We start from the raw sequence: 68893 nt of genomic DNA, 5'->3' as shown, positions 1-68893 counted from the left end.
TCAAAAACATAATTAGTTAAGTGTGTGTGATGATGTGATGGGCAGGTGCTGAGCTAACGTGGGTATGTTACTCCTGATATCTCTAAACATGCCCCAGAAGTGTCAGTGAGCACAGGAAAACCGGTAACAGGAGCTGGTACCAACAGGTCTCTCTTGTCTGCTTGACTAAGGACACAGCAATCATCAGCTGGGTATCAAAAACAAGAAGAAAGATAACCACCTTGAAACAGTAAATATTCTGCCTTCTGAGAGGGCTGTTTGGAATGTTTTCCTGTGTTTGAATGGCACCTCATTGTCCTTTTAAAGAAACATCAAATGGAAGAGTGTCTGAGACTCCTCCAGCACATCCCAGCTGATGCAGAATCAGTCCAGAGCTATGGACATCCAAGCTGCCACAATTGCCCATCAGCAGGGCTGATGTACTGCTCCACAGCAGACATAGAATTTCACCCCATGGTGTGCCTTTTTTCCCAATCCCAGTCATGGCACTCTTCCTACTGGAACTATAGGTGCTTTTTTTCCCCCCTTTCTCTCTCTCTTTTTTTCTTTTTTTATTTTTTGTTTGTTTGTTTGTTTGTTTGTAAAATATCTGGTATCTGGTGCCTGAAAAGGGCTCTGGAACAGACTTGAACAAAACACTGGAGAAAGGAGCCAGAAGGAATACAAATGAATAGCAAAGGAGAGAGATTTCCTCATAAAGATGTACCAGTCTTCTTTAATTAGATCACCACTGGCTCTTGGGCACCTTTACAAGCAAGTTTCTGGATGCAGAATTCCTACTGAGACAATTAGTACTACTGATTCATTTTTTTTTACCCAGGTCAGACCAAAAAATACAAAAGGCCATATTCTGCACCATCTTTGCAATTCTTGTTGCACCATGCATGCCCTGGAGAGCAGCTCTACAACTTTGTGGAAACATTAACACCTCTTTGGTGAATTTTATGTTCAGATTTATTTCTTCCAATAAACATTAGATATTCCTACCCCCTGCAGAACAGGGCACAAAAGTTTTCTGGGAAACTGAGCTCTGGCTTTTCACAAAAGGAGGACAGACTTGCCCTGAAGCCCTCCTACACGATACCAAATACTGTGCATTCAATAGACCTGCTGGTTAATGATCTCGCCCATAAGTAATGTTTTAACCTTAGAGTGGTTTTTGTTTGCTTCAAAAGCCACAAAGCCAAAGAGGAAGTGTAGGAGAACGTGGGCAGGACAGTGGCCAGGAGCCTCATGACCTCATCTTTTTCCGCCACATGGGGATTGGTGGCTGTGCTTGGGACAGGGTTTAAATTCCCAGAGCTCAGAGATGTCAGGCAGTCGGGGGACAAGGGGAGAACGCCAGAGCTGCTGGGAGCCAGCTGGAGCTGCTGCTGGGATCACTAAGAGTGCTCTTGTTGTGGCTCACTCCTCCAGCACCAGAAAAGGTAATTTTCTTTTGCTTTGTTACCTGGCATGTGCCAATCCATCTGCAGCTTTGGTCTAGGAAACACTGAGCAGATCTTTGAAAACTGCCTCACTGGGCCGGGATGTTTGATATTTCCCTGTGGAAAAAGGTGTGCTTTTATAGCAGCAAGGTTGCTTTAGCAATGTCAGGTATTACACATAATCACAGTTTTAAATTTGTGTGCTGATAGGTGTTGGGAGAAGGTTACTGAAAACCCTGCTGCTGAATCATGCACTGGAAACTGAAAGCTGGTGCTTGAACACAGAAAGCTTTCTCCCTCATGTAACCACTGCCTGGCAGTGTCCTTTTTTCTCCTGGCAGGCTTACAGTCTGTGCTGCACAATCCTGAGTGGATGGGACAGCCACGCTTCTCTGTGAAACTTGAAATTGCAATGCCTCTATTGGAGTGTCCTGTCTCAGGGCCAGCCTTACTAATGCCTTTTAAATGTCCTAAGCAGCTTTCTTTCCTGCCGTAACTTACCAAGGTTTTGAACGACTCTTCTTCATCAGTAAATTGGTTTAAATTCTCAGGGATGTTCCTTATTCTGGGAACTGGTCAGTAAGCACTGAAATTTACTGTAGCTCTCCTAATTTCAGCAGGCATCAGTTATTTATTAAATTGCTAAAGCTGCAATGTGAGCAGCTATTTCACTTCATCTCTTGTTTGGAAACCCAGGTTATTTTGTTCAAACTTCTGGAGGGGGAAATACAGGTCTATGAATAAGAGCAGTTTATGTTCATATAAACTGACTTTACTCAGCAACTTCACTTAATAACCCTAAAAACTAGTTTTAAAATAACTGGCAAGAGAATACAAATTGAGTTTGCCTTAGCCTGCCTCTTCTTAAAAAAACTATGTTAAATGAATGAAGATAAACCAAAGCTGATATTTATAACACTTAGTTTTTCGCAAAGCTTTTCCTTTGTCTGTGCATCAGTAGATGACAGGAGTCAGTTCACTTTTTCAATGTAGCTATTCTCACCACTGCTCAGCTCTTCTCAGTACTTAGTTTTAAAATTCTTGTAGCTTTTGAGTAGCTAATTCATTACAAACCAGCTAGGTGGGGGGTAGTGATGGAGGACAGAGGAAATAAAATCAGCATGGGCAGGTTGAATCCATAGCAGGGACCTGGTCTCGGCACAGTGAAGCACAGCACGAAAAAGGAATCCTATAGAATTTTTGTGGTATTTTACCTTATTGACTTACTGTTCCAATATATTTTCTAGGTAAAACATCACAATGAAGGTGGCAGTTCTGTGTTTATGCCTTATCAGCATCACTGCTGCATGGCCAGTGAGTAAATCACAAACACACATCCCCAGCACTTGTATTGTTTTCTTTGCACTTGAGTGCAAATACTCATAAATGCTTTTTCTCTTTTCTCCCTTCAAGGTGATTCAATCCAAGCACCATGCCATTTCTGCCAGCTCCGAAGAAAAATATGTAAGTTCCTTTTGTCTTTCTGTTAATTTTTCTTTATTAAATACTTTTTGATTATTTTTTATGTTTCCACCAAAACACATTTTCAGGTACTTGTTCTGTGATTGTAGATGCTTGCAGAACATGTCCTCACCTGGCTGTTATGAGCCAGTTTCAAAGCAGAGAGCCACTGATGTCCATAGACTTTTTCCTGTGTCTTATGTCCTGGTTGTGGACTTTCATTAGTTCTATCTCTGGACTAGCACTGGAAATCTTTTCTCTTAAAGAAAAATATGTTAGCTGTTACTTGCTAAAAAAGAGGTACTGCAGTATGGCAAAATTACTATAACCCAGATTTGTTAGTGTGGATCAGATGACAATATTTGGTGTTGGAGGAGCACTTTAATCCAATTCCCTGTAATTTTCTTTTGAGTGGTGTCAGTGAACTGCATTAGTCTTGTATATAGCTATTTGATTTATTCCCAATCGCCAGCTGTTACCCTTGTAAAATCTATTCTTGGCTTTGAGAACCAGCTACTGCATTTGGTTTAGAGTCTTCATGATGTGGGAGATAAATCACCCTCCAAAAAGGGCCTAAGAATTAGCAGAAACAAGGATTGTTAGACCTAAGTCCAAATTCCACTCAATAAAAACAAGCTGGAGAAGCTGATCTGAATTTCCCCAGGCTCTGCCAGTGGGAGAGGCACAACTATACATCTTTCGGGTACAATGTTCGTCTGGGATCATGGCTTGTTCTCTTCCTACTGCAATGAATAGCTGAGGACACATCCCATACAGAAGCACTATGTACTCCAGATGCCACATCTGCCTGAAAATAGAGGTTAGGATGCAGCCAGCTTTGCCTGCTTCTTTGAGGATTAACCTCTCCCTTTTATTTTCTCTCGTAGGACTCCAGGAGCCATCACTTGCGCAGATATCACAACGACCACATGAATTCTCAGTCTCAGGAGAGTCAGCAGCACCCCCAGAGTGATCTGGCATCATCGCAGCAGGTACAGGCACCTAACTGGAAGAGAAAGCAGAGTGTCTTTCCATGCCAAGATTTGCAAGCTTTGATTAAGTGCTTAAAGAACAGTCAACATGCTGATCAGCTCTACTGTACGTGCCTTTGTGTCCTAACCTGAATTTTGTGTTGCTTTCAGACCCTTCACTCTTCAGAAGAAAGCATGGATGTCCCAGTACAGCTGGTAAGTGTTTTGAAGGACAACATGTTAGTTGAGTGCTGCAGGGCAGCCAGTGTGTAGCAGCCCTCATTTTCCTCAGTCAAGTGTGGTTCTCGCAGTAACATCTCTCCCAAAATAAAACAAAGCTCCGGGAAGGGTGAAGTGAACCCAGTGCAGTGCCTGCACGTAGTTTCTCAGCAGTGCCTAAGCCCTGGGTGAATGGGACAGATACCAGCCTGCACCTCCCAAACCCGTGTTCATTTGCCTGATGTATAAAAAAATGTTTTCCAGCACTTTCCTGATGTGTCAAGCAAGAGCCATGAAGATGTGGATGATGATGATGACGACGACGACAACGATTCCAATGACACAGATGAATCCGAAGAGGTTGTCACGAGTTTTCCCACAGACATTCCAGTAACTGAACCATTCCCCACCTTCCCTTTCACCCGGGGAGACAATGCTGGCAGAGGTGACAGTGTGGCCTACAGGATGAGGGCAAAAGCCGCACTGCTGAAGTCTATCAAACTCTACAAAGCTGCCAAAAAGGTAAGTAGCACTGAGCAGTGGTACCCATGGTTTTGGAAATGGGGAGTGAACTTGAAAATGGACATGGCATTCTATGGGAGCTGGTTTTGAAAAGAATTGGTATGGGGAAAGTAGGCATAAGTGAAGGAATGTATTTCCTTTCTCTGGGTACCACAGGTGAGAGGGTGTGGACGGCTGCCGATGCGCTGGGGTGGGAGTGTAGCCCACTGCTGCAAGATGTGCAAAACTGCAGTTTGCACTATCATGATGTACTTGCACACGTGAAATCTGAGGCCAGGATCAAATGCGAGTTTCTCATAATGTGAAAGGTGCATGTAACTCCATAAAACACCAGAGTATCTCCGGGCAGAGGTGCATCATGCAGGCTTTGAGCGTCCCCGCAGCCCGAGCAGCCTGCGTTAGTGCAGCACTTGATGGAGTCCCCAGGAGTGACAATGGCTCTTGTTCTGCTCTCTAACACAGCTTATCTATGGTGCCACTGAGGAAGATGAGAGCGACATGGACGCAGACAGCCAGCGCTCTGTCTCTCGGGAGGATTCTGCTTCCCGCAGCTCCCTGAGGAAGCACGCCAGCAGCGTGGTATGGTCTGACCAGAGCCACGGGCGGGACAGCAGCGAGAAGGACAGCAATCCGCATGATCGGAGCTTGGAAAACAACAGCCGGCACAAATCCGACAGCCACGAGGCAGAAGGCGACAGTAGCAAGTCTGGTGTCAGAGGGGACAGCCTCTCGAGTGTGGAAAGCAAAGAGAGAGGGGACAGCCACCCGAGTGCAGAAAGCTGGGAGAGCCGGGACAGCCACCCGAGTGCGGAAAGCAGGGAGAGCCAGGACCGCGTGTCAGCTGAGCTCTCTGACGACATCAGCAACCAAACCCTGGAAAGTGCCGAGGATTCTCAAGATCGTCGCAGCATCGAAAGTAACGAAGTCACCCTTTAAAGAGAGACAAAAATAATATTTCCCTCCCTTTTCAATCCCTACCTAAGGGAAGAGGGGAGTCGCTTCATTTCGGGGAACTGTTTGTTAATGTAGTTCGCGTGGTGACTTTTGGGGTTCGGGGCGGTCCATGGTCCCTGGGGCTGTGCCGGCGGAGGCTGTGGGACACACGGGGCGAGGGTCGCCCCTCGGGCACGCTGCTCTCTGCGCTGCCAGGCGGTGTTGTGCTGTAACGGGACTTAAATAAAACCTCAAAACCCTGTACCTGCGTTACTGTTCACTGGGGCTGGGGCCGGGCGGGGGGAGCTTTAATACTTCCTCTTAAAATGATGTGAAGTCACTGTTCCCCACAAATTTAACCAGTATAACCCCTTCGCGAGGCCTCCTTCTGCTTTCACCGAGGATGAGCGGGACTCCAAACACCCAGAGCCGGCCCCTGCGCCGCTACCGCAGGGGCGGTCCGGGGCTGCCTTGGAGAGGGGAGGGAGGCGTCGGAGGAGGACAAGGAGGGCGGGGAGGAGGTCCCGGCCGTCGCTCCCGCCGGCAGCTAGGGTGACTACATCTCCCTCCGTACCCCGGGCTTTCCGCCGGAGGGCGGGGAAGGGGCGGCGGCGGCGGGTCCGATGGCGGGCGGCGGCGGCTGCCGGCGCGGGCGGGAGCAGCTGGAGCTGGAGCGGCTGGGCCAGGCGGCGCGGGCCGGCTCCTGCCCGCCGTCGCCGCCGCTCTCCGCCTGCTCGCGGCAGGCCTGGAGCCGGGACAACCCGGGCTTCGAGCCCGAGGAGGACGCGGCGGCGGCGGCGGCGGCCGGGCCGGTGCTGGAGATGGACGTGGAGTGGGGCAGCCGAACCGCGTCGTCGCTGGGCAGCGGCGCGGGGGGCCCGACGGGCGGCGGGCGGCGGGCGCGGTGGGGCCCCGCGGGGCGCGGCGGGGCCGAGGGGCCGGGCCGCCTCCCGGGGCCGCCCGATGGAGCCGCGCCCCGCAGAGCGGCCTGGGCCAAGCGCCTGGCGCGGAGACTGCGAGGTGAGAGAGCCGCGGCCACGCACCCCACACCCTGACACGGCTCCCGAGCCGCGGGTGCCGCTTCTGCGCGCTGTCGAGTTGATTGTAATCTCTCCTCTGTAGTTGTCTGGAGTCCTTTTCCGTCCATCCTTGCCTGTGTCTCTGTGTCCCCATCTCTTCGTGCACATCCAGCTTCTGATCCCCGTCCCGGTTATGCCCCCCAGCAGACGTAGATGCACCCACACCTCGCTCCTTCCTTTCCCCACCTCTCTGCCTCCTAGGTCTTACTCCTGGCTGCTTTCCGTGTAAGACTCTCCTGCACAGGGGAGGTTTAGGTTGGGTATTAGGAGGAATTTCTTCACAGAAAGGGTGACATTGGAATGGACTGCCGAGGGAGGTGGTGGAGTTACCGTCTCTGGAGGTGTTAAGGGAAAGACTGATGTGGTACTCGGTGCCATGGTCTGACTGATGGGGTGATGCGATGATCTCAGAGGCCTTTTCCAACCTCGGCTTTCTGCTCCAGCACCAGGTCTTTGGAGAGCTGGAGCAGAATGCTTGTCCTTCTGTCTGTCTCAGCACCCCCCATTCTTTAGAAGAGGTGGTTAGGATGGCGTAGGATACTTAGAGTGGGTTTGCTGGGAGGGTGTTTGAATCACTTCTTCTTTGCTGCAGTATTGTGCAGTGCCTTGCTGGTGCCCTTGATAGTCAAGAGCTGCCTGTTGTCACACAACTGGTGAGCAGGGACAGAGTTTGAAGCAAAACCAGGCACGCATCAAGTGAACATTTGGGGTGTTGTTCAAAGGTTATTGCATTAACTCTCTACTGAGCAGGCCTTGTACAGGGTTGATTTGACACAGCAGAGAAAATGCTGGATGGGGAGTTCTTTGGATTTAAGGTTGTGGCAGCACATTGGAAAGCCCTCCTTTTCAGAGAAGCTCAAAATGTCAGCTTCAGACTGTGAGGATTTTAAACAGAGGATTGGTTTAAGTGTCGGGCAAAATCTTTATGGTTAAAAAGCTGCAGGAAAAGTAAACCGTATTTAGAAAATAAAGATGATTCTTCTGAAATGTGGATTTTCTGAAGTGGTAGATAGTACTGTTACTGGCTGCCACGGCATCGGTGGAACTATCAAAACAAACTTGATGTCGAGCAAGGATTTGTACCTTCTCTGATTTTCATGTGCATTCAAAGATCATTTGCTGTAACGATTTCTCTGGCTTCGGCTGTATTGCACCAAAATAAATCCCTCTTGAACATTGCAGCATCTTAGTTGTATCAAAGTCAGATTTGCAGAGATTATGGAATAGAGCATGTTTTCTTTTTAGCAGATTTTATTGGGACCATGTTCAATGACCCAAGTCACTTCATAACGAGAAACCAGAATGACCAGGAAAAAAATACCAGTAATAATTGTGTTGCACATGAATTGGCACTGCTCTCTTCTGAGTCTTCAGTGGTGTTGCAGTGGGTTGTTGCTGAGATATGTAGTTGTCTAGGAAAAGAGCTGCTTCACTTGGAGAAAGTAATGTTCCTTTTATAAAAACTTCTGTGTAAGTTCAGATACCCCCTTCATCTTAGTTTTTGCCAAGAAGGGACCTCCTGTGTATGTTTTTAACTGTGGTGAAAACCAGCAGTTTGTACATGAGGCGAGTGTGAGAGTGACTTAGTGGTGACCTGGCACGTGTTGCTCCTGTTTGATCTGTGTTGTGATTTGTGCAGTAATGCTCAAAACAGTTTCTGTCAATTCCTGACCTGCATCTGTAGGCAAGTGTAGCTAAAGTTATTGTAGTCGACAGATCCTTTTCTGGCTCTTTGATGAGAATGTTGCCATAAATTCCTGGGCACAGTAAATGTCTGGGTGAGACTTCGGTGCTGTGGAGGTGCTGCAGGGCACTTGTACTTGGCTTTGGAATAGGTAACACCTTCTCTGAAGAATGTGATCCCCGTGCTGCACAGTTAAAGGGCTGATTGCAAGCCTGACATTATTATAGGGCACTTGAAGAATAACTGAGTGTTTAATATTGGAAACACTCCATAGTTCTTTTGACATTCCGTGGATATCCATGAGAATCTTTGAAGACTGGAAAATGGTGCACTCAGCTTTATTTCAAGATGACTACAGGAAGGTTGGCATAGATTTATTTGATGAAATTCCATCTCGCTAGACAGAATTCAACAAGAGGGATAAATCCTTTGGATATCACCAGAGGTAGTGTTACCATGACAAAAAAGGGGCCACTCAGTACTGAAGGATGTTCAATGACAGTTTGTGCTTTACTTGCTGTCAGTTATGAAAGAAAAATTCAGAGAGGATTTAAGGTGTCGGGATTTTGGTAATTGCAGCTGTTGGGGAAACTGTAACAGGAGTTACTAAGTGAATAGAAAGTCAACTACTTCAGACTACCAGTATTGTAGGTTCTTCTTTCTGTGGATTCTGCTCAGATTCTAACACGAGTGTCTGTGAAGTGGCTTTAGTCATCTAGTTTCACAGATCTCTTCAGCAACCATCCCAGATGCTGAGAGGAGAAGAGGGGATGACTGTTCTTCTCTGTTAAGGAGGAATTTACTAGAAGTTTTAATGGGTAAAAACAAGGTGTGTTTCCAGAGCCAGGCTGGAAAGGTAATCCTGACCTGTAGAGCTGTACTTGGTCATCCAGTGCTGCCATGTCCTCATGGGTGTCATCACTGATGTGTTTTGGGCATTTCTTGAAAGGTTTTCTTAGTTATTGTCAGATGAAGGTACCAAATACCCTTCCTAGTCACTCATTAATTGTTGCTTTCATGAAGAATGCTACATACAGCATGAGTATGAGCAATTGTTAGTTGCAGATTTATTTGATAAAAGTACACAGATTCTGTCAAAGAAAGTTGATGAATAGCCAATATGTATAAGGAAACAAAACAGTTTTGGTCCTTGCAGCAGATGTCAAATCCAGCACTGCTTACCTCTACTGTGCTTGATGCATCTAAATCAATATTGTAATAAGGCAAAAAGGGGAATAATATATGTATATTGCAAAAATGTAACAGCTAATGAAAGCTCCAAGCTAGCTGATAGGCAAATTCAGAGTTCATTTAGCACAAAGATCATTGTATGATCCCTGGTGCTGTTTGGTTGGGTTTTTCCTTTGCTGTAACTTTCTGTTCTTTGCTGACTTGACTCCTAACAATAGTCTGATATGACAGAGTTTGAGTTTGGAAGCTTTCTGCTTCTGCTCACCACATTTCTTATTGGTGAGTAATGTGCTGACAGCTGAGACTTGGCTTTCTCACCAACTTAGCTCACTGGCTTTTCCAGCCTTTTCTTCCTCTCTTCCATAATGTTTTCCTGCCTTTATTATGAGGGTTGCTAGTGCAACCTAGTGCTGTGCTAGAGGCTGAATTTGTTGAATTCTTTATTATTAGTGACTCTGTAAATGTTTTTGGATTTGTATTTTTGTCTTCAAGAATGACCTAATGGGGAGGAGGATTTGGCACTTGGTGTAGTAAAGTTGCAGTCTTTATCTGCACATTTTCAAACTTGGCCTTAAAGAACAGCTTTGAAAAAGCTCTTTTATTTGAGGGCTGACACTAGGGAAGGTTGTAAGTTACTAATTAAGCCATGTGAACAGAGATTAATGCTAAGACTATTAGAACTTGCTGTACCTATGCAAGAGAAGTTTCCAGATTTATGTCACAACTTAAAAATGTGGTAGCTGAAAGGCTTCAAGAAACATCTAACACGTTATTTTTTTTCTCATTTTTGCAGGTAGAGGGAAGAGCTTCCTTATTCCCATCTGTGTTAGCAAACAAAGGTCTGCAGCAGGCACCCTAGCCCTTTGTCTTAGTCTTACAGCAGTGGTTGCAGATTGACTGAATTCATGCTTCATTTTCAGCTTTATAATGTGCTTTGGCTATCCCTTGTTACTGTTCCATTTCAAATTACTGTGGTATGTTTGACAGATCCAAGATTTTTCCTAGGGAGTTTGAGGTTACTTCATTTCCATCTACTGAGAATGTAAAGGATGTTTTGAAAGGTTGGCTGTTTAAAACACATCCTGTGAAAAGGATGAAAGTTTAGTGCAGTTCTGTAGGAGTGAGTTTTTAGTTTCAAATGCTTTTCTTCTCATCAGAAAGTAAGGTCAAATTGCCTTGCTTTAGGTGTAAATGAAGAGAAATTCCATGAAGAGTAAACAGTCTGAGCATCAGCAGCTGTTCCCAGCATTTTTTCTGTTCTGTACTAGGCATAGGAAATAAGTGTGGTGGTTGCTAACTGCAGTTTGTTTCAAGGTGGTTGCTCCTTGTAGAGACTCCATTTACAAGATCCTTTTGCTTTTCTGTTACCCATGTGGAAGGGATCACCAAAGTTCAGTAGCTTTTCTTCCTGTCTTTTTGGGCATGTCAAACATAATATGAAGTGGGTAACAGGCAGAAACAGTTCAGCTGACACAGTTGCTCAAGTTGACAGCTAGACTGGACAGCAGTTGCTCATTTAGACTGCTACTGATGTTTAATTGATAACTCTTTGCTGTGCAGGGAAAGAAACCATGTAGAAATGCTCACCAACATCCTTACTGTGTCTCTGTTGGATGTGCCTTGCCTATTTGGGAGGGGAAGGTTATGATTTGGGCGTTCTAAAAATAGGTTTGACTCAAGTATCCTCCTGCCACACTGCTCCTAAAGGCTCAATAATGGATGTGCATTTTCATGCATTGAACAATGATTTTCATGTTTAAAAGAAAAGAATACCAAAGCACTGCACTTCCATTTCTTGAAGGATGGCTGTCTGTGCATGTCTCCTTGTATCTGTTTTTGTGTCATGTGGTTTGAAGTGACAGCACTTCCACAGATTCTGTTAGAGTTCTGCTGAGCTGTTCCTAAATTATTATGGTATCTCATTGATAGCTGATACTGCCTCAGGTCCCGTTCAGTCTACTAACGAAGCTCCTCTTGCTTAAACTTAGATCAGTTTACAATCCATAGAAGAACCTGGAGCAGACATGACATAGGTTAAGCTTTCAACACCACTTCTTACGTCACTTGTGTATCTGTACCAGACATCTGTGCACATCATTATTTTTTTTTTTCCTTTTAAGGTCTGTGGGGCACAAGACTCATGGAAGAGAGCAACACCAGCAGAGAGCGGTACCTGAAAAGTGTTTTACGGGAGCTGATCACATACATGATTTTCCTTGTGGTCCTGTGTGTCTGTAAGTACTGTTCAGCACCAGTGCACCCAGTTCTGTACTACCTGCTTGCCTTCTGTACTACCTTGAATGAAGGTTGTTTGATGTGGGAGAAGAATTAATGGGCAGGTGTCTAGGCAAATACTTGGAATCAAATATTTCTGTTTATTCTGCGCATGGATTGTTGCTTGAGACTGAAAATACTACAACTTCCTGCACCTTAACAAGTTTTGAATCTTTAGGCAGGATGATAATATTCTTTGTTTTTAGAGGGCATTTTTTAATTGTTGTACTACATTGCAGTGTAATACTTCTGCTGCACTTCTGAAATCACTGAGCAGAACTGGTAAATATGAAGAGGAGTTAATCATCTAGGACAAATAATTGAACTAAATCACCATGTTTGAAGTTCATCACCAAGGTTATGTACAGATCACAGCCGGAGAATCGTGTCATTTGTTTGTTGTCTTGATACCATATGAAGTATCATAACACTAAAGAACACAGAACAGAGGAAAATTCAACTTAAAATGCAAGAAAGAACTTTTTGTGGAGTTACAAAATATCTATTTTATTTATTTGCTAGGGAGAAAACCAACAAAACACGTGTACACTGAGTTAGTGTATCTTTAGAAAGCCAGTATGTTTCAAGTCTCTAGTTTTTAGTGTGGACAGTTCTGCCCCAAAAAGGCTGAAATGTTGGAGACACTTAAATTGCCATTTATGATCAGTTGTAATACAACAAGGTGATGTTTTTAATTTTTGTGAGAGGGAATTTTGGAGTGGAAAAGCCAATGCAAAACTACATTGGTATACTATCTCTGAGGGCAAGTCTGCTCTGCTTGAATACTGCAGGATTACTAAAAAGCCCAAATTTTATACCATTGACACAACTGTTTTGATGTTATACTGCAGGTGTGTTTATATATTAAATATAGTGGTTTTTTTCCTTCTTGAGTCATTTAAGAACGCTTAGAGCAGGTTTATGAACAAAGCAATGCAAGGCTGCTTGTGGCTGGCACGCTGGACCACCAAGAGAGGTGTAGCAGTGAGGGGACTGCATTAAAGTAAAATTTATTTCAGTAGGAGAAGTTCAACTTTTAACAGGCTGTTAACTATTTGTTTTGCTACAGAAAAAGATTTTTGCTAACAGAATAAAAGAGAAGTGTAAATATCTGTTAAATATCTAGAGATATTGGTAACTCATTAGTATTTTTTAAGTATCCTTTTCATTTTTCACATGAGCAATAACTGTAGGTCAGTCTGGTCTGTGGCTTGGCATGCTCTAGGAGAGAGCTTCCAAGCGCAGGCTAAATGCTATGGGCATTTCTTGTTCTCCTGTGGTTTGGAGAGTACATATTTAGAGATTATCCAGGTACTGCACAGTCATGTGATACATTCCATGTGCACAGCAGAAGTCTATTAAAAATAGTTCTTGTTCTCTGGTTGTTTAGGGAAACAAAAAATTTATAAATTTTATGAAATTGTCACAACTGACAGTGATTGTTCAGTGTAGGCCTAATCTTTTAGACTCCTCTGAGTTTTAGCCATAGAGTGGTTTAAGTATTTCTAGGTGGCAACAATATCCATGCCAGAGACTGTTTCCGCAAATCATCTTAGTTTTGTACATAATTTTATAATTTATGCTCTGTGGCCCTCAGCCAAATGTTTGGCCCGGTGTGGGGAAAAGAAGTTACACAGTCATTTATTTTCTGTGGGGAGTTTCTCTTAAAGGCACTGCACATCTGAGGTGGAGGTCCATTGCCTAATCCACGTCATTCCCAGTGCCCTGCAGTATCCTGGTTGACTGTCATTATCTGCTCAAGCAGAGCATAGTTCTCCTGAGGACTTAGTGCTGTCTGTGCCAGTTCTCCTTGCATGCCTTGGATAGCACAAGCCACCTAAAAAGGCACTACCTGCCTCTCTTCAGGCTTCTGGATGGTGCCTTTGTTTTCCTTGAGTTTAGCTTTGGTAGAAGCATTAGTAATAGAAGGAGGTGTGGGAAGGAGAAGAGAGTATTTTAAACTGATTGATCAGTCTACCTTCACTGCTTTTTGTATTTTAATCACAGTTGACAGAAAAATGCTGCTTGGTGTGGATTTTGTTTTGAAGCTTAATAGTTCCACTACAAAATCTGTACAAATACAACCTGATGTATTCAAAACAAATAAAATACTTTTTCTTCCTCTTTTTTTTTCCCTCTTTCCCTCATTCCTTTATCTCTCACTCCTTACCAAATCTTCTGCAGTGACTTATGGGACAGTGAGTTCCAGTATGTACTATTACACAAGGGTAATGTCGCAGCTCTTCCTGGAAACACCTGTGTCAAAAACGGAGAGAACTGATTTCAAAACTTTGTCCACGATGGATGACTTCTGGAAGGTAATCTAAAACCAAGTTTTCATATCTCCGTTGCTGTGGTTTGCTGGTCCTGTCATGAACTGTAAATTTAACCTGCAGGATCTTACTTCCTAATGTGGTCGGGCTTGTGCATGATCCATGTGCACAATGTCAAAGCTATGGAACAAAGTAGGCCTTTAAAATGTGAAAATTTAGAACTCAGATAATGTTGGTGAGGCAGGGTAGGGCAAGTTTGTGGGGTGTCCTTGGAGGACAGGTAACAGTAAAGCCTTATGTCAGAAAAATTTAACTGCAATTCTAACACTTCCATGGGATGAAGATCTACAAAATCAGTGCTGGCAACATGCAAACTAAAATTCTGTCATCCTCCCCAGTTCGCAGAAGGCCCTTTGCTGGATGGTCTTTACTGGGAGATGTGGTACAACAACAAAACCATGGCAGAAAACAAAAGCTTCATTTATTATGAGAACCTGCTCCTAGGGGTGCCTCGCATTCGGCAGCTGAAAGTCAGAAATGGTTCGTGCTCCATACCTGAAGATTTAAAGGATGAAATCAAAGACTGCTATGATGTCTATTCTGTAGCTAATGAGGATACTGCTCCTTTTGGACTCCGGAATGGAACTGCGTATGTAGCATTACTGTAGACACGCTCTCCTTTTTAATAAACTTGTGACCCATCTTCCCATCCTAATTTTATGGTGTTAGTCAAAGGAACTTTGTAACTTCCTTTTCTGAGGGGGTACATCAAAACAGTGTAGCAAGCACCTCTTAAATGAAACCTTTATAATAACTAATACATGTTTTTTGGTCAGGTTTTGTTGGTGTCTGTTTTTGTTAATTGTAAGTTGAAGGTGGAAAGACCAACGTGCTCTGTTTCACTTCTGAACCAGCTGGACATATACCAGTGAAAAGGATTTGAATGGGAGCAGCCACTGGGGTTTGATTGCCACATACAGTGGGGCCGGTTATTACCAAGACCTCTCGAGGACCAGAGAAGTGACAGCTCTGCAGATTGCGAGCCTGAAGAAGAACCTGTGGCTGGACAGAGGGACCAGAGCAGCTTTCATTGATTTCTCTGTGTACAATGCAAACATCAACTTATTCTGCGTGGTCAGGTATGAACAGAACCATGGCAGTGTTCCGTTGCACAGTGTGGGTTGTGGGCTTGGGGTTTTCTTGTGATTGCTTTGTTTTGGGGACATGGGAAAGTGTATGTTTTGTGTAAAGGGGACAGACTGAAGTGCCATGCCTCCCTGTCAAAGAAGTGAGACTCCTCATGGAGTCTGTTCTGGCTTTCCTGGTGCTACAATGACTTGGGTGCAGTTTGCAGGAGACTTCTCTAGGGAGTTGGCTTATTCAGGTAAATACGTGGATATACAGCATCAGCCTTTAGTTTAGACAGCATGAAACAGGCTTAGATGAAAATAAATCTGTCTCTGTTTCCTCACTGTTCCTGAAAGGCTTTGGGTTTTAGTCAAAATTGAGTGCGGTCATGTTTACAACTTTTGTGTGGTGCCTTCTCTGAATCATATGTGGGTTTGTTTCTGTTATTTAGATAATTATTCAAATAAACCCAAGTGTCTTTTAGTAGTGCTTTTCATCAGTTCTGATTAAATTAAATTCTTTTTTTCTTTGCCTTTTTTTAAATGCAGGTTGCTAGTGGAGTTTCCAGCCACTGGAGGCCTGGTTACATCTTGGCAGTTTCAGCCAGTGAGGCTGATTCATTACATCTCCACTTTTGATTTTTTCCTGGCAGCCTGTGAAATGTCATTCTGTCTTTTTGTTCTCTATTATATGGTGGAAGAGGTCTTAGAAATTCGCATTCATAGACTGCAGTATTTCAGAAGTCTTTGGAATTGCCTTGATATCCTTATCATTGTGGTAAGTAACCTTTGTAATAAGGCTAAAATTGCTTTCTAAAATGCACTTTGTGGGAGACATTAATTACTCAGTGTTCCTATTGTGCGTTTAAGGGATAGGACCATCATTAGGAAGGATGCTTACAGACCTATTAGGCTATTCAGTCTGAGTAAGACAGTTTTAGTCTGTGTTGCAATGTTGGTGTGTTTTGCAAAGTTGGTTGTTTTGTCTTCAGTGGTTTCAACCTGGTGCAAAGTTAGAGTATTTGTCCATTGTGCTTTTTCACAGTTTTTGTTTATACAGACATAGCTTTTATTGGAGGTGACAAACTTGCCCTCTCTTCTAGATATCTGGTACAGACTATTGCACTGGCTTTCAAGTAAGAAAATCATCTGCTTTAAAGAAGTTATTTGCATATTGAGGAATGGGACTGGGATTTGAGTATGTGTGCAAAGAACCACAAAGAGCTTTATTGTGGTATTGAATACTCACCAGCTAATACCGAGTTTGAAGAAGTGTCTCAAAAATGTAGAGTGCTAGTAGCTGTCTTGGTTAATTGGACAGTGTTGCACATCAGTAATCTTAGTGTCCCAGAAATACGAGCTTTGGATTTAAAGCTGCATAGTATAATTCTCTCTGGACTCATATCAAGCTGTGCTTACCAAAAGTATACAAAGCCAGAAGTGCTGAAACAGTTCCAGTCCCACACTTGTTTTCTATCTTCAGGCTTGGATGAATCAAAGGTTTCAAGTCTTGAAGTTAGTGTTTGTAATCGAAAGAAATCATATTTGCATCACAGTGCTTTGTAAATGAAGGGCTGTTTAGGAGGATGTTTACATGAATTGTGTGCTGTTTTTTACACTTAATGGTAGGGGCAGGGATAAGATGCTTTGCTGTTAACAGTCAGTGAAGAGTATTCAAGTGTGGGTGTAAAATTCGGTTCACACAAAGGTCAAAATTCTGTGTTTACGCCTTGCCTGAGGGGCATTGTTTAAATGTAGGATTATGTAGTTATGATTCTCTCTGTATGGTGAAGTGTTCATTTACAGTAACAAACAGCTCATTTGCTGAAGTCAAAGCAAGAAACCTCTATGGTAAAACTGCAGCTTCTCTGTTGTTGTTTGTTCTGAGCAATACTGGTCAGTCTGTGCTCTGGAGAAACTGTGGGGCTTTTTTGGCTGTTGCTGTTTTTCTGCTCTTTGTTTTCACCCTTGTCTTTTGGAGTTGTCATATTTCCTTCCTTATATTTTCTTCTCGGTGACAGCATCACTTTTCTAAGCCTGCTACGTGTCACGGTCGTCTTGTTCTTCACCTGTGGCAAAGAAATGACTTCTAGATCTTACTCCCAGACTATTTGTAGTCCAGGACTATAATGGTTTTCTTGTGAAATGCACAAATTCCTCATATCTTGACTTTATCTGACGTACATGGCTCAAACAAGTTGTTGTAAAACCCTAATCATCTTTTGTAAATTTGTATGTTTCTTTTGTCCTCAGCTGTCTGTGGTAGCTATAGGAATTAGCATCTATAGGACATCAACTGTTGATATGCTCCTGAAGAAGCTGCTGGAAGATCAGAACTCATTCCCCAATTTTGAACCTTTGGCATACTGGCAAATGCAATTCAACAACATTGCTGCAGTCACTGTGTTTTTTGTCTGGATCAAGGTAACTCCAAGACACACGTCCTTATTCCAACATTAGAATGTAAGCAGTATCCTGAGTTTCATGAAACACATTATTTGAGGTTTACTCATGTTTCTCCCAAAGTCAATCATGTGTGAAAGTCAGAACGCAGGGATAACTTCTGGCAGATGAAAAGCAAGGTTGTAATTTGCCACAGGATTAGTCAGCTCTTGTTTAGGTCTAGAAGATATAGTCAGTGCTTGTGTTTTGTCAGCAGACATGTTAAGAAATGTTTGTATTATTCCTCAATTGATAAGTTAGTAATTCTTACTGGATACTGCTTTGTCTCCAGTCGTGTTCAATAAGACATCTCATGTAAAGACTGGAGAGCAATTAGGTTCAGAAATTGTCTTCCTTGGCTTTACAGCATTTTCTTTTCTTTTTTCCTTTAACAGCTTTTCAAATTTGTTAACTTCAACAGAACAATGAGCCAGTTATCCACCACGATGTCTCGCTGCGTCAAAGATGTCATTGGCTTTGCCATTATGTTTTTTATTATTTTCTTAGCATATGCTCAGTTGGCCTATCTTGTCTTCGGCACTCAAATTGATGACTTCAGCACTTTCCAGGACTGCATGTAAGTACAGGTATAAAAAAAGCAAAGATTTCAGTGCATTGGTAAATTGGTTGCTCTATCAGAGGCAAATCCTGTGACATCCATCTAAACAGATAAGCTACAGGCACAGCACTGTTGATATAGCCTGGTAGCAAACACATTTTTGTAACATTTTTATCTCAGTGTTAATGCTGTGAGATTAAGAATATGCTATAGTCAGAGCAGTGAGCTAAAAATGACATGGTTTGGTTGGTGTGACATGATTTTTACAGCAGTTGGTTGCATTCCTAGACAAAGCAATGACTCCATGTTCAGTGGTTAAATGCTTACTGAAATGTTGGATGCATTATATGGCTGTGTTCCTGATGGTGTTCAAAGCTGCTTGACTCAAACAGAGTTCATCTTAGCCAACCACAAAAGTTGTAAGTATCTGGAATCCAGGAGAGAGAGAAGTCTTTGTATAAGGTTGCTGATCAGTTTTTTCTTGGTCGATTTAGTACAACATAACCTGATTGTAACTGAGGCAATTAACAGGTTGTTCAGTCACTGATTTCCCCTGCCCCCTTACACTGGGGCAGTGTTGCAAAGAGTTTCTTGCAGAAAAGTGAAGGAACTTGAAATATGCTGATGGTGCTGTGAAGTGCCAAGCTTTTTCCAGCTTAGAGGGAGAGGTTTGCGGTTTTATGTGTGTGACAGAGATGGGAGTGGGTCTCAAAGCTTCACAGTAGTAATTATTAGTTTGCTCTGCTTCCTATTGTGACCAAAAGGGAGAAGTAATCACCATGGTTTTGTTCTCTGTGTGGCACCTGACTGTGAGTTTGGTTATGCCTATACATGTGCTTGATGAATTGTTTTTGCAGTGCCTGATCAAGTGTTACAGCAGTGCAGACCTCTCTGCAGCCCATCAGTCACACTGCTAGAGTAAAATAGTTTGAGAATCCTCACACAGCTCCAATGATGTTTTCTTCAACTCCTGGATGTGTTTTGTTTTTTAAGATTTACTCAGTTCCGCATCATTTTGGGAGACTTCAACTTCACAGAGGTTGAAGAAGCGAATCGAATTTTGGGACCCATTTATTTCACTACATTTGTGTTCTTTATGTTCTTCATTCTTTTGGTATGTACACTTTGTTTATGGGGGGTGGGTTAGTGGCTGGTTTTGCATCACTTGTCCTTTGATTCCTCCTGCTACTTTTGGGGCTTTTTCTGATAATTGTGAGTGTGTGGCCTATGAAGGGGCCTGACTGCTACATGGCTGGTCACTACACTCTTTCCTTTTTTCTTAATTTAAAATTGATTTGCATTGTATATTTGTTGTCATTCTCATGTAGTGCTCCACATTGTGTTTTTTTAAATTTTTATTATTATGAAGAATTTTATTTCTAAAATCTGAATAGTGCCTGGTTGGCATACACAGCAAGGCTGTATCTCTTGGTGAAAAGTGGCTGTACTGTTCCATGCAGTCTCTTGGTTCATAAAGGCCTCTGATGTGTGGAGGACTGTGTTTACAGCAGCCTTGTTCTTGCATGCCGCACACAGCTTTGCCTGCTGCAAGAGCCTGGTTCTTCAGCAGTGCAGCAGCTTTCAGATATGCAGGTTTGCCTCTCTTCTATCTTGTTCTGCTTCTCCAGGGCAGAGTCAGGCCCTGCCTTCCTCCTTTCCCCAGTGCAGATTACCTGTACACTTTTCAAATAGGATTTAGGAAGCTCAGCTTACCTGAGAGGCAGTATGTGGACTTTATGACTTTATTGACTAATAAATCAGGGAGTGTGTTGTAATTGAGTACTCATCTTTTGTATACTCTGTTATCTGGCAAGGATAAATGCAGGATTTTACTAACCTTAAAACTGTACAGCAGTCCTGTATCATGGTAATTTTTTATGTTATTTAATGACCCTTATACCTAGTGCAGCTTTTTATTACTATTTGAGATGAGGAGGAATGGCATTCAGATTTTTTTTTTTTTTGTGGGAAAGACATCATCTTGGATGTTCACTAGTAAGGAAGCAGAGAATTTTAAGTGTTCAATGAGGTGGACCAGGAGTCAGTGGGAAGATAACATGTGGGTCACTCTGGCCAAAGGTGCACATGAAGCAGGTTTCCTGTTTGCTTTGTAGCACCTCATACATTCCAGAGGAACAGAGTCTAGTGTCCAGCAAGGGAAAGAAATGTTTCTTTTTTTAAAGGGCAACAGAAAAGCACTGGAAGGTGAAGTCAGAGCAGGTTATCCAAAATACTCAGTATTATTTGTGTGTTTATTAATAGCTGCCTCTGCGTCCCCTTGGAGTGGATCCCACTCAGCCCGGTCAGCTCCGGACGCAGCAGGCTGCGGGGGCCAGCCTCCGGACTCCGGGAGACCAGAGGTCTGGCTCGTGGGTCCTTCCACAGGACCGCCGGGATGGAGGCGAGCGGTGGAGGGAGGAGGCAGACTCAGAACTGGGTTAAATCTGGGAAGTTTATTGAGCCTCGGACGCGAGGTCCCACCTCCCAGGGATGCCCAGTTCTGAGCGAGCTCCGAAGGCATCTGCAGGAGGATTTATGGGTGGGTGGTAACATGGGAGGGAACCAATCGGAGAAGGGAAGGGTGTGGTGAACAGGGTGAAAGGCGTATCAGGGAACCAACCATGGGAGAGGAAGGGAGGGATCTTTTTCCCCTAGCCAATCACACGATGCCCCTGCCAGAACTTTCTAGAAGCCTGGGAGGGGTGCCAGCACGATTGGCAAGGGCCAGGGAGGAGACAAAGGTGGGAAATGGGGTAATTGGCAGAAAATTGGGAGGATACAAACTGGGTAGATACAAAGGTACAAAACTCGAGGGGAGACCCGGACTGAACCAAAGCAAAACACTCCCACAAATATCTGTAAAGCCTCTCATTTTGCCTGAATTAAATGTTGATGTAAGTTCCTTGAGACTGGTCTGAGACCTGGAAATTAAGTTAGGGAAGATGGGCCGAAAGCACCAACTCTTAAAGTTGGGCAAAATAGCAGTAAAAAGTAGCATAATAGTGAGTTGTCAAGTTACCTCTTACTTCTCTGGTGTTGGGCATGAATGCATAAAGATACAGCACTGAAAGATTGTTCCAAAGTCCATGAGAAAACAGAGGAGAGAACACTGCCTTTCTGCACTGAATGTGCCAGTAAATTTAGTTACTCTTTTTGGATGTGAATATCCAATTTGCAATTCAGTCATGTTTACTCCATGTCCAGCAGGAGCCTTTCAGTAAAGACAGCATGGTTTGATTAAGTTACATGCTTGGCACAGGGTTAGTGAGACCAATATTTTCTCCTTTCTCTGAACAAGAAAGATCTCTTTTTAGAGTTGATGCCATAAATGCCAAGTGCCTGATTTTAAGCTTTTCGCTTTTATCTTTAGTCTGAAATGCAAGCAGAGTTGTAACTAGATAAGAACCTTTTGTTTGTGCTGGTTATTATGGGATGAATAGTTAACTTGATTCCTCAGGCATTTTTGTTGCCAGCTGTGTTGCCTGGATTAATTTACATTTGTTAGCTGTGTAAATTTGGCCTTGCAGGGTTTACTGCCACTGCTGCGTGTAGCTGTGAACCCTCTGTGGAAAGTAATTCTCCAGTTATGTTAATAACCAGTAATGTTGATTAAAAGTTGTTATACTGCATCATGTCATATTTCAATATCAAGCTCTGGATGTTAGTTTCTTTTTAAACAGACTACAATTTTCTTCTGGCCTTTTAAAACAAAATTCATATAAATGCCTGCACAAGAAGGTCATAGAAGTAGTTGGGCTCAGTCTTGTTGAAATTTCAAATTTCAAAATTTTTGTTTTCTCTCATGAACAGAACATGTTTTTGGCCATTATCAATGATACCTACTCTGAAGTCAAATCAGATATGGCACAACAGAAGGCTGAAATGGAACTGTCTGACCTTATCAGGAAGGTGAATGTAATGTTTTATTTGTTTGACATCTTATTCCTCACATCTGAACTTATTTCATAAAACACAATATAAACTGTACAAAGTAAAGCTGGCAGCAGCTAGTGAGAGTGCACATCTCAGTTAAAACAAATTGATCTGAGTGTAAATTAAATGAGTGCAAACTTCCCACCACAATGTACTTCAGTCATATGAGACTTTGCCTTGAATGATCACACTGAAAACACTGAAATGAGAGTGTACAGTGGCTGATTTTTGTAATCAAAAAAGCTATTAGAAATCTCATTTCATGAGAAACAACAAAATTTCACGTTCTCTTTTAGGGCTACAACAAAGCCATGATCAAACTTAAATTGAAGAAAACTACTGTTGATGACATTTCAGAAAGTCTGAGACAAGGTGGAGGAAAACTCAATTTTGATGAGCTCCGGCAGGATCTCAAAGGGTAGGGGAGTTGTTACTTCTTACCTCGAATAGTATCCCCAGGGACATGTGATGTTAAGTTTTTGATGTGATTTTCCTCTAGCAAAAGTACACTAATGTGGATAAAGACACACAGCAGAGTACTATTCTCTGCACTATGACTGGCGTTGGCATCCCACACCAGAGAAAGGATTTGGAGCTCTGGGGCCCAACCTCTGTGTTTTGGGGAGAAAACTACAGAAATCTCTGAGGAAGCAGAGACCTAAGGCCTTGGAGGAAATGGTAATGTTTCTGTCAGACCACTGCAGGACTTTGTGGACAGTCAGGAGTCCAAGGCAAGGGTACAAATCAAGGAGATATAGATGGGAGCTGTGAAGGAGAAAGGTTCAGTGCAGGGAAGATTGGTGCTTTAACTAATGAAAGGTGAGGACTGAGGGGTTTTTATCAGTGTTGTGAATTTATAGGCAATGATGGGATGTCTTTGTCTTCAGGATGAAAGTCTGTCTGAAGTGAGGTGTTTTCTAATACACAGAATTCTTTCAGCATCTGAAAAATGGAAAGTAAAGGAACTGCTTTTACTGCCTTTTCAGGAAGGGGCACACAGATGCAGAGATCGAAGCAATATTTACCAAATATGACCAGGATGGGGACCAGGAATTGACGGAGCATGAACATCAGCAGATGAGAGATGACCTGGAAAAGGAGAGGGTGAGCTCAGCACTAGGACAGGTGTTCCACCAGCACTGTCTGCCAGTCTGCGCCCTGTGCTGGTTTCCTGCCTCAGAGGAATCCTCTTGTCTCCCTTCACTTTTGCTGTCGTTCCTGGCTGTGTGAGCAGAACTATAAAAAGGCACAGGGGAGCTGATAGAGGGCAGGAAGTCTTTGACCTTGGCACCACCATTCCCCATGTACAGGTGAAAGTTTTTACATCTTCTCTCTCTCTTGCGTTTTCACAAAGGAGGATCTGGATCTGGAGAGGAGCTCTCTGCCACGTCCTCTGAGCAGCCGCAGCTTCCCACGGAGCTTGGATGACTCCGAGGAGGATGAGGATGAAGACAGCGGGCACAGCTCCAGGAGGAGGGGCAGCAGCTCTAGTGGTGTTTCCTATGAAGAGTTCCAAGTGTAAGTTTATCCTTCTGAGGGGGAAAAATCTGCATGGTGGGCTTTGGTTGGGTTTTTTTTTCATTGTGGGTTTTCTTCTTTTGGTTATATAGTATTCTCTCCTTGATATTAAGCAAATTATTAATAAAAGCAAGTGTTAGGATTTTGTTGTGCATAAGTCACTCCTTTTAGTAGCTTTCAAATAATAACTGAACTGGAGGTGCCTTAGAGAGCTTCATGGGAGTTGGTTAGAAAATAGAAAATCAGAAAAACAAAACAATAAACCAGCAACAAAACCCCTGTCCGTAAGACCTTGTCATTGAAAAGTCAAAGAAAAGGGTCATGTTACAATAATGCCAGAAAAGACTTTTTTAAGTAGTAAAACCTTGAGTTTATTTTAGGTTCAGTGAGATCTTCAATGGTTGTTTTTAATAAGATTAAGTTACTCATGAGTGTGTATTTTGTCCAAAATGATAGATCTCCATATTAATTAATTACAGCAGCACTAGCTGAATAAAGAATTGCGTAACTGGAACCAACAAATTTTCGTGATGATGCCCTAAGAGCAGTGAAAGCAGACTGCAAGATATACTTTTTTTCCCCATGTGCTTTGCCCCCGTTTTACTTTCTTGCTGCACTCTACCTTGTCCCTCCTGGACAGTAGGACTGGTTTGTGGGAAGTCAGAAGCGTGCTTGGATAACAGCAGTGTCTCATCCTTGTATGCTCTGTGTGTTGACATGCTAGAACAGTGCTGACCGGGCAATGTGTGAGTCACTGAAGCTCCCACTTGTTGCCCTCAGACTCATGAGGCGGGTGGATCGCATGGAGCACTCCATCGGCAGTATTGTCTCCAAGATCGATGCTGTTATCGTGAAGCTGGAGGCCATGGAGAGGGCCAAGCTAAAAAGGAGAGATGTGTTGGGAAGGCTGTTAGATGGAGTGACAGAGGTAAAAAACCCACTCTCTGTGGTCTGGTTACAACCTGCATGTTTTCCATGCTGCTGGCACTGCTTCCTACTGCTTGGCTTGGCAGGATTGGAGGAGTGGTGGGAAAGAGGAGGTGGGTGCTTTGGCAGTGGGTGATTGATTTCAGTTACGTGGTAGAAAAACATGAAATTTAAACCATGAAATTTTGGGATCCAAACTTCAGATATGACAACGTCTTACAGCAGGCCTATGTCACCATTTAAACCCGTGATCTGGACAGCAATGGTGTTCAGTGGTTGCTGAAGCAGCTCCTCCATCCCTTGGTGTCTGTTGGGATTAATACAATATTTTTTGTGGACTAGTCTGTTGGAGTTTAGGGGATCCAGCCCAGCAGGCCCAGCGTGCTCTTATTCTCCTTTGTTGCTCCTGGGACTGTGTGTGACAGGTGGGAGTAGTTCACTTCTGTCACCAGGCTAACCTGACTTCTACTGCTTTCCCTTTTACCCCCTCTTTCCTGAGGGCCCTTTGGAAGTGGCCAGTGGGAGAAACGTATTATTTCTGTGGGTTCTAAAATCTGTCAGCTGGAATACAGGCTGTGCTTTCCTAGGTGACAACCTGGTCATTTCATCACTGGAAATAAAACAATTTGCTGTGGGAGCTGTGTTTCCCCATTAGCCTATGGAAGTACTCGAGTGGCGTAAAAATTTCCTGTGGTTGTATTGGGTTTTGCCTAGACTGCAGTTTGGAAGCTGCACTTCCAGCTTGGGTCTTTTAATGTGTTTAGGATGAAAGACTGGGCCGGGATAACGAAATCCACAGGGAGCAAATGGAGCGGCTGGTGCGAGAGGAGCTGGAGCGCTGGGAGTCGGATGACACGGCCTCCCAAATGAGCCATCGGCTGGGAACGCCCTTGGGACTGAATGGCCAACCTCGCTCCAGGAACTCCCGGCCATCTTCTTCCCAGTCAGATGGCATTGATGCGGGAGCAGGCAATGGGGGGAACAACATCCATGTGTAGGTTGAGCTTTGTAGGTGATTCCAAATGTTTCCGGTCAGTATACCCCAGTGCTGTTCCCCGGCATGAGGGGATCGCTCTGATCAGACCACTGAGGACAACTTTCACTGGTGGGAAAAAGTAAATATTCACTCCATCAATCATTTTCAGGCCTGTGTGATGCCAGCAGTGAGAGTGGCAGCCTTGGAAGCAAAAATGCAGGAATCTGAATGGATATCAGGTGGGACAAAATCTACCAGGACAGAAATCTGATTCCATAAAAGTATTATTGGGAACACTTGCATAAGGGCAGCAAGCTTCAGACACAATAATGTGCGGTGGCTGGCACACTAAAATAAAAGGCTATTAATTTTCTGCTTCCTCTTGGAAAATACAGTTTTTAAAGGCTTTTAAAAGCAAATTTTAAAATAAGATGGCAGCAGTTTGTCTTATTCATTTTAACGGCTGACAGATAAAACAGCACTTCTTTGAAATTTGAGTTTCTACTTGTCTTTCTGAGTTATTCTTGGTATACTAATATTTTACTTAAAGTATTCCTTTTTTTCTGTTTTTTAGAGGTACTACGTTTCTTTAAGCAGAAGCAAGTGCACTTAGTTTGTACAACTGTAAATTACATAATTCTGTGGTAGAAACTGAATGCATTATAATTAGGATTTCGGAAGAAACTTTTGAGAACTGCCTCTTTACACCCGACTAACAATAATTTTCAGCTATGTTGCAAAGTGCCCATTTTCTAATGCTATGTTTTCATGATTTAAGTGTTCCTGGGATAAACATTCCAGAGGTTCTTAGATAAATACAGCTACTTTGCAGAAAATACGTTATTTAAAAGCACACGGGATTGAAAATCACCAAGTTTTCCTTGGGTGTGACAGGGAAGGGGGCAGAGGAGTTTCTGACAGTTGGGAAAATCTGATCTTGTGCCATGTGAAGCTCTAATCACATCTCAGCTATGTGATCTGTATTTATATTTAACTGAACTGCTTGTGAAATTATTAGGTACATTTCTACATAGATTCTTCTGCTGAGGTGCAGCACAGGATTCCTTTAGGAAGGTGTTTGTAGTATAATCGCTGATTTTTAGTATTTAATGCCCTCTCCTTTCTTTGTTACAGAAGCTTTATTTTTGAGAGGAGATGCAACATTGAAATTCTGTTGGTTTCCTATAGAGAGCATTGAGGCAGTGTTTGGAGTTTTGCCTAGGAATATGTTTCCATATGTGGAATGCTGGTTTAGGAGGGAGGCTGTCAATTGTGCTTTTTTCCTGAAGATGGCAGTTGCCTTGTGTTTAAAGACTCAAGACTTGGTGAAAAGGATAATGGAAAGCTACATAATCAATCACATCTCAGCTATTGGTAGGGTATATAGAGGAAAAATGCCAGTTTAACAAAGTATGAGTAGCATGTGTTATGCTGGTGCCTTCTGTCTCAGCAAGCAGTTGTTAGCTCTTCGTTCTTGTGGGAGTGCCGCTTAGGCAAAGCTTCCGTGTTCCATATATTCTTGCAGTGGCATTGCCTGCATGAGCAGTGGCTCTGAATGCCTTTCCTCTAACCAGAGAACTTGCTAAAACCAAATAGACTTCGTGCCTTTCCATTTTTAAGTTTATGAGAAACCATACGCACAGAAACCTAATTGATGTTAGGTGGAAGTGGAGGAAATTCAGTGTTGGAATTTCATAGTAGCTGTGCCTCGGGAACAGAATTATGTGGGAGAACGGGTTATGATTCTTGTGGGGGTTCTTCTGTGGATTATTTTGTCCTGTATTGGGAAGAAATTCATATCCTTTCCCAAGAGTTCTCATTAACTTGCCAAAACAGTGCACAGCACAGTGGGTACGTCATTTGTGTGGGATGAGGGCGTTCAGATTAAGCTCTCTCTTGCCTTGATTGAAAGGTTTTGCACCTCAGAAACCTTTCTGAGGAAAGCTTTTCAGTGTTGAACTGCATTTCTGACTGTAAACAAACAGACCAAAAAGAAACACCAGCTGTACACATGGCCAGCTGGAGTGCAAGGAAAACAGAAAATACAATACCAAAGCAATTTAAATATACAGAGCCTTGTCTTTATATTCATATCCAAAATGTGTCTTTCAAAATGTAAATTCAGTCACGCGGTTCATCTTTTGTTTGTACTATGTGTTTATTATGAAAATGTTTGCTTTAATAGCTGTATTTGTTGGGGTGTATTTCTGTAACGTGTCGTTACTTGATAACAAACTTCATCTTGAAGTGCAGTAAGTTTCCCTGGGGCACCCGTGTGTGTTGACAGTGGGCCTTGCAATAAGTGCATTGCCACTTGAAAAATGTTACAGACATTTTATTGATGCATTTTTCAATTTTAGATTATAGTATCATTTGTCAAAGGTACGGTTTTTGCATAGTAATGTACAGTGTTTGGTCTTATTAGGAAGCTGTTAATTATGCAAGTCTTCTACAATGATCAAGAATGTATTGATCTGTAAAACTGAGCACTTTACTTCCTAATAAACATTTTATATAATCTACAAAGCAAACTTTGTGCCCTGCACTTGGTTTGTTTATGATGAAACATGAAGAATCCTACGTTTTATTTGTGTTGCTTTTATCTCATATCTTATTCTCAGATTATTCTTCCTAATAAAGGGAGTAGAGGGTATAAATGAGCGCAGAGGACTGGGCTGATCCTAGTGTTTTATTGCCCAAGCAGTCCTTGTTTTTAAGACTTTATTTCAGATTTGTGTTTCTGCAAATGCACAGCTCTGCCTTCTGCTATTTCAGGTAGCAGCTCCCACTGCCAGTAACTCTTCATTACTTCACATTTGCTGTGTAATTTAACTCTTTTTTTTCTCTATTCCCTTTTATTTTTACCCTTGTTTCAGGGAATACTACAGCATCTGGAGGGTTTGAGTAGTGCTTGGAAAGCCTGGGCTCACATGTAACACTCATAGTTCTCTCTGGACAGGTGTCTCACCAGCTTGAAAGTATACTCTATTAATGAAAACTGAATGATTTATATAAATCCATCTCAATCCTTAGTGAAAAATACACATACTGAGTTTATTAAGTATATTAAGCCTTTAGCTTATTTAGCTTTATTAAGTATATTAAGCCTTTAGCACTATAAAAGTCATAGTGTGTGAGAAGTGGGAACCTTTATATTTTTTTATACTGTGTGTATGCTGTAACATTGCTGATTTTGGTAGGTTTCTTTAGGAAGTGCAGTTTGAGATGCATGTTTGGAATAAAAGCTTTCTGGAGTAATTCTTCCATGTCCACAGGCATCACTTGGATGCCTTGTATATTCAAATATTCTTCTCCAGTAAATCTAAACCAGAAAAACTTGGTCAAAAACTGAGGAAAAGGGGTAAAAAGGTTATGATAAAAGGTCTGCAAGCAACTCTCACTTGTGTAACAAGGACTTCCAGGTTTTAAGCACTGATCATGCAAAATAGGTACAGAAAGGTGAAGTGGCTGCTTAATGGTTCAGGTGGCACACTGACATTCAAAAGAGTTGTCTTTTATTTGTGTCACCTCACACTGATGCCTTAGTACACATTCAGCTGCTTCCAGCTTGGTTCAAAGGGGTGCTACAAACATGCTGCTTAATCACCAGTAATGCTAAAACTGCAGTGGCATCACAAGTTTTCCTTGGATTGGGGATTCTGGCAGCTCTTCTGCTTTATTTCTACTCCAAGGAATATGCAAGGAGACTGAAACTGCTTCCCAGGAGGCAAAGAGCAGGAAACTTATGCCTTCTGTAATAGGCCTGAATTTGGATGTAGTGTGACAGCAGATTTCCTGCAGGCAGGTGTTCTGGTATTTTGGGGCAGGCCTACCAGCAGTGGAGTGCTAGGAAGAGAGCAAGAAGGGTTTTGAGATTTGGGGAGTGTACTGGATTTGTGTAGCTCTCAAAAAGTTGTTAGAAATAAATGCAGTAAGATTTCCGAAGGACTGATCATGACAATTTCCATCAGCCACAGTTTTGCCAGTGACATTTTGACAAAAGTTTAGACCAGTAAATTCATTCATTTGCAAAGTCTTCAAAAGAGTTGAAGATTAGCAGATATTCACAGGGGACAAAATCTTCAGTAAAAAAATATTCATACGAAACAGATTAACAATATAAAACTCCTATGGAGTCAGAACTTGGTTCAGAAGTCCTGTTCAGATTTTGAGACCTACTTTTAAAAAAGTAATAATTTCCAGTGAGAAGAGTTAGGCTTTGTTCTCAGAGCACTCACATTTAAGGTATTTTTGAAATAAAAACTGCCAGAAATGCCTGTATGCTGTGCACAGGCTGCTGCTTTTCGCTGTTGCGTGGAGAGTGGTGTGATGTAAACTCTGAGAAACACTCAAAGGAAAAGAATGCTCCTTTCAGGCTAAACTTGCAATTACCAGTTCAAGTCTGAGATAAGCACACTTCTGTACTGCCATCAGCTCTCCCTGGAGCCGAGGTGGATGCTGTCAGATTGAGTTCCCCAGCTGCCCAGTTTCAGATGTCTGTGTGCAGAAAGATGCAGCCATGAGACCTTGTGCTCCAGAAAGGCAGAGCTGGCAGGCACTGGAAAGAAATTTCCATTTCTCTCAGTGTTCTGTGATGCCAGCTGTGTAATAAAGGCTGTGTTTCCTGGCTTAGTCATTTGAAACAGTTAAGTGAAGAAACAGGTTTGACAAGGGCTTTAGCTGTCTTAACTGGTTGTTATTTCATGCCCAGCAAGAAGAGGAGGGAGATGTGGACTGGGAGAGGAAAAGCATTTACGTTCAGGAGACTTTTCCCTTTTTTTTATGGCACAGGAAAATGAAAATAAGCTCTGACTGGAGAACTCATTTTAAAAAAGGAGGGAAATACTTAGATTGAAAGAAGTTGTTCTTGTCTGCAAGAACATAATCACAGATTATTTAGCAAATAGAAGTGTGTCACATGGAAGACCCGGGGGAGCAACTCCAGGAGTCTTTGTTGGCATTGCTATTATTTACATTATCAGATTATACTCCCTCCTCCTGCTATTTACATTTAGTGTAAAAAGACACAGCTAAACACAAAGTGAGCTCTTGCACTTCACTGAATGTTCAGGAGGTAGCAAGTTGATGCTTATAAAAATGGTATTTACCAGTTAATATTAGAAAACTATTCACCTTTGACACTTTATTGTGCCATAAATCGAGTCTCTCCTGATGGGAGAGAATTTGCTGAAAGTCCTTGCAAGGAGTTTAAAAGATAAAGCAAGACGTCTTCTGTAGTTTCAATGCTTCCAGATAGTTGTTTATTAAGTCTTATCAGAGGGACTGAGCCACTAGCGCGACCCAGGTACAGCATGGAAGGAGGAAGAGTAGAAGTGAGAGCGAGAGAGAGCAATTATCAAGATTTACACAGCCTTTTAAAGATATTTTAACCAATAGTTACTAAAAACATACATTATTTTTACTTTCTTACCAATTATTCAGTAACACGACTAGGAACTGCGGAATTTTCTATCCAATCATTCCAAACTACTTTTACTGCAGAATATGGAGTGGTAGGAGAAGGAGAAGAAGGTCTAGAGAACAACAACAATCCTCCATTTTGATATTTTTTACTCTTATCTATTTACTATAAAGAGAAGCCTAAAACCTCTAAATTTTTCACCCTGTGACAATCTTACATAGTAGTCTATCACCTAATTCACACCACTGTATTTTCTAGTTGTTGTCTGACTGTTGGTAATTCTTTCCAAGGTTTAAAGCTATACCAGTGTTGTCCAGGGGGGTAAAAACCCTTAAAAACAGGCAGAGAAATATTCTCAGCACTCTGGGTTCCTACAACCTTTTTTTTCCCCAAATGATGGTGTTCTCTTTTGGGAGATCATTTGTATAAAGTGTGCAAAAAACCTGGCACTGTAGCAAGAAATACTGAATTTTTTCATCCAGGAAAGAAAAGTTTGAATATTTGTAATGTTTATCAGCATCCCAGGGAAAATTTGCAAACTGAAAATACGTAACTACAAATCCATAACAGAGATCATTCGAGGAGGTTTGGTTCACCTTGAACTGATGCAGGTGTGTGTCCAGAAACAATCTCCATCATGTTACCTGCAGTGCCTGTCTGCAGTCATACAGAGTTGGGTATTGCATCCTAAGCACTTGACTCTGTTCCCACTGGGTCAGTGGAAAAGTAATCAGAAGGCAGGTGGCTATTTCATAATCCTGGAGAGTGAGGGAGTGTTGTGTTCTTGAAGAAGCAGGGTGACTAAGATACTGGCAAGGCATCTTTCTTGAGAATGAACCAGACATGACTCAAAACCTTATGGAGGCAAACATTATTTCTCTTGAAATATGAAGGAAATACATGAAACTGGAGGAGCAGAGCTTACTTCTTTTAGCAGGCTAGGTTAGGCTGCCCTTGAGCCTATCCATCTGTTTCCACATGTAAAGAAACTGGTTTTTTGAGGTCTTAATCTATAATTATTTAGTCTCTGAAGACCAGATAAAACATCCATTACTTAAATTTTTTTGTGATGTTGCTATCTTAATTGTTTTCTTTCTCTAGTGGATATATTCGTCATCATTATTGGCTGTTAACTTCAAATGTCCACCTGACATAAATTCTTTGTGGCTTTTATGGTTGTTTTTTTTTTTTTTTTTGATCCTTCCTCTGTGCTGGAACAACACAGAACTGCAAATCTTTTTACTTATTTATTCTCTGCCTTAGTGGAATGCTTCTCTACAAGCACATATCTCAAAGCCTCCTGGAAATCCCAAATTAAATGTCTTTCCTCACAGGTGGTGAGTATATGGCCCACAAGGCTCTTACTGTATCTACCAGCACTGAAGTCAAGAAAGATGACATTTCTTGTGCAGCCCAAAGCATCCAGACAGTGGTAGTGGCTTCATCAGCAAAACATGTAAGCCCAGAGTGAGAACTAGAGGGTCACCAAGCACTCAGGCACTTGTTAAAACTTTGCTTGAACAAATACAATTTAGAAACCCTTGGTACACTGTAAAAAATAAGTCACAAACCCCGAGTCAGTGTCATGGGCCTTTTAGATGTGTCATTTGAAAAGCCATCAGTCCAAATCATGCAATTGTCCAACTGCATGTAAATATGTTACAGACTCAATTCAGTAACTCACTAACATCAGTTTTGAAAATAAGGTAGCAATTGTGAAGATGAAATTTGTTTTCCATACTGTCTAGCCTTCTGCCTCCTCATCAAAAGCCATTCATATTGCTCTGCTACCTGGATTACTGACCTGCTTCAAATTCCACTGAAATAACTCTTCATTAGAGAAGAACTGCTCCAACAATTTATGTTATTTATTATTAAATATTTTTAGCTACAAAGAAGAAGCTAAAAGAGTAAAAATTGAATACCAGTGATTTCAGTTTTGCCAGTGCCCTTCTGCATATTAAAAGCTCTCAATTAAAACAGGTTTTCTCCTTAGGCTGCTATCAGCACTTAGACTGCCTTTTACTTTTTTCTTCTTATTAAATAAACATAGAGCTTTTCCAGGCTTCTCTGAATTAATGGCTTTCAGAACCTGTGTAAGTTTTAAGTATTCTTCCTGGGACATGAGCACTTCAACTGGGTGATGTATTATCTGTATCTATCCAGTTTGCTATCTGTTCTTGCCTTTATGAACATTCACTACAAGGAACAAGCAATTACTCTCAGTTACTGGCACAGAAAATATCAAAACCTTCATTTCTGTACTGAAAGCAATAAAATTTGAAAGTGGTATCTTGTAAGATTATTGTTATCATGAAGCTTTGTTCAAACTAATGGAATTAAATGGGTTTAATAACTCTTTAGAAAGTAACAACACTCAGCTTGTGATTTATTTTAATTATTTTAAAGTAGTTCAGATGGAGGATGTAAAAGAAAAATCTTCATCCAGACTGAATACTCTAAAACCTAACTGTAAGTAAGTCTTTCAAAGCTTCCAAGAGTCCAAATTAAATCACTTCCTGTCAAAGTGTAAGCAAACTAAAGAGGAATTTTCATACATGAAAACATGTTTTCAGTCGAGCTAGTGATGTAATCAGAATCATTAAATTCTGTACATCACACATTTTAAATGCTAAATACAAATGACAAAAAGCTCAGGAAAACTGATGGTTATCAGGCAGTTCTGTCATTTTTAAGCCCGAGCAATGCATGAGTCTTAACACCATAAACAACTTGATCCATGGTACCCTCTCGCTAAGATCCTGCCGAAAGGAGCAAATGTCAGGGATAATTCAGCTTCTAAACCAGTTGCAGTGGAAAGCAAGACCAAATTGGAGCAGATTAATGAAAAAAGGCTTAATGAGCCATGTACCCCTAAAAGAATGCTGGACAAATCCATCCCTAATTAGAGTGGGGAGATAAAAAAGATTGTGAGAAACAAGTCAGGACCATTAACCTCAGGCTATTAAGGAGGTTCTTGAGAGCCTAATTCTTGTCACAAGGTCAGGCTTTTACAAAGTAATTATTAAGGATCTCCATAGTATCAACATACAGGCACACACACGTACTCAAAGCCTTTTAACCTCAGGGATTCTGGACTCGTTTCCCTTCTCTTAATTTTCCCCCCTGCTTACAGTGCTTGTAAAAGTACATGTTAGAGTTATTATATTACGCATTATTGAGGTGTCTCCTGGCTTTTGCAAGCAATGTAGTTGTACTAATCAGTCCCAAACTAAAGGGGAGAACCAGATATATCACAGAATAATAGAATGTTTGGGATTAGAAGGGACTTTAAAGATCGCCTAGTGCCACCCCCCCCCTGCCATGGGCAGGGACACCTTTCACTAAAAAATGTAAAGTACAGTGCTGGATAAAAAGAGAAAAATAAAAGCTTCATTTAAAGGCTATAGTGTGACAGAGAAGTCTGACATGACTACTACTCTAATTTCTGCACATGCAACTGGGGTATAGAGTTTTACAAGTTTACAGAGTTAAATATTGGACAGTGCTGGAAGAAATACTTGTTTTACATAAATATGTGCTTATAGATGACCAGCTGCTGAAATGAGTAGTAGAAAGCAAGAAGAGTTTAGGAGTTATGTGGTAAATATTATCTGTGCAATAGGGTGTCAAAGCCAGTTCAAAATGTGAGTAGTTCAACTTAGTTTGATTATTTCCTTTCTCAGAAACCACTGCTGTATACTGAAATTATTTTCTTTTCTGATTGGAACACTGTCTGATCACATTTGTAACTTTTTAAATGTTGAAATTACAAGGACCAGCTGCAATTAGCTGGGCTGTACATTTCTACATTTTTAAATCTGTGATGATTTTATTTTTCTCTTTTTTTCCAAAGGCAAAAATTCCACTTTCTCTTCTTTGTAGTAACAGGACCTGGAGTACCTTTCCTGTCAGTTTTTTTTTTGAATAACCACATAGCTGTTATCTCCTCACTGTTTCTTTCTGCTTAAAAAGGACAGATGTGTAAGTAAAATAATGGTACAGAACACTCTCTCCCAATTTTTTGTGCTCTGAAGCTTTCATTTTCCCCAGCAGCATGACATCTTATCAAAAAAGCAGTACAATAATTAGTGATTAGATCAACATGAATCCTAATGTCATATGTATGAAGATGTTAAGTTTAGAACACGTGAGCTGCCCAAAAGCTTAGATAATTTAATTGATGTATAAGCAGCATCCCAGCTCTGAATGTTCTGGAAAGATAAAAGCTGAATTTTCGTCTATATAAATCTCATAGAGATTTTTACAGATAGCCTCTAAACTTGCCTTAAAACTAATCTAGCCTCAGAAAATTTTAATAAAATAGTCTTATTCTATTGGAAGTAGATTACCATCCTGCAAACAACATATTCTGGTTGCTTGTTCTCAAGCTGTGCTTTTGCCATACAGGAACGGGGAGGCCTCAATTCAGTCTGCAACTTCCTCATGAGGGAAAGAGAAGGGGCAGGCACTGATCTCTTCTCTGTGGTGACAGTGACAGGACACCAAGGAAATGGCCTGAAGTTGTGTCAGGGGAGGTTTAGGCTGGATGTCAGGAAAAGGTTCTTCACCCTGGGGCACTGGAACAGGCTCCCCAGGGAAGGGATCACAGCAGCAGCCTGACAGAGCTCAAGAAGATTTTGGACAACACTCTCAGGCACGGGGTGTGACTCTTGGGGTTTCTGTGCAGAGCCAGGAGTTGGACTTGATGATCCTTGTGGGTCCCTTCCATCTCAGGGTATTCTATGATTCTAAATCTCTTACAGGAATAAGGTCTTGTAAGTTTGTTTCTTACGACCTACACAAACTGAGGCAAACACTGCAGGAGCAACGAGAACAACAGTAACAGCCCAAGAAAGAGCTGTAAAGTTGTCTTCTATGCATTTTTATGTGCTTACTGTGCATAACTCTGCAAATAAAGAAGGAGATGATCTAGCGTTGCTGCACATGGCCAGGGAAAAGCTGGCCTGCCAGGAAGGGATTGCTGCTATCTATGGACCCTTACAAAGGTGCTACCATCCTGCTTAGTCATGCACTTGAAATTGGTCACCATAAAAATGACTAAGAACTAATCATGGCAGCAGCACAAATGGGGCAGTGAAGAGGACTTGCAGTTATGCAGAGGAAATACAAATTTCAGGACAAGGATTATGGGAATTGGCACAGTAAGTCAGAACACCTTTATTTAAAAAAACAGTGCTTCTACCACTTGAGTGAGGCAAGAAAGGCTTGATGGCATCAATAAGTACATTCTAGAGCAGTAATGATTCCCAAATAGAAAAGGGCACTGGGATGGAGAGGATTTTGTCCCTGTCTCACATATCCTGTGACCACTTAAGCAGCTGAGACTGTGTTGGTGTCCTGATAAGCATCACTTTGGACTGAATTACTTGGTGGTGAAGGTAGGTGCTAATTAAAGCATGGTACCACTATTTTTTTCAGGTTAAGTCACTAAACATTAGTTATAGTGTTTGGCAAGTTCTTAGTTAGAACATGCAGAAAGGCTGAATAGTCTCTTGAAGAAATGAATAGCTGTACACTTTTTGTGGCAAAGAGGAGTGAGCCGTGCTAAACATCTTGGCAGAGGAAATTAACAGTAAGTATTTAATATACAAGGATGGCATTCACGTTGTTGACTTGGATAATAATAAAAGTACAAAGAAAGGTGTCTTTAAAAATAATCAAGTCAGTTGCACAGTCAGTTCACCAAACTTCTGAACAGTGGGAATTGCATCTTTCCCTCTGGTTTTAAGAGAACTTCTTCATGAAGTGCAGTTTCAGGTAGGCGATGATAAGGAAGATTATTGTCATGCAGGCCAGAGCCAGGTGGTTCTGCCACAGGCCCCAGGGGCTCCAATCGATGCCTTGACTCTCCAGATACTCCTCTCCAGTACAAGGCCTACAGAAAAATACACACACATTGATAAACTTAGTCACTTTGTAAACCAGTCAGCAGGAACTAGGAAGATCTTTGGAAGTTGTAGTGTGATTACATGCAGGTAGTAGGCCAGGCAAACACCAGCTGTGTGTCAGTGGTTAATTTTCCATTTGTAAATTTGCTTTTCTTGCACCTCCAGTTTCACGTAGGAAGCCGAAATGGATTTTGTGAGGCTGTACAATTGTAGTGTATGTGTGCATAGCTCTCACTGAATACAGTTTGAAGAAAAGTGAGAAGCATAATGCCAGATATTTCTAGTGTTAGAAGTACTAAATATGACAACAAGGAGAACGTTCCATGCAGTCAGAATGCAAAAACCCAATCAAAGGTTCATTTTCCATGTAAAAACTCACAGATTCTCTGGCCATCAGTGAGTATCTCTGATACTCAGACTAATGTTCTGGGACTTCTAAAGTTACTGATGGTGGGACTCTTTTCAGTGTACCAAAATACTTACGACTGGCCTATCTGTTGATATCTACTCTCACTGCTTAAAACTGTGTTGTTACTGCTTTTGCAGAAGTTCAGATTAGTCAACTCATTGATCTGTAAAGCCTTTTAAAATAAAAGAAACAATGACAACAGAAATTAGTAGGTAAAGGAATGATACATTAACAAGATGAGATATAATGCAATTAAAATTCGTTCTAAAAATGTGATGGTCTCACTATTATATGGGCCAAATCCCCATTTTTTTAGCAGAGTAGCAGAGTTCTCTTTCTTTTAAGAGAGGAATGCATGCAGCCCACACCCTGTAAAGCATGCATCACAACAGGCTTTACCACCTCCCCCAGGCCAGACTGTTTCTGCACAGGCATAGTAAAGACCAAATTTCTCTGCAATATATCACCCTGGCTTAAATTTTCACAAATTAGGAGAAAAGCTTTAGCCTGACAAGTTTTTTATTTGATTGATGGAAAAGACAAATAGAAGATTTTTAATTTTTTGGGGGGGATAACATTGTTCTTTACTTCGAAACATTTCTGTCCAGCTGAATTCCAGTGGATGTAGTAGTTGTGTCTCTCATATGAGGTGTTTTCAAATTATAGAAATGAGGTCTTGTAAACAGCAGTGGGTGCTGGTTGATGAGAAGTCCTTCTTGTTTCAAGGTACTGCACAACACTCAGAGGTTGTTGTACTTAATTAGCTTTCCTTTTGCTCATTAGGCCATCAAGTTTGAAGATTTTTTCATCATTATTAAAGACATTCCTTTCTAGAAAACCATTTCCAGGTTTATAGACAGGAAAACAGAGCACTTACTGTCATTCCATATCGAGGGATGCTAAAGTATTTGAGCCAGGAGAGCCAGGACAGGACGCTTGTGAGATTGACCAGCAACCCAGAGAAAAGCTAGATGCAATAATTACAAAAAAAAAGCCACAACAGCAAGAAAAACAAATTACAAATTACATGTTTTTATCATGTGTTCTTCTCTAGCTCTTGACTTTGCTTCTTCAGATAAAAAAGAATGGGAAGGCATTCCTAGAGGAAGAAACTCTTCCAGCAGAAAAACAAGAGATAGGGAAGGATTTATATGTTACCAAGGTTTGGGCCATAACCTCAGATCCTTCCCCCAAAATGAGTAACAGGGAATGCTTTCTCCTGAGCAGGAAACCCATGTGCTTCCTGTCTGGGGGTCCCACACGGGTTCACATGAACTCTTCTGCTCCACCATGTGCAGGACTGCCGGAGGTGTGCTCTGGGTTTTGCCAGGGTTCCCTGAGCCTGAGGCAATGTGGATTTTGGCTGTGGGTTCAGCGCTGCTGCCTTGTTTAAGGTGCCTGTCTCCTGACTGTGGCTGTCTGTGTGTTGTCCAGTTTAACATGCTGAAGGTGGGCTCTGCAGCTGAGGAAGACAGCTGGGGTAATGGTCTCAGAAAGCAGGGGGCTGCAGGGCATGTTCTCAGCCAGACACATTTGCTTTTCACAAAGTTAAGGGAGAGAGAATGAAGTGTAGCCCCAAGTGGCTTTCCTACTTTTCAAGTAGTTTGGTGGCTGCCAGAGGCACTGACAAGAGGAAAAGGAACCACTCTCCCCCTCACACCCAACCCTCCAGCCCCCCACTTCTTGTTAATTCAAAGGACAAATCAGAATATTCCACCCCGCAGCATCAGGATACTCAAATCAGACAAATCAGGATATGTTGACCCCAACAGACTTTTTGCAGAATTCAGCTGAACTCTGGGCTAGTAGGATTTCTGGATTTCAGCATTTCTGGGATTTCAGGATCCAGTCTAGAGAACTGAACAGTGCTACTCACAATCATAAAAACAAACGTGATAGTCATGAGTAGATTTGCTATGGCGACCACGCTCTGTCCTGCTGCAATGGCAAGTGCCATGGAAGTGGCTGTGTAGGACACCATCACAAGGGTGAACATCATTATAAAGAAGGCTTCTACTGTTGGTTTCAAACCTTAAAGATCAGAACAAGAAGGGTTTCAGTACAATCCTGCTGAAAGCTGTGCCATAACCTGAACACTATCCTGACTTTCCTAGTGTGTCCTGCCAACAGAATACACTTTGTCTGCCAGCATAGGCTGTGTCACTGAGACCCAAGACTGCCACGGTGCTTGTGACAGCCCTAATGTGTCTGTCCTGACAGTGGAGGACAGGATGAATAAGTAGTATGCCCAAAACTGCAGTAACAGTGAGGATAGCAGAATGTGTAGAAGTACTGTACTTCATACATCCAAAGTGACTTGAAGTTGTCCATCAAAGGAGAAACTTCTAGTGCACTTCCGTGAGCAGCAGCTGTACAGCATTCCACTAGTTTCCAGCAGAGAGCTCTCCTAAAGAACCTAGCGGCCTTTGGGTGGCTATGGATTTGTTAGCAAGGCCTGTCTCACTCCAGTTTCACAGTCTGAGAGCCTCTTGCTGATGTGTCCTTGTGTCCCATTGCTTGGGGAAAAACTCAGACCCAAGCCTACAAGCTGGTATTAATTCACACAGTATTAAGATCTTAAAACAAAAGCTTTTCCTTTAGGTGTTCTTGCAAGGATCAGAAAAGTAAAGCAATCAGAAGCCAAGATGGCTGTAGATGAAAAGGAATAGATCAAAACTACGTGGTAATGGTTATGGCTTCCTTCTAGGGACAGTGGAGATGAGACATGTCACAGATTCTCTGATGAATGCTTAAATCTTTGTGCCTCTTCTGTAGAAAACAACATGGTGTGCTACAAGTAAGCTCAGTAACCACTACCATGCCAGTGTAGGGCTTAAACCTATATAAATATCCATGTGTACATACACATCTATCAAGTGCACGTGCCATGCTGATTTACTGAGGGGGTTGGAATGAGGCTGTAGGTGGCCATACTTGCCTAGCATGAAGTAAACTATGCAGGTGAAGATGATGCTGGGCAGAGTCCTTATGGGTATTAAATCAGCCATTAGCTTTGCTATGAAGTATGAAGACGTTCTGTAGTACCCACTGATATATTCATGTCTGGAACACAGAGATAGGTACAGCACATTACAAATTTAACCACTAAAAACTAGTTTTATTACTTTCACCCGGAGACAAATGAATTCTAGCTCAAAATGGATGAATTTTTCTTCTCAAAATGGAAGAAAATCTTTCATACTTAGGCTGTAATGCAACTGTCCAGTAAGCCACACACTACAGAACTGGTGACATTTTCATATGCAAATAAACATGGGGATTTGTGCACATGATTTTTAGTAAATTTATGTGTCACGTCATTGAGACAGAGAGGTAAAGTTGGGATAATTTTCATATTTTTTATGCCATAATATGCATAGCTTTAAAAAATCCAGTTAGGTTATATCCATTGCCCTCACTAGCAAATCAAAAACTTATTAATCAATGCCAAAATTGAGTATTCAAGGGTTTTTTTCCTGCCGTGTCAATAATATTAATCTCTGAGCCATTTGTAATCATAGGTACCTTTTGGGGTGTTTGCAGACAACTCACTAGCAGACTACCAGAGTACATTTGCAATGAGCACTATCAGTGAAATAATTTGAAAACTCTGCACTAGCTGTACTTAAATGACAGCTACAGCATGTCAGACAATCTCACTGTCTAACGGTAGTGCCTGATAACCTTTTTGTATGCTTTACTTACATAAATATCTTTTTTTCCACGACAAAGAGTTCAATAGCTGAGATGCTGCTGAAACACTGGTTGGTGGTCAGAAAGAACATTGCACCCACTCTGCAAAATAGCAAGCAGTTGTTGAAAATGGGATGTAAATGTAGTGTTTCCACTACAGAGTAGTTTTTGGCATGCAAGGATGGCACATTTTCTGGTGCAGTCAAAGGACAGAAAATCAACTGAGTTGGTTTTTGTTTGTTTGGGGTTTTTTTGGTTTTTTTTTGAGGGGTTGTGGTTTGGTTTTTTTCTTAATGCAATTTCCTAACTTGTTGAATTCTGATTCTTAGATTGTGAGGCATTGGTCTGCTGCAAACTGTGAGGAACGAAATAAGCAGTATGAGAAGTAGTCTTCACCTTTCCACAAAAAAATTTAAGGCACTTCATACCCACTTTAAAACTTGGCCATTTTTAAGTAAATTCTATGACGTGTTTCAAGGTTAAGAACCCAGAGGTTTCATAGTTGCAAACTCACGTGTCAGGTCAGGTACATACCCCTGTCAAAATGATACACAGACCAGCATAATTTGAAAATCTAGCTTTAGGTGCCTTACTGCTGGTAAATTCAGGTGTGTGAATAGAAACAGTTGCAAGATTAAAGCTTTAGGTTTAAGTAGCCACAAGTCTGTACATTTTAACCCTCTCAGTTCTGCAGGGACCTTGCTAGAGGGACAAAAGCACATCCTCGCTTCCAAGTCACATAGACTTGGCCTTACCTACTGATGTGAAGGGAAGCACTTGCTTTAAAGAGGTATTAGGCTCCTTTAAAGGGAGCTTTATCAAATTTTTGAGTATCCATTACCTAGACTGACTGACCTGTTCTGTAGTCCAGTAGAGTCCTCTTTAAGTCCAAAGAAAATGGCACCTACAATCAGTCCCAGAAAAGCTGTAACACACACCTAAATGGGAAAAAGAAAAGAGGAGGGAAAGTATCATTATCATTGCTTCATTATCATTTCCTGAATGCCAGGATGAGGAAGACAGCTTATTTTCATGCTCCACAGTGTGTAATTACTGGGCTCTATCAGACATCATATTAATGGGATTGTTTTTAACAAGATGCTACGACAGGACTGCAGATGTGCTGGTATTTGCAGTCCGTAACTATTTAAATAGTAGAGAGAACAGCTGCCTCAATGATGTCAATTAAAAGACTAAAGTGTGTGCATCACACGTTTTAAATGCTAAATGCAAATGACAAAAAGCTCAGGAAAACTGATGGTATCAGGCAGTTCTGTCATTTTTAAGCCCGAGCAATGCATGAGTCTTAACACCATAAACAACTTGATCCATGGTACCCTCTCGCTAAGATCCTGCCGAAAGGAGCAAATGTCAGGGATAATTCAGCTCCTAAACCAGTTGCAGTGGAAAGCAAGACCAAATTGGAGCAGATTAATGAAAAAAAGGCTTAATGAGCCATGTACCCCTAAAAGAATGCTGGACAAATCCATCCCTAATTAGAGTGGGGAGATAAAAAAGATTGTGAGAAACAAGTCAGGACCATTAACCTCGGGCTATTAAGGAGGTTCTTGAGAGCCTAATTCTTGTCACAAGGTCAGGCTTTTACAAAGCAATTATTAAGGATCTCCATAGTATCAACATACAGGCACACACACGTACTCAAAGCCTTTTAACCTCAGGGATTCTGGACTCGTTTACCTCCACACCAACCATTTATTCACTCATTATATAAACCATGATGAAGATAATTTATACCCCTGGATACAGGCCAATTTTTCTATTGGCTTCTCTAGAACTGCTGAGAATTGCAGTGGGAGTTTTGGTGGTGCTGTGACGGCAGAGTTTGGTCCATGAATTAGGGGATTCCCGAGGATCAGTCACTCTGCAGACACCAGCCGTACATTCTTTATTTTTGAAGGCAATGTGCAGCTTTGAAGGAGTCAACACTTTCGGTGTTGATCCTTCTGAAAAAGCAGCACTAACAGAGCCTGGTGTTTATCTTCCATGGTGGGTGTTAGACCCCATTGTGGACTTCATGACACCTCATCCAGATGACATCATCACCAGTATGAACAGCCAAATGACCAAACAGCACACACATTACGAGACTGTGAAAATATTTTTGCACTTGAGCCAACTGCCAGCACTTCATTTTGTGCTGAAGTTTAATTTAAAGTATTCAAATGCAGTCTGTTAACTTTTCCTGACAGGGGAAAGGATTTGAGGCCAAACCCCACAGTGCTGAGTCTGGACAATTAGAGTCAAATCTGAAGAATGTTCTTGAGAAAATGTGTGAAACTGCTTGGGACCTAATGTGCTTCTGGCTGGGAGCAGCAAAATGCCCTGCTGGGAAGGAAGGGTCTTGCCTCCCAAAGTCTTTCACTAGTCCAAACTTAATTACTGAACAGTCCAACATTTGGGAGCATTCAGGACACCTTCTATCCCCACATTCCTAGATCTTGAGCACTCTTTCTTCAGATGCTTACTGCAGTCAAAATATCAAGAGGCAAAACCATCCCAATGATTTGCCTGATAATCCAGGAGCTGAATAAATTCAATGTATACAACAAAATTATAGATGCAAATAGCCTTACCTGAGCTATGGAAGCCTGAGGGTTTCCTATCAGATTTTTAAATGTGCGCCTGGACACCCATTTCAGCTGGTGAAGGAAGGAATTGGCATATGTGATTTGCCGGAAAATTCCTTTGGTTTTCATTTTATTTCCTGAAGAAACGCTCTCTAAATATGCTTTTGTTTCTCGGTAGTAGGCAGAGTTGGAGTATTTTTCTGCTAACTGTTCAGCCACTGTTTTATCATATTCAGAGCTTTCTTCAGTGCTCTCTGCTGAAAAGATTAAAAAAACAGAAGAATTAAGATGCACATGTAGTTCCAGTGATTCACTGCACTCAGTCCCGTAGCAGGCAGTTCATAAGAATCTGTATAAATAAGACCAAACCTCTGTGTTTGTCTGTGCAACCTGTCCCACAGGCAGCAGCCTCTCAGCACTCTGACCAGGCAAACCCCTGTCTGCCCAGGGAGTTTCAACCTGGCAGCAATATGGCATTTAATGAAAAAATTATTTTTACATCCCCTTTGCCCCCAAAAGTTTCTGTAAGTGATCTGTTTCACAGATCTGATTACATAATCCTGGACTTCCCAGATTTTTGATCCAGGTAATCCTGCATGTTTCTAATTTGGTCATAAATAAATTTCAGCTGGACCTCCTTTTTTTCTCAACTATAGTGCAGTGTGGGCTTTTCCAATGGCAGATATGATGTGTGTTGCCAGTTATAATATTTGCCAGACCCTGATCACAGCATTTTTGTAAAATGATGGCTGCTCCTTTGGTAAAGATATAGTGAAACTGTGTTTGGGCACACAGAGTATTCATTACTTCATTTGCCCTTTCACTCCTGGGAAAAGAGGTAAGCTATTAGTGAGTGGCAGCAAAAAAGGATGAGAAAACATGCTCCATAAAATAGGTGAGAGCTGATTTGTTAGTTTGGGGATAATTTCTGCCTTTGCACAACTTCAGGGAAACATCAGGTGAGCAGTGGTACCCTATCTCTACCCCTTCCCACCCTGCTCAGAGGAAGGAAAACAGTAATTTCCTAATGGAAAAACTGTTCCATTAGGTAAAATATGCAAGTCGTAACTGCATCAAATTATGTCCTTAACTGGAACAATTGTCCTGGTTTATTGTCTCTGGTTCCACAGGACTTCAGCTGCTTTGCCTTGAAGATGAAAGAAGCTCTTTCTCTGTGCTGAGGGTTAACAAAACAGTTTCTTAAATTCCCATTCCCACACATGTTAGGACAACTTGACTCAGCTCTGGGTTTCATACCTGTGTTACTTTCATCAGCCTTGTTCATTGCCACGGCGGTGGAGTCTCCATTGATGACGTCCAGGAAAAAGTCTGCGGGATTGTTGTAGGGCTCGCACTGGTAGCCTGTGGTGACAGTGTTACGAGCCCTGAGTGGGGTTGTGTGACTGGCCAAGGGCTGTGCTTGGCTGTCAGGAGCACAGCCACACATCCTGCCCACGGAGCAGTCTGCACCAAGGGCGTGGCAGCCTTCGGAAAGTCCATGATTTCCTGAGGGATGAGCAGCACTGCTGGGCAGCACTGTCAGCAAAAGCGAGGTGACAGCTGGCAGCATGCTCTTCCCAGACCTAGCCTGGGCTTTCTCTAATTAAGATGCACCCAGGAACAGCTCATCCAAATCCACATGTGGGTCAAGAGAGGACACACCCAGGGAAATGCTCAGCCTGTTACAATGCTGGGCTTGCGTGGACACGCTGTGTCCAATTCCGGCCCAGAGCTACTGGCATTTTACTCAAGTTGGTGCAAACCAAAGGTTGGCCCTGCTGGAAGCTGAGCTCACCGATGGACTGGAAGTACTGGATGGCATGCTGGGCCGGGCCATGGTACAGCACTCTCCCTGCAGCCAGCAGTGTCAGGTTGTCAAACAGTCGGAATATGGAGTACCGAGGCTGGTGGATGGAGAAGATGATTGTCTTTCCTTGTTTTGACATCCTGAATGTGAAGAATGACAGAGATGTCAGCTTTGAGAATTGATTCAGTGTTTAGAATTTGAGAATAATAATGAGTTTGAAAGTTCAGTTAAGTCTTGATGAAGTCTGATTAAGTTGCTATGCCAGAGAAGGGAGAAGAAAAGGGAAAAAAGAAAATATTTGGGCCAAATTTACAGTGTCTGTGTGAGAAAAGAATTCTCACTTTGGAGAGAGAGAATTAACAGGTTTTTTCCTACCCTCTTTGTATATTTGGCTCACTGGTAAATAATTAGATGTCTGAACTCCCTGTTTGCTCATTCTAACTGTAATTCTAGTCAAATACAACTGAAGTACAGCAGAGTGGAGTGCTGAGAATGGGAAGCTGTTTCCAAGCCATCACCTTTTCAGTAGCAGTAGGACAGCGTTAGCAGTGCTGGCATCAAGTCCTGTGGTTGGCTCATCCAAAAACAAGATGGCAGGATCCGTGATGAGCTCCATCCCAATATTGGTCCTTTTCCGCTCTCCTCCAGACACCCCGCGAGAGAACTGGGTGCCAACCTGATAGAAAACAAGAAACTTGTCTTATTTGGCCCAAAGAGAAATCCTTGAGTGAACAGCATCCTACCCACATGGCAGTATTTAGGGAGAGTTGTAAGGAATTTTGGCCCTACTCTCAGGAGCAGATGTAAATGTTATCTCACACACAGCCTGGTTCTTGATGTTAGTATTGCTGGAGGTCTTGTCTTTTTCTCCAATCACTACCTTTCTCTTTCACCTTTCACCTTTCCCTTTCCTTTTCCCTTTCCCTGCAGTGTAATGCCATATGGCAGCATGAGCACAGTCTGTACAGATCTCCATACAGAAATGTTATTAATTACTGTGTTACTGAAACAGCCTGTTGAAGTTTACTTTTTTTTTTATTCTGCCATGATGAGCCATTTGATTAATTAATAAACCACTTACTACTGGATCATGGTTTAAGCACCTTGTTTACAGGCCTTACCTTGGAATCTGCCACTTTGCTCAAACCCAGTTCCTTGATGATCTGATTCACTCGTTCATCTTTTTCCTGCTCCTTCACTGACTTTGGCAAGCGAAGTGCTGCTGAGAACTTCAGGTTTTCTCTTACAGTCAGGGTTCCCATCACTACATCATCCTTCATTAAAAAAAAAGGTAGATACTTAGTGGTTGCTCAGCAGTTTCTATTTATTCCTCTGAGAACTCCATCTACCTATGTTTTATGCTGTCCTTGCATGCAGAGGAACAGTAGCAGCAGCCAGAACATGCAGTAAGGTGCATCTTCAATGCCTGTGTCATAGCAGAGAGTGGATTTCATGTATGTAATTGTATTTGCCTTAATTCATAAAGCAATGCCATATAGGAACAGCCTCCATCATGCATGATTTCAAAATGCATAAAGAGCAAAGTGCTAAAAACTATCCCTTATGAATTCTTACCTTATTCATTTTTTTGGAGGTGTCAAGGGAGAGACTGAAGGGCTGAAGGGGCCTAAGGAGTAACTACAGCTCAGGTCATTATCACAGTGTGTTTGTCAATGCAGCCTCAGCCCACCACAGGTGAGAGCAGGGAGAAAAGAGGGAAGGAAAAGAGAGGTTGGGTCCATGTGGGTTAGGATGAAGGTGTTCCCAGCTTGTTTGTCAAAGGAGGAAGGAGGGGAGGTTTTTAGATACCATCTTCTTGTCTCTTGCAAAGGGAACCTGTCAATTGCAGGAAGTTGAGATTTACATGTGGTTTGAGAGACTGCCTTTCTGTAACATGCTGACTGCAATTTTAAGGAGTTTTCCTAGATTCTTGGGTCAAGGCAAGGTATTTGCAACACAGCAGCAACTTCTCCCAGTAGAATCCACAGTGATAAAAATTACTTACCTGTACTACGTACCCAGAGGTACATTTAAAGTTGGCAGGCTGAGGAGCTCCATTGATCAAAATGTCACCAGAGAGCCCATTGGGATCCTTCCTTGCAGCCAAAATGTCGAGCAGCCTAAAGGGAAAGTTGGTTACTTTGTCAGATGAACATGCAGGAGGCAAAGCTCTCTGAACCATAAACCCAGCTCACGGAACGAAGAGCTACCTAAAAGCGTATCACATTAAATGTTTGCAATTTAGAAAACCCCCAGCAACTTCCAAGGACTGAGTTTCTTTTGTCCTGGTTTCCTAAGGAAATGAGATCTGTGCAGTTTCGTGTCCATTTTTTCAATCACTTGATTTTAAGCTAGAATGGTGTGTAAGGAGCAAGTGTCAGCAAAGTGTGGACTAAAACTGAATTTCACCTTTCTCATACAAACTGATTGCCTTTTTTGAATTCAAGTATTTCTCGGAAAACAGTGAGGTTTGCACAGACCTAAATAAAAACTCTTTCTCTGAAAGAGAAGTGCATTATGCTAGAAGTGTGCAGTTTCATTTCCCCCTTGGGGTAATTTCTGTGGAGGGCAAAGGGGGCACTTACGAAGATTTACCACTGCCAGTAGGTCCCAAAATCGCATTCAGTCCTGGTTTCATGATGCCACTGTAAGACAAAACAGATAGGTTTTACAAAATAATTAGGGTGGGGTTATTTCTTTGCCTGTTTCAACTGGTAGGCCAGTGTAACTTATCTGTACTACTACTTTCTGCATCCCATTAATTTTGGAATTAATAAAGATGCCTAATCACAAGCAATATTTATGATCAGATTTCACCTTAACTTTTATTCCTAAGCACAGAAACATGACTAAAATGTAGCAAAATCTGTACATATATTTTTACCCCATGGATCTCTACAAGAGAAGCATGCACTTGCTTTAGCCATATTCTGTTCTCTCAACAGAGAGAATAATGGTCCCTGTAGACAGAATAAACTAGGGATTTGTCTGTACTTAAAATGCAGTTGATAGTTTCTCTGTATCTGGCATTAAAGCCCCATTAAACTCAAAAGCCAGATGGAAAAAGTCACAAATGACCCATGTGAGTCAACTGAGGTACCACAACACATGGCTTTTGAGGAAAGCAACAAAACCTTTAAGAGCTCATGTTTAGCAGGTGTGGAAATTCCCTGGGCAAAGAGCAGGACAGACAGAGTTACACAAAAGGGTGAATATTTATGATAGAAACTGGAGTTGGAGAGCTGAAAGTCACAGGTAATTTGAAATGGCATATTGTATGAACACTTGCCACTGAATTTACTGAACTGTGAATGGGCAAACTTTATTCACTGATTATTTGAACAAAGGCCATAATGACATGACTGCTTTACTGCAGTAGTGCTCACTGTTGGGGAAAAAACACCAAAAGAACTCAACAAAAAAATGCCAAAAACCCAGAAACCTTTACATCTCTTCAAAGTTAACCTAACCCTCATATATATTAATGTGTTAAACATTTTAAGTTAAACCCCCCCAAAAATTAACCTTTCCCAAGGCCACCTGAGGGAAGGAGACACAAGTGTGGGGGACAGGCTGTTGGTATCTCAGCTAAACACCCTGGCACAGTGGGAGGATTGCCAGGTAGTGTAGAGCGAGCAGAGCTGGCTGGTGTGCCTCGTGCTGATAGCAACCAGGAGGGCTGTACCCCTGGGCCAGGGGAAGTGAGCTCTCTGATGTACAGGCTCAGCCCAGTGACTGAGGGCCTGGGTTTAAGCACAGCTGGCAGCAAACACAAGGCAACCACACATACAAATAATTCTTCTAAATCTCAATCTGCATATTGTGCTGAATGGCTCAGTGACACGAGTGAAGTCAACTCTCTGGACAGAAATAAAACCTACATGTATTCTAGAGAGATGTTTAAATACGTACTTGACATCTCTCAGAACTTCTTTATCAGCGGTTTTTCGGAAACACAGGAACCCAGTCTTTGTCTTCACACGGTAGCAGATGTTGTGGAAGGTGAGCACGCTTCCTGCCTTGCCAGCAAAGTCTGGTGAGGACTGCTTTCTGCTGGGAATGCCATTTGTACTGGAGTCTGACATCTGAATGCATAGGTGTGGCTGGCATTCTGCCATCTTTCCTCTGGAAGTAAAAAACAGGCAAGGGGAAAGGGAAGATTTGATTAAGTATGAAGAGGAAACATGTGTCTTTTGGGCCCGGTGTTCAGCACTGGGCCTATGGTAGGCTTGGAAGATGCCCATCTAGGAGTCTCTCTTTTGGATAGGAACATTGGGTCCTGTGGGCTCAGACCTGGAGACGACACGAAGCTGATGAGGAGCTGGGTCTGCCAGGGTTAGGGAGGTAGAAGACTTTCCCTCCACCCTGATGGTCTGTTGGGGTGGGCTGACCTTGGGTGGCCACAGCTGCCCACCCAGCCACCCTCTGAGGGGAATATCTACTCTGGAACCTGGACCTCCTTCTCTGGGGTTTGTAGAGCTGTTTCTCTCACATTTTCTCACTTCTCTCTCACAGCTGCTGAACAACAACTTTTGCCCTTTCTTACACAGGTTTCTAGAGAGGCTCTACCAGCATCACTGACACGCTCAGCTTTGTCACACCAGCTGGAGGTGGCTGTGTCTGCCACCTCAGGTGGCACAACCCCACAACCCTCACAACCCCAGGATCTTTCCCACAGAATCCTCCCGCTCCAAATACCCCTCAGCAGCAGCACCTGGCCACAGGCAACAACTGTTATATTAATCTAAATAATTTTGCCAAGGATATAGCAACAAGGAAACTGATATGGTTGCCAAGTCTGATATGGGTGACCAGTCCTCCAACTCAGCACAGTTACACTGCTTACAGCAAGGAAGGAGGCAAATTATGAGACAGTTTCAGACATGCTGAATGAATTTGAGAGCCATTAGTAAAAAGGAGCCTTGCAAAAAAAAAAAAAAAGCACCATTTAATCTAACAGGCTCATACGGTCACATAAAAACCCAAACCCAAGCCCTTATCTTGTCAGTTTGCTAAGGCTGCTTGACAGACAGCTTGAGCTGTCCTTTGTGGCTATTGGCACAGTGAAACCTCTGGAAGCTCTACGTTCAGCAACCAGCCTATCTGCACATAAAGCTGGTTCATCTGTCTCCCAGGGATGCTATCCCAAATCTAGCCCAAGATTGCCTCTTCTGAGAAAGCTGCAGTCTTCTGTGCTGACTAAAAGATAAGGTCTTAATGTTTTACTAATCAGTAATCTTGGCCCAGTGCAAAGCAACTGTGTTCAAAATGTAATTACAATGGGTCTAGCTTTAATTTGAGCTAGAATGCATTTTTAATAAGTTGAACATCAATCAAATGTGCAACATTTAAAATACAGAGGCCTTTTACTGATAAACTGCATACACTCTCACTTGTGCCAGAGAAGATTTACCTACCTGGAGGAGGACAGGTAATTTTATAAGGCTATTTTTTCCTGTAGTTTCTGGGCTAATCTGTCTGGACATAAATCACTACCTTTTGAAAGGATGCTTTGGTAACTCAGAGATGTGTATTCAGAACTGCAGTGGGAGTCTCACCAAGTTCCGAACAGCTGTTTGCCGAGCTGTTTGCCAAATACTCAACCACAGGGGCAACACCAAGGGTAGGCATTAGAAAATCCCTTGAGCTGTTGGATAACCAAGCAGCACAAGGTGAGAGCAGAAGTCAGGAGACAGTGTGACTCCGACTGTGATATATCACAACATATATAAGGTATTTGGATCAGTATTTTGCTTGATCGCATTTTTTTTCTCAGCTTAATATTTCAGTATTGCTGATGCAACATTACAAGCAAATGAGAAAAAAAAATGAGGTAGAGTTTGACCTCAGGCATTATCAACAGAATGGTTACATTTTTTTTTGTTTGTTTCATTTGATTTTGTTGGGGTTTTTGTCTTTTTTTCCAAAGACTGGCATAAAAACCTAGCTCAACACTTGCACTGAAGTTTCTGAAATGCTCTTTAGAGAACAACCTTTTTTTTTTAGGAATTAAAGAAATTCAGTCTTCCAGACTGAACTAGACAGGTAGACAGTAAGCAGAGAATCATAAACTGTTTTCACAAATAAAGGATGACACTGTTTCCACAGTGTCGTTCCTAAGAACAGACAGTCTGTCATAGTCAAATTTAATCTATCAACCAAGTTATGATGAGATTGTACACATCCTTGCAAAAATGTGTGTAGAAGCTATATAAATAAATCAGGTATGGGAAGAATTACATACACCCATAGCAAACAGCCTCTCAATGGCTATTTAATACAGTTGTCAGCAGGAAAATTCCAGTTCAGGAAGGCTTGATAGCCCAAATTGCCAGACAAAAACAATGTTCTTCGCTATTGTCCCTTGGGAAAGCATTAACTACTGGCAGCTGTGAGCAGAGGCTGGCTTCAGGTCTCACTGGACCCCTGGTGTAAGTTGTTACAGCCCTTCCTGGCTGCAGGGTGCTTGTGCCACTTGCAGGGACAGGATAGGGTGCTGTAGGTGGAACACCTGGAACATGGATTTACCTGTGTTCTGTTCCTCCCTTCAGAAAAACGTGTATTGGTGGGGACATGCCATTTATCAAAGTTAAAAAAAAATCTACTTCAAAGGTTACATTAATACTGAAAATAGCATTTTACACTTTCAGAGCTGCTAGAATTTATTGCAGAAAGAAATTGCAGAATGCTCATTTGCTTAAAGCTGGAGTGGTTATTTCCTCTGTGTGAAACCTGTGTTGGCTGCTCTGTTCTCAAAGGGGCATAACCACTGCAAGGTCTCCACCACAGCACCTCCTTTGGCTGGCAGAATGACAGGGCTCTGGACATGCTGCTGGGAAGGGGCTTGAGGAAGTCCCAAGCCCCAGCTTCTGCCTCTGAGCAGGGCTGGCACCAACACGAGATGGGGTCAGCGGTGGTGCTGCGTGGGTGATCTGTGGAAGCCTCTGAGAGTGGCAATTTGGATCTCAGCTAACAGTGTGCTGGGAGAAGATGAAGTGCTGACAATAGAAATGATGCTCACGTGCTAGAATTAGGCGTTTGATTTGCTTTGCTTTTTTGCATGCCTCTTTTTCACCGTAAAGAGTTGTAGCGAGATAATCAGTTTGGTATTTTGAAAATCAACATTCCCATTTCTGATCTAGCAATAAACTTCACCAGACAAACAGAGGGTCCTGCTCCTTCACAGCTAATGTAATTATCAGCTGTTTGCAATTGCTCCTTAGAAACGGAATCTCTAAAATATTGCAGCTTTTAATTGTTTAAAAAAAATTGAGTTTAATGTGATATACAGCCATGAAACATTTTAAGTCAGAGCTTTTGCAGGACAAAGAAACAACCAAGATGAATGTTAATAGAATAAATTCCTATGCAAATTTTAAATGAAGTTTCTCAGATTTCATTGCCAATGGCTTACAAATATTTACTTTAGATCAGAAATGAGCAGGAGATTCAATGACAACATGTACTGCCTGCTGTATTCAGAAGTATTTGTTAACTTCAATAAAGTGTTTCATATCCTTATCATATCAAGCCTGGCTATAACACACTTTGCATCAGCAAAATAAAAAACTTATAAACTCAGGAAATTTTGTAAATTTTGGTTTGCCAAATAGTTCTAAAACATTTTTATTGCCTTTGATTTCAGCATCATTTCAGCTCAAGCCTAATAGAAAATCCTTTTCTTCAGAGATATTTAGTCTCAGAAAATTTTGTCAGGAGACAAAGTACTGGATCTAGAGATTTAACCTTTCATTAATGGCAAAATGAAACTACTTTCTTAAAAACAACCAAGAAATCTCTTTGCCCACTGTTTCAATGCACATAAAATGAAAGTCTCAGTACAGTCACTTTCCTGAGTATTTTTCTGAGACTTGTAAAGTAGAAAGTCTCATTTTTCCTACACACACAGGGGCACTGAACAAAACCATCAAACAACAACGAAATGTGCTACAAAGTTCAATTGATACAAACCCACTTGAGCCTCAACAATACCATACCTGGAGTCTTTCAAACGGTTTCAGTAAAAGTATTTGTGTGCCTTAAGATATATTGTCTATACAAAAAGCTAAGGAACATTTATTCCCGTCAGTCTTCCTGCAAAGCTTTTGGCACCAGAGGGATTTGCAGTTCAAGTAGAAAAAAACCATAATACTAAAAAACAATACTTTAGGAGGGGTAGTAAAATTACTGATAACAGAATTCAGACGTGCATTTTTTAAAATCCAGGCAGTTACTCAAAAGATTTTATCTCTGTAGAGAATAAGCATTGAAGTTACTTAAGGAGAAAGAATTTTAGAGACAGAAGCAGCTTTCAGCAGAATTTTCTAAAGGAAGCTGCCCCAAACCCTTTTTAGAAGCAGTCTTTTTTTTTCTGGATACTTGAACATGCCAGAGAAACCACAATTAAGTGTGTTATTATTTCTCATATTTTTAATGGGTAGAAAGTTAAGTCTTGCAACCTGCAGGCTAAGACAGTACTGTATGTGCATTTTGGACTTGGGATATATATAAATTCACAGAAGTTGTAAGTATACCTTTTCTACCCTGCTTCTTTAGCCATTTCCAGGGATGTGGACTGACCAGAGAATTTCTGTGGGGATGCAAAGGGGCCAGGACCATATATTCCTCTTTCTCAGGAACACGTGCAGGAAATTAAAAGCGTTTGAGTAAATAAGGATAATGCGATTCTGGCAGTCTGTAAGTTAATTGGCATACGATTTACCGGGGATTTGTAACCTACCTTCCATGAAAAGAGCCCTGTGTATTAACTGGGGACCGAGCAAGCAGCGCATGGTGCGTGCAGGCATTTGCATGCACGTGGATGTGCATGAGGGAACACCGAGGATGGCAGCTCCTGTAAAATTTTCTCATTTTTCACCTTTTTACTTGTTTTAATTTAAGCCTTGAAACTTCCCTTCTTCCCCCCCCCCCCCCCCCAGCATTTTATAAAGCACATTTTCATTGATTTCTTGCCTTCCCAACAAGATCCCTTGAAAAGCTAGGAGAAGGCAGGCGAGCGTTTCGCTGTGATTTCCTTGGCTGTTGGAGAAAAACAGCTGCTGAATATAATTCCGCAGCAATGGCACGGTAAGCAATTCCTGGGCGAGGAAGCACGCCACTACACCGAGCTAAAGGTGCCTCAGTAAAAGGGCTGAACTGCTGCTACCGACTCACTCACCAGCAGCAGGTCCGGATCAACGCTGCGGGGCTGCTGAGGAGGTGGCAGAGGCGCTGGGAGGCATGCAGGATCCAGGGAAGGGAGGAGCAGGAGGTGTACAGGAGCCCAGCGCCGACGGCTCGCTCAGCTTGCGGGACAGGGCAGTGCCACCCGGATCATCACATCTGCTGCAGGACGAGCTGGCAGCTGGCTTCCCTGCGCTCCGTCACCCGGGGAGTCTCCACCCTCTCTGTACGCTGGGGAAGCCACAGGACCTTCTGGGGAGGGCAGGGCCAGGGCGAGCCACAGCCTTCACCTTTTCTCCTTTTAGCTGAACAAGTCGTAAGCTGCAAGGGCAGGACCTCGCCGGGAGCTGCCCCAACCCTACCATGCCAGTAGCGGTGACACTGAGTGAAGGAGAACATCTCCACCTGCCTGAGGCTTGCAACCATGGACAGCTGGCAGGGTGGGATGAATGCCAGCATGGCATGTTAGAAAAGGCTCACCTGGCTATGGTGTCTTCTCTCCCAGTGTCCTGAAGGTGGGTATGTTTTCCTTCAGTTTCAAATACCTGCAAAAATGCAGAGGCTTTTCTGAGCCCATCAGAGCAGGGTTTTCACAGGACAGTATGTGGGCATGTCATTGGTGCTGTGGAAGGAACCAAAACTGAGGCAGCCATTGTTACAAAAGGTAGGAGCGCTGGTCCCCAGCTGAGGTTACTGGGCAGCATCAGCCACAGCTTTCCAGGAGCTGTGCTAACACTGGGTGCAGGATCAATGATGGGCATGCCACCTCTCATATGTGCTGATAGAGCTTTGCTTTCCAGGACAGTTGTAGCTTCCAATAACCCCAAAGATGAGGTTGAGCAAACTTTGGGGGATGCTGAAGGAACTCATTTGGTTCTGTTGGCGCCATCCCACGTGATGGCTCTGCCAGAGCTTTGACAAATGCACAAGGCCATGGAGTCACAATCTTTCTCCTTGGCAGATGACTCAGAAGAGTACACATTATGGATAGTTTTCAGTTAAAATAATGATTTTTATCCTCTCTTTTTCCTAGCAAGACTTATCACTAATTATTAAACATCAAGGCTGCCTGTAAGAGCTCTCCTGTAACGAACACCACAGAGCCAGATTTTTCAGGTGGCTGTAACTTGGGATAGGTAAGTATATCATTGCTCATGAACCATGCTCCTGAGACCTTGTTCTTTCCTTTAGCAATGATTTTATAATAATTAACCCTCTACTGTATTTATATGAGACTTTTAAGCATGCCAGCAGCTAGTGAAAATCATTTCATAGTCCCAGTGGCATTTGAGAAGATGCACATGTGACCGAATAAGTGCAGAAATACTGTTATCTCATTCAGGGAGCATATCTGCAGCCTGGGCCGGAAACCTCAGTAGACAATTTGTAGTATCAGATCTGGGCTATTCCCAGGCAGCTTGGATGCAGGACTCAAAGGTGTTCTACGTAAGTTACTATACTGGGAGGATTTGTTGACTCTCTTGAAGGCAGAGGCCCTGCAGAGAGACCTTGACAAGCCAGAGGGATGGGAAATCACCAACCACATGAAGTTTAAACAAAGACAAGTGCTGTATTTTTCACCTGGGATGGGGCAACCCTGGATGTACGGACAGACTGGGGAATGAGAGGCTGGATAGCAGCGCTGTGCAAAGGGACCTGGGGGTCCTGGCTGATGGAAAGTTGAATGTGAGTCAGCGGTGCCCTGGCAGCCAAGAGGGCCAGCTGTGTCCTGGGGGCATCAGGCACAGCATCGACAGCTGGGCAAGAGAGGGGATTGTCCCGCTCTGCTCTGCACTGGGGCGGCCTCACCTCCAGTGCTGGGGGCAGTTTTGGGTGCCACAATATAAAAAAGACATTAAGCCATTAGAGAGGGTCCAAAGGAGGGCAACAAAGATGGGGAATGTTCTAGAGGGGCAGCCATACCAGGAGTGGCTGAGGTTATTTGGCTTGTTCAGCCCTGGAGAAGAAGAGAGTGAGGGGACACCTCATTCCTTGTGAGGGGAAGAGGAGGGGCAGGCACTGAAATCTTCTCTGTGGAGACACTGACAGGACCCCAGGGAATGGCCTGAAGTTGTGTCAGAGGAGGTTTAGGTTGGATATTAGAAGAAAGTTTCTTCACCCAGAGGGTGGCTGGGCACTGGAACACGCTTCCCAGGGAAGTGGTCACAGCTCCAAGCCTGACGAGAGTTCAAGAAGATTCTGGACAATACTCTTAGGTACATGGTGTGGTTCTTGTGACTGTCCTATGCCAGGCCAGGAGTTGGACTTTATGATCCTTCTTGGGTCCCTTCCAACTCAGGATATTCCTCTATGAGTTAGGAAAAAACAGAGCACTTGCACAAGATGCAGAGAGAGGTGCTGTTGCTCTCAGCATGACTGGTGCTCATGCTTAAACCAACAAACCAACAACAAAAGGAGATGAAAAACTGTGGTTATTTTGTTTGCACAGATATTTGTTCTACTGTTAAGAGCCAATATGATTTGGGGTTTTTTAACTGTGAGCACAGGTATCCTTGTGATCGTTTCTGAGTGCATCAATTCACAGTTTTTCCTGTCTTCAGGCATGGAGCAGACTGTCTGAAGGAAAGCCCCAGCTTGCATTAGAGTCTGAAACACTGAGTGAATTCAGCCTGTCTTTATGCAGTTTCAGGAACTGGCCAGGAGCAATTTAATTTCACTGGGAAGTTTTTTCTCTTAGACACATGTGTAAGTGAGTCTGAAGGGACTGTGTTATCAACTCTGATAGCTGCTGAGATGCTTAATGGTCTTGTATAAGGATAATACAGAACCATTCATATTCAAATTAGTAATAGAAGAAATGCACTGTAGGAACACGATTCCTCAGAGATAAGGTTATAGATTTCATTAGGGAGAAAGAGGGCACACTCTGGCGTCTCATTGGCTTTGCTGCTGCAGGGCTCCCCAGGAGATCAGGTGGACCCAGGGTTCATGTACTGCTGCAGGGCTCAAAACCTGTGCCCTCAGGAGTGCAAAACTCGGTAATAAATTCTACCCTCATAAATTTTTTTCTATCTTACTGTCTCCAAGGCTGTGCCTACCCCAGGTGCTTGTCAGATAAGAATGCATGACAAGTGACAATCCTCATCTGTCTTTGGGCAAACCTGTGGTGTATCGCAGGATTACTTAATGTTAGTAACTGATTGAACATGGAGTTCAACCTTTCACACTTGTGTTTTGTGCTTGGTCAGATGTGAGGCACACCCACAACATGCAGCTGACCTTTGGTCAGTTCACAACACATAAACCCTGAGATGTTACACACATTGTAAGTGAGGTATCCCCTTATCAGACAATGCTTCCAAGCAGCTTCCATGTGCTGTTTAAATATTAAATCTGGCAGAAGGTCACCACCAGTTGTCCATTAACCAAAACAAAAGGTGGAATCTGTGCAGCAACCACACCAGCCAAGGAGAGGTACTGGGCTGTGACCCTTCTTTGTTTAGAGTTGAATGAGGCTCTGCACTTCCACCTCAGCACTGGAAGGCAATGTTGAAAAACATAATAAAAATTTATTACAGGGAGGAGAAGAAAACACATTTTGTATGAGTAATTGCTACTGAAAGACTTGAGGTGATGAACCTCAAGGAAGGGATGTAGAGGTTGAATCTAACGTTACTCAATATGATGCTCACCAGGAATTCTCCTGAGCTGCAGATCAGGCTGGCGTGGAACAGTACAGTACTTCCAGCTTGGTGTCAAACCTCTCGGGAATCATTTGGTCTGCCTCATTTGCCCTGGAAATAACATGATGAACCTTTCCCCTGTAAGGTTTAACATTCCCATATCAAATGACTTCGACTGTGCCCCAGAAAAGTACTGGTAAAATCACTGTGATGTTAACATCACACATTTTACTTGAGTGGGAGGTTTCCTACCAGGTTCTCTGATGCTCAGAGTGAGATGCATTTCACTGATGTGTTCCAGCCTCCTGAATTTAGGCTTAGAGCTATAAGCCTTCACAACCCTGCTTTGTCTTACAGGTGTTTTGACTCTACGTTGCTTTTCAGGCCAAAGCCTGGCTTACTTGAGAATTAACATACCTAGGAAATATCTAAGAGCTCTGTTTCCTCTCGGTGAACACAACAGTTCCTTAAGCTGCTAACACCAGCTAACACCTTTCCATGTCTGCAGTTGTTTTCCTTCCCAGCTCTCTGATTTCTTTGAGACAACAAGTCCCGGGGAGGGAGTCGAAGCACCCCTGTGGCAAGCACTGCATCCTCTGTGAAATGTCCCAAACACAAACAAAGGGCAAGGACAACTAGATAGGTACCCTCAGAGATTATGCATCCATTCATGGATGTTCTAATATGTCCCAGCGACTGAGGTGTTTCCTTCTCACTGCTAAATTGCTGTGATCTTGTGCCAGAGCAGAAATGTCCAGTCATGGGGGAATTTCCTGTGGACAAACGGCAGCAGCAGCAGGGCAGTGCTGAAAAACTGTTCCTCTTTCGTGTGCTGGACTGTGAAGCACAGAAGCAAGTGGAGCTCTCAGCATCCTTCTTCCCTGGTGCCCTCTAGTGACTGACACTCTGCTCTCCCGGCTCACGCTGCACAGATTCCTGAAACACAAAGCTGCTTAGGGGCCAGGCCCGGGGGAAGAAAAGAAATAGTACCGAGTTTGTCCATTAGCAACAGTGTGGGATGTGAAACTTGGTGGTAAAGAAGTGAGGGCTTCGGTGGGTCGATGCCGCGTTTTTCCCTGATGGGTCCCTCGTGGACCGCTTGGGCGGCCCTCTGCCAGCACCCACACATGCACACAGTCTCACCTTCACAGGTGGTCACGGACAGCCACTCACACCCACAGTGTGTGCACGAACCGGAGACAGAGAGGCGAGAGGGGTTCTCTGTATGCAATTCCGAGGCGTTTAATGACAACACCCCAAAGGGAACAGAGGCAAGAACAACAACCGACCGTCCGTGCCCGTTTTATTGAAAACGCCCAAAGGCGGGCAGAGCATCCAAAACCAATAGTCTGAGGGCTAGGGGGCAGAGGCAAGGCTGAATGACGTAACAGAAGCCAATGGGAAAAGGGATGGGAGGGGGAAGAGTGTCAGTGACCAGCAGCATGTAGACAAAGGGAGAACTTTCTAGCACAGTTTTGTAAGGAGAGACCACTTTTAAGGCAACTTGAGGGGTGTAAAGTGGACTTAGTCACCGCAACATGGTGGTCTGGTTTAACTTGCCTGTACTTCATGCAGGCAGCACCACCACTGCTCTGCTGCAAAAATGGAGGAACAGCAAAAGAGCTTATTGGAAACGTAGAGAACCACCCTGGAACCACCCTGCTGTTTCAGGAGGGGCTTGCATTAGTTGTGCTTTTACCACCATCCACTACATCAACACACTGCGTTAGCCTTGAAGAGAGAAGAGTTTCAGAGAGTGCCTGATCTGATGCTCAGGGTCATGCCTCACTGTATCATCTCATGTCCCTGTGGGATCAGTGCAGAGCTGGGGATGTTTAGTCTGGAAAAAAGGAGGCCCAGGAGAGACCTTATTCTCTACAACTACCTGAAAGGAGTTTGTAGAAAGGTGGGGATCAGCCTCTTCTCCCAGGTAAACAAATGATAGGATGAGAGGAAATGAGAAGAAATTTCCTCAAGTTGTGCCAGGGGAGTTTTAGGTTGAATATTAGGAGAAATTTTGTCATGGAAAGGGTGGTCAGGCATTGGAACAGGCTGCCCAGGGAAGTGGTGGAATCACCAACCCTGGGAGTGTTAATAAAATTGTTGGGGAAGATGAAACAGGAAAGCCTTGGAAATATGATTGCCTGACAAAAGATTTTGGGAATATGAAAACTATAGGCAACATCGAAATGAAAGCCACTTTTGAAATACCAAGTCTTAGTTACTGAACAACTGGAAAACAATGGTATGGCCACTGAAGTAATCCCCTCTTGATGGAACAATACCCTCTGCTTGCAAACAGGTCCAAGGGTCAGAGCAGACCCTACTAGCTCAGCAGAAGGGGTCCAAAGAGTAGTTTTTAGAAGTTAAGATGTAACACTCTATGGTAATATAAGAACTCTTATAGGCTGTATGTAAATGCTATAGGATTTGTATCTTGTATTAGATTGGTTAGTGACAATTAGAATATTCAGTGCAGAAGATGATTTATTGTATTGTAACCAGGACTTCAGACATTCTCATTCTCATTCTCATGCTCACTTCTATTCATTCTCTCTTCTATTCATTCCTCTCTTCCACTTCTACTCTTGCTCCTACTCTCTCTCTCTCTCTCTCTCACCCGTTCACTCTCTTGCTCTCTTGGGCCTGCTCAGAGCTGAGTCTACCAGCTCTGAGCAGTGCCCCAATACCCACGCCCTTTGCAATAAACCGGCTGTGTCCCAAGACCTGCCTATAGAGATCTCTCGTCTCCATCCGTCACCGTCTACGTCCGGCCGTCCCGACCAGAACCTCAGAACCCCCGTAACCTACAAAAATGTGTAGATGTGGCACCCGGGGATGTGGTTTAGTGATGAACATGGCAGTGTTAGGTTGATAGTTGGACTCGATCTTGGAGGTGTTTTCCAACTGTAATAGTGTGCTTTGTGGGATGGGCTGTCTCCCATTTCTGGGAGTTCCTCAGACTGTTTGAAAACACCCCCCAGACTTAATTTCTGCCTCTGGAGGCAGTAGGAGCATCCCTTCTCTGAACTGTGCTTGGAGCCCAAATAGCTCAGGGCTTCAAATATCCTGAAGTGGAACATCCATTGCCTGTAATTAGCATACCATGTCCAGGAGCTGGAATGACCTGAAACTCAGGAGAAACCCAAGTGTCCCTAACCCAAGGTGTAACAAGGGGAGGAGGTCTGCTGGCAAGAGCATCTTGTACCTCAATGGCAGAGCAGCCAGAACCATGATTTGGAGCTGGAGCTGGAAGATGCAGGAGTTGAAATCACTTGGAGCATCAAATACCTTGAGCTGTAAGCAGCTGGAGCAGCCATCAGCCAGAACTGTGAGAACCAGAAGTATCTCTAATCCAAAGTGTCCAGTAGCTGAAGTGCCTATCAGCTGGAACCAGGGTGTCTTTCACCCAAGAGCCACATGGGCTGTCCCCTACAGGGAGCCCTTCCCAGCAAGGAGCCTGGCCTCTTCCTTTGGGGATTAAATACATGTCACATGCTCCTCACTGTGTGGAGGGTCACTCTTAGTCCCATTCCTGACAGCAAAGTGAGATGAGGGTGACCCTGGCTCTTCTGGGCAGCCATGCTCTGAGGGACCGCAGGCTGTGGGGGCAGGTGAGGAAGCAGCACAAGGCAGTGGTACCCCCTCTGTACCTAAAAAGAGGAGAGACACTAGTCAGTCAGAGCTCCGGGGAGCACACCCCAGAGACTCTCAGGAGATGCCTGTTCCCCTCCCCATCCAGAAGAGTCACGTCTCTCTCAGAAGGGCAGCCCAGGAAGGGCATCTTGCTTAAACCCGCCTGCTAAGCAGGGTGCATTTCACCCCCACTGTGTGCACAGGGACTGTACCCACAAACACTGGGCTGTCCCCAGTACTACACAGAACTGCTGGCAACGGGGTACAGCTGGGCCAGACCCCAACAGCTCTTGGTTCACCTTCCCTGAACTCCCTTCCCAGCTCCCAGCCCCCCAAATGTGAGGCACAGACCTCGTGGGTGGGGCTTTGGTCTGGGGGGCTGTGGCACTGAGACCTTTTTGGCATTGTTTGCCTCCACATGTATTCATGCAGAGGCAGCAGGAGCAGACCCAACCCAGCCAGCCATGGTTATCCTGGGCTTTTCCCACCCTGGCCAGCAGCGAGAGACCGCCCTGACAGCATGCTGGGTGTGGGGCTGTTTGGTCGTCACTTCAAGCACTCACCGGGCATTGCCTGCAGCTCCTGTGTCCCCTGACACTCCTTGGATGAGGTAGGCACTTGTGCCTCTCGCCCAGGCTTGGAGCTGGCTGCTCCTGGCTCCTGGCTGCTCCTGGCTCCTTGCTACACCTTCACAGCACTGCCTGTGCAAACAAGAGCCCCGTGAGGACACAAGGGCAGAGCTGGGTCAGGAAGGACCCGTCTCAGCACCAGCAAGGAAAACGATCACCACAACGATCCTGGCCTCGAGGGAGGCATCATAAGGAAACCACAATGATCCTGGCCCCAGCAAGCTGGCAGCGGCCTGAGGGAAGGTGGAGAAGAACAATGCAGGACCCCTCGAGTCGGAAGGGAAGGCTTAACATTGCTGCCAGAAACGCCTCAGGACCAGGAAAATATCTCTGTTCCTGCCATCCCTCGTCCTTAAGCAGCCGGGGCACGGGGACAGCTGCCAGCCCAGGGCTGACGCCGACCGGGAATTCCTGGTACCAAGGTGCCTCGCCTGGGGGTGCTGCGGGCACGTCCATGTACCTTCATGTCCCTGGGACGTGCGGTCCATCCCAGTGGCGCTCAGCCCGAGAGCCCCGGTGCTCCTGGGGCAGGACAGATGAGGAAGTGCCGAGTCCTGGCACTGCGCTGGAACAGCCTGCAGGGATCTCACGGGAAAAACGGGATCCCTGCGGGAAATCCAAGCTTATTACGCGTCCTTGTGTGCACCATAAGGGTGGAACATCGGGAGTGACTGGCTGGGCCGTGCGACAGCCAGGGACCGCCCGCGCAGGGACCGGGATACGGGCGGGTGCAGCTCTGGGTTTGTACGGCTCCGTGATGTGGATCACCTGCGACGAGAGGCTTTTCCTGCCTGCCTGCTACTGGCAGCAGTTTGGCAAGGGTCGTGCTGGTAGCACCTCAAATAATGCATATAGGTATGCCTACAGGTAAGTGATCATGAGTACGTACTTGCTTTAGTAGTGGCCATTGGTAGTAACTTTTAATAAAGAAATTCACAGAATCAAAACCTCCATGTCCTTGTGTCTGCTCAGCAGCCTTCTGGCTGCTTCTGGCTCACTGTGGAGGACACAGGTCCCTACAGGGTTCATGGCTTTGGTCCCTAGTCCCAATGGACCAACCCCTGCATGCGCTGGAGGAGAAAGAGACCTGGAGAGGAGACTCCATGATCAAGGATGGGCCTAGGAGTGGAAGGATGTTAGCAGGAATGACTGTCAGGGAAGCCCAAAACAACCTCCTGTGAGAGGAGAGATGGAGGCAGAGGGCCTGCACCCGTCCTTGGAAAGAGAGGACCTCAGCATGCCTGGCTGTGTGGCTTTGAAGCCCTTGATCCTGTGTGCTCCCAGGTCATCCATGAGCTGCTGCAGCAGCCGGGCTGCTGCTGAACTGGCCACCTCAAACCAGGCAGCTGCCTGTGTTGTGGGCTGGGTCTGAGCCCAACCCTGCTCTGTGCTTGTCAGGATGCAAGTGGCAGGGATTTAGTACAAGCAGCCAGGAGGGAGCAGAGATGACCCAGCATGCCTGTGGCCACCCGTGACATCTGTCCCCACAGCACGGACACTGTCAGCTCCCAGCTCTGGCTGCCACCACAGCACAGCCGCTTTCTCCTGCTTCTCTGTGCACAGGTTTATGTGTATGAACACACCCATACGCGCAGTCAGCAGCGGCACAGCCTCACCCCTGCACACCGGGGGCAACTGCAACGGGAGTTGTGATGGTGCAAACAGGGGAGTGGAAGAAGTATTTTTGAATAAATCCCGCTCCTGTCCTGAAGGTGCCAGCACAGAAGCACAGACATGACAGAGCCTCCGGGTCCCCTGCAGCCCACTCTGGGCAAAACCCACCTTTTTCTCTTCAAAGCAATAAACCTTAAGCCGGTCTGAGCCAGAGCAACCCCAGTCCCAGACTTACCTCGTCCCTGTTTGTCACCATGGCAGGCAATGGATAAACCCTTGCACCCCTAAGTCCCAGCTCTTCCACCACAGCATATTACACCTAACACCCACAGCTGCAGGGGTCTGACCCACAGAGAAGCAGCTCCCCTGTGATTGTCTCTTGACAATGTTTGTGTGGGGAAAGAAGAATGAGACTGGGAATCCCACAGCATCACCATCACTCCCCACTTGTGTCTTGGTGCTGGGGACAGTCCAGGTAGCAGTAGGGATGGGATCACTTCTCTTGGGCCTCTCTGAGCAGCAGGCAATGCTGTCACCAGCTCTGCCCATTAGCAGTGTCCACAGAGAAGTTGTTCCCATAACAGATTTGGCTTTTATTTTATTTTCTCCTCACTGAATTTTGTGGTCTGGACTCATTCCAGCGTGGGTGTGCAAGAGAAAACCTTTACCTGACAACCTCATCATGGCTCTGACCACACAGCCTAGAAAAGTACAGCACTGATTCTGGTGCTGCAGAAGGACACAGAGACATAAATAACAACACACGGGCAGGAAGACAGGCAGTGCTTTTATTGCTGGCGTTACCAGGGAAGAGGGGATCAGGCACAGCGAAGGCAAACTCCTCACGGTGCGTTTCCCAACATCCAGGGCAGCAGCATCTCCTGCCTGCAGTGGCTCCACAGGGTGCACTGAAGATGACAGCATCTGCAACAGGACAGGAGAGGAGGGTCACCCTTTCCTCAGCCATTTCTGCTCCATCACTGCAGCAACCCTGCGTCTGGAGTCAGGTGTCAGTGGAAAGGGAGACCGTGGGAAGGCACTGGGTGCTGTGCAGCAGTGAGGTAAGGCAGCACCAGCAGCCCCAGCTTACCAGAATATGCCCTGCGCCTTCCTCCGGTTGATGTCTCTCTTCAGCTGGCAGAGTGAACATGAGGTGCACCAGAGGACAGTGCAAAAGTCTCCCAGGATGGAGCCCTATGGAGCAAGGGACATTGCATGAGTAACCCCTTCCCACACCAACCTTTAAGCCTTTCAGCCTTTCTATTTGCACCCCTGGGCAGCTCACCCGGGCCCTGCAGCACACTGTTGCTCATATTCAGCAAGGGCTGGGGTGAAGTGGTGTGTGGTGCGATTATCTTCAGCTCACAGTGGTGAGGCAGATGTGTCCCTGACTCCCAGCCTGCCGGGATGCCCATGCAACTCCCTGCCTCTGTCCTTCCCCTTGGGCACCCCTTTCTCCTTCCCTGAGCTGAGTCACTGACCGGGATGTTGTATTTGGTGCGGTACAGGGTCCTCATGGCCACGCTGGAGCCACACAGGCAGCACTCGTCCATGTCCCCAGCCACTTGGCAGTCCAGGCAGGGGAAGCAGAATATCCCACAAAGACCTGTAGGACAGTGAGACGTGGGCTTGGCTGAGGGGTGCAAAGATGGAGGAAAGGGGGGAAAGCCAGCCAGGAGCTGTGGCTCTTGACATCAGGCAAGAGCTGCTCTGCGTCCAGTACCCACGGCAGTGGGGTTTGCAGCAGGGGTAATGCTGCAGAAGGAGCAGGGTAAAACACCAGGAACACATCATGAGCAACAGCAGGAATGAGGGGTATGTCTGTACTCACACACGCCGCAGTCGGAGCAGCAGTCCAGCAGCCCTGTCTGCCACTCCCCCGGCTGTTGGGCAGCTGAAAACTGGGGTTGGACTGTGATCACGGTTTGAGAAGCCATTGCCAGCACAGGGTCAGGTCACTCCAGGCAGCTTGTGGTCTGAAGGAAAAGCCATCAAAGGAAGATGCTGCAGGTCTTTCTGAAGTGAGTGTCTTGCTCAGGCTGCTGCATTCAAAGAGAGAGCTCCCTGGGGAGTCCCCACTGCCAGGGGACTGCCACCCTCACCACAGAGGGGGGGCACAGCTCTGCCAGAAGCTGCCACTACCCCCTGAAGCAAAGCCCTCCCCAAAACCAGTCTCCCACCAAAGGCAGCAGCACATCATCCCTTGCCTATGCAAGTAAAATGCCTCTGTGAAAACAGAGGTCCTTCTGCTTCAGAGCTGCAGTGCTTCAACACTTCAAACCTGTCTTCTCATCTCCAGGTCAGCTTTCATCATTGTCTGCATAAAATTGTCTGTGTTTTGGGCTGATTTTTTGGTTTTATTTTTTGTTTATGATCACAGTCTCCCAAAGCTGCTTGGTTCCAGCTTCCCCAAGCTCTCAAGAGTCACCTTAATCTTTGCTTCGTTCTGTGAGGATCTCAGCCTATACTCTTCCTCCTCTCCCTTCCTTCTTCCCTTGCCTTTTTAGTGTGCTTCAAGGCAGTGGGTTTTCCTTGTCTCTTTCCATCACCCTAAGCCCTGTCACCAGTTCCTATCCCTCCTCCACTTGACTGTCTGTGCCAACACCTCATGCCCCTCTTCCTCAGTCTCCTGGGGTCACCATGGCCTGTGGAGTTCCTCTCCATCCCATCCTTCCTCAGTGAGGGGCAGCATCCTCTGAGGGCAGGAAAGCTCCTGCTCCACAGCGCCATCCCCAAAATCACCTGACCAATGTAACAACTCCACCTGCACCTCCATCAGGGGCCCCTTCCCTTCCTGCCACCCTTGCAAGGCACAGCACTAACCTCTGCCACTCTCAGTTTCGTTTTGGAGCTTTAATTAAAACAAAACAAAACAAAACAAAACAAAAAAAAAAAAAAAGGAGGCTGCTCCCACAGAAGTCCCATGCAGACACACTCCCTGCCCTGTGTCCCAGCTCTGCACCACTTTGTTAGGCGCTTGAAGAGGATTGTTTTCACACCAGAATTGCACATTTACACGAAGTATTAAACAACACAAGAAATGTGGTGGAACAATTACTGTGCCCAGCACTCAGACGATGCCATTGAGCTCATTACCCACATTGGAGAGGCACCAGCTGTGGCACTGTGTTTGTACTGACTAATGCCAACAGGTGGCAAAGGGGTGGCTCCACCAGCAGCTCCTGTGGCTCCCCAGTATTTACAGACTGTCCCAGGCACAGCCTGTTGCTGTAGGGCCAACCCTGGTTCCTGGTGGTCCCAGGAAGAGGAAAAAGATGGTTGAATTATGGTGTAAGAGGGAAGAAAGCTGGTAAAAATCTCCACATGGTTCGCTCCTGACTTTGCAGCTTTCTGCAGGCAGTGGAAGCATGGCTGGGCTGTCCCTGTCTGAGACACCTGTGAGTGCAGCAGGGGACACTGCACCCACTGTCCCTCTCCAAATGCCTCCTGGCCCTGCTCTGGCCAGCTGGCCCTCTTTGTTCATCCACGAGATGCCAGGTAATTCCCAGCACCTCTGCAGCCAGTGTAGCACCTCCTAGCATGCCAAAACAGCAGCCTCTTCAGGAAGCCTTGGCACACGATGATTTAAGAAGCAAGAGCCTGGAGAGGCAGGGGAGGAGACAGACCATGGACAGGCTGTGCAGTGGTAAGCCCAGCATGGGACTCCCATGCAGGGACAGGGATGTCCAGCAGCAGGCAGAACCACAGGGACCACAGTGAGAAGTGTGCACAGGAGCAACAGCAGCAAGAGAAGTTTTAGGGGCAGGATCCTTCCAGTCAGACTTCCCCTTCTCCCCAGGTACGAGCACACCACATCCCTGCATGGGTGGAGGCTGCAGTGCGGAGCCGGCAGCAGCCTGGAGAGCCTCTGCCACACACTCACCTCCCGACAGAGGCCCAGGCCCAGCACACCAAATGCATCACAATTCTACAGTTCACAGCCCCATGGCACCACCAGCCATGCTGGAATGACTGATGGGGACAAAAGGATCCCAAGGTGCGTGCAGCCACATTTCACTGACAGCCCAGCTCACAAAGCCACATCTATAGGCACATGTATTTGTGCACAAATGAGCAATACAGAGCAGAAGCTGCTGTCCTCTACCTCTGTTCCCCACATCTGTCAAGATGCCATCAGCAGCACCCACTATGCAGAGTTAACCCTGAAGCAGTTTTCCAGGTAGAAAACCTCACCTTTGTTTCCAGCCCTTCCCCTCCCCAGCCTCACTGCTTCAGCCACGAGCAGTTTCCATACCACAACCAAAGCAAAGCCATGCCATACCTCCTTTCCAAGCTGTCCTTGTCCCAGCAGATACGTGTCCTTTTCCTGGTCCTTATGCCTTATATGTGCTCTGGTAAATGACCTCTGCTCCCTCTGACTAACAGAGCAAACTCCAGCTTAGGTGCAGCTTTGCACAATGACAGCTCCCCTGCTGCTTTCCTGCTGCCCGCCCTCACCTTTCCCCACCCTGGCATCCTCCAGGCCCAGAGCCCCAGTGGGAGAGGTTTCCAGAGAAGGGCAGTTTGTTTCCAGGCTCCTGCACTGCCCTAAGCCATGTGCTGCTGGAGGTGCAGCACCTTTCCTTCATCAAACCTGAGCATCCACAAGAACTGCCTGTAGCTGCACTGGGTGACGCAGGGGCTGCCTCTCTTAGGATAAAAATGCATTTTTCTGCATTGCCAGGCATCATCCACAGGACAGTCTGGGCCACCTGGGGTTTAAGCAGTTGGGAGTGCTATCACACCCACCCACCCCACAGCATGGGCAGAGCAGCCACCACCTGCCCTTCAGAAGTTTTGTAGTGAAGGTGAAGGCAGAGTGGGGACGAAAATATAATCA

At 44.1% G+C, this 68893-nt stretch overlaps 4 protein-coding genes across 9 annotated transcripts; 2 read left to right on the top strand and 2 right to left on the bottom strand.

The window, feature by feature from the left end:
* The first annotated feature begins 1219 nt into the window (after positions 1-1219).
* SPP1 (secreted phosphoprotein 1) lies at positions 1220-5795 on the top strand. Its single transcript, XM_048305331.1, has 7 exons — positions 1220-1427; positions 2675-2741; positions 2841-2891; positions 3776-3880; positions 4031-4075; positions 4343-4600; positions 5063-5795. The coding sequence occupies exons 2-7, from the start codon at positions 2688-2690 to the stop codon at positions 5534-5536; spliced, it is 987 nt and encodes a 328-aa protein (XP_048161288.1). The 5' UTR covers positions 1220-1427; positions 2675-2687; the 3' UTR covers positions 5537-5795.
* A 346-nt stretch (positions 5796-6141) lies between these two features.
* Positions 6142-28047, top strand: PKD2 (polycystin 2, transient receptor potential cation channel). 2 transcript variants are annotated; one of them, XM_048304152.1, is made up of 15 exons: positions 6142-6553; positions 11608-11721; positions 13946-14079; positions 14433-14683; positions 14949-15173; positions 15711-15939; positions 17415-17585; positions 17999-18180; positions 19156-19276; positions 21973-22071; positions 22392-22513; positions 23082-23199; positions 23450-23613; positions 24394-24541; positions 25305-28047. In XM_048304152.1, exons 1-15 carry the CDS (start codon positions 6157-6159, stop codon positions 25536-25538), a joined length of 2709 nt encoding a protein of 902 aa, XP_048160109.1. In that variant the 5' UTR covers positions 6142-6156; the 3' UTR covers positions 25539-28047. The 2 variants fall into 2 exon arrangements, with proteins under 2 accessions (XP_048160109.1, XP_048160110.1); XM_048304153.1 differs by having other exon boundaries at positions 6473-6553; positions 23453-23613.
* An 8039-nt stretch (positions 28048-36086) lies between these two features.
* ABCG2 (ATP binding cassette subfamily G member 2 (Junior blood group)) lies at positions 36087-54805 on the bottom strand. 3 transcript variants are annotated; one of them, XM_048304155.1, is made up of 16 exons: positions 54526-54804; positions 49260-49472; positions 47933-47992; positions 47353-47467; positions 46469-46621; positions 45866-46023; positions 45336-45487; positions 44798-44902; positions 43547-43794; positions 41808-41890; positions 40965-41054; positions 40198-40322; positions 39136-39290; positions 38137-38226; positions 37334-37431; positions 36087-36837 (listed from the first exon to the last, which is right to left on the bottom strand). In XM_048304155.1, the coding sequence occupies exons 2-16, from the start codon at positions 49463-49465 to the stop codon at positions 36687-36689; spliced, it is 1989 nt and encodes a 662-aa protein (XP_048160112.1). In that variant the 5' UTR covers positions 49466-49472; positions 54526-54804; the 3' UTR covers positions 36087-36686. The 3 variants fall into 3 exon arrangements, with proteins under 3 accessions (XP_048160112.1, XP_048160111.1, XP_048160113.1); XM_048304154.1 differs by having other exon boundaries at positions 43547-43797; positions 54526-54803; XM_048304156.1 differs by lacking the exon at positions 37334-37431 and having other exon boundaries at positions 43547-43797; positions 54526-54805.
* Positions 54806-64821: 10016 nt separating this feature from the next.
* LOC125326379 (placenta-specific gene 8 protein-like) lies at positions 64822-68440 on the bottom strand. 3 transcript variants are annotated; one of them, XM_048304567.1, is made up of 5 exons: positions 68336-68440; positions 65885-66029; positions 65535-65659; positions 65144-65247; positions 64822-64977 (listed from the first exon to the last, which is right to left on the bottom strand). In XM_048304567.1, coding segments are annotated over exons 2-5 (336 nt in total). In that variant the 5' UTR covers positions 65991-66029; positions 68336-68440; the 3' UTR covers positions 64822-64976. The 3 variants fall into 3 exon arrangements, with proteins under 3 accessions (XP_048160524.1, XP_048160523.1, XP_048160522.1); XM_048304566.1 differs by lacking the exon at positions 64822-64977 and having other exon boundaries at positions 65140-65247; positions 65885-66095; XM_048304565.1 differs by lacking the exon at positions 64822-64977 and having other exon boundaries at positions 65140-65247.
* Between the last annotated feature and the right edge of the window lie 453 nt (positions 68441-68893).

The sequence above is a fragment of the Corvus hawaiiensis genome, chromosome 5 (assembly GCF_020740725.1).
Source record: "Corvus hawaiiensis isolate bCorHaw1 chromosome 5, bCorHaw1.pri.cur, whole genome shotgun sequence".
NCBI classification, from domain to species: domain Eukaryota; kingdom Metazoa; phylum Chordata; class Aves; order Passeriformes; family Corvidae; genus Corvus; species Corvus hawaiiensis.
This window is presented reverse-complemented; position numbering and strand designations above follow the sequence as displayed.

Excerpts from the sequence above, each read along its gene's own strand:
- SPP1 (XM_048305331.1), top strand. The coding sequence starts at position 2,688 with ATGAAGGTGGCAGTTCTGTGTTTATGCCTTATCAGCATCACTGCTGCA. Across the intron at positions 2,742-2,840 it reads GCATCACTGCTGCATGGCCA|GTGATTCAATCCAAGCACCA; the intron begins GTGAGTAAATCA and ends TCTCCCTTCAAG. Across the intron at positions 4,076-4,342 it reads TGGATGTCCCAGTACAGCTG|CACTTTCCTGATGTGTCAAG; the intron begins GTAAGTGTTTTG and ends AATGTTTTCCAG.
- PKD2 (XM_048304152.1), top strand. The coding sequence starts at position 6,157 with ATGGCGGGCGGCGGCGGCTGCCGGCGCGGGCGGGAGCAGCTGGAGCTG. Across the intron at positions 15,174-15,710 it reads AACTTATTCTGCGTGGTCAG|GTTGCTAGTGGAGTTTCCAG; the intron begins GTATGAACAGAA and ends TTTTAAATGCAG. Across the intron at positions 15,940-17,414 it reads TTGATATCCTTATCATTGTG|CTGTCTGTGGTAGCTATAGG; the intron begins GTAAGTAACCTT and ends TTTTGTCCTCAG.
- ABCG2 (XM_048304154.1), bottom strand. The coding sequence starts at position 49,465 with ATGGCAGAATGCCAGCCACACCTATGCATTCAGATGTCAGACTCCAGT. Across the intron at positions 46,024-46,468 it reads GCAAAGTGGCAGATTCCAAG|GTTGGCACCCAGTTCTCTCG; the intron begins GTAAGGCCTGTA and ends GTTTTCTATCAG. Across the intron at positions 37,432-38,136 it reads TCCCTCGATATGGAATGACA|GCTTTACAGATCAATGAGTT; the intron begins GTAAGTGCTCTG and ends TTATTTTAAAAG.
- LOC125326379 (XM_048304566.1), bottom strand. The coding sequence starts at position 65,990 with ATGGCTTCTCAAACCGTGATCACAGTCCAACCCCAGTTTTCAGCTGCC. Across the intron at positions 65,660-65,884 it reads CTGCTCCGACTGCGGCGTGT|GTCTTTGTGGGATATTCTGC; the intron begins GTGAGTACAGAC and ends ACTGTCCTACAG. Across the intron at positions 65,248-65,534 it reads GCACCAAATACAACATCCCG|GGCTCCATCCTGGGAGACTT; the intron begins GTCAGTGACTCA and ends CTTGCTCCATAG.